Here is a 60664-nt window from a genome sequence, read left to right on the forward strand (position 1 = left end):
TCCGACCAAAAACGGCATCGGAAAGATGCACGGAGATCAACACCTCGCCCGTCGATGCTTTTTCTCTGCTCAAAGTAACGAATCGAAGGGCCCCCTGACGGTCGATAAGTTGGACCAACGGAAAGAGAGAGCGGGGCGAGCCGGTCGAACAGCTCAATTCCCATCGCGATAGCGGGAAGCCCCGACAAAAAGTTTGTGGGTCGGGTCTCAGTTACCCGACCCGAGCGACGGCATTTGGCAGAGCTACTGAGGGCAAATACCGACGTATTCGCTTGGTCGGCGACGGATATGCCGGAAATTCTCCCAGAGACAATGACCCACCGACTCAACATCGACCCAGCAATGAGGTCGGTAAGGCAGAAGAAAAGATCTTTCGCTCCAGAAAGACAGAAGGCCATCGACGAGGAGGTGGATAAGCTACTCGAGGCAGCTTCATCAGGGAGACCACTTATCCCGATTGGCTCCCAACATCGTAATGGTGAAAAAAGCCAGCGGGAAGTGGAGGATTCTGCATCGACTACACCGACTTGAATCGGGCCTGTCCGAAGGACAGCTTCCCACTTTCGAAGATCGATTAGCTGGTGGATGCGAGTCGGTTATGACTGCTAAGCTTCATGGAGCCTTCGCAGGGTACAACCAGATCTGGATGGCACCCGAAACGAGGAACACACCTCCTTCATGACCGCCAGGGCCTCTACTGCTACAGAGTAATGCCGTTCGGACTGAAGAACGCTGGCGCCACCTACCAACGACTGGTCAACAAGATCTTTAAAGATCAGATCGGGCGCAACATGGAAGTGTATGTCGACGATATGTTGGTAAAGAGTGCGCGAATTTTGGATCATGTCCGGAATCTCGAAGAAACCTTCCGCACTCTACGACGACACCGGATGAAGCTGAACCCAACCAAGTGCACCTTCGGAGTGACCTCGGGGAAGTTCCTAGTATTCCTCATCTCACAATGGAGAATCGAGGCTAACCCCGAGAAGATCAGGGCCATCGTCGATATGCGACATCCGGACACCAAGAAGGAGGTGCAGCAACTCAACGGAAGAATCATCGCGCTCAGCCGATTCACTTCTCGGTCGGCTGAGAGATGCCTCCCGTTCTTCAAAACCTTGCGACAAGCCAAGCAGTTCTCTTGGCCGGACGAGTGCCGGCAAGCCTTCAAGGAACTGAAGAAGTACCTGGCCTCTCCGCCACTCCTCGTAAGATCGGAGGTCGGGGAGGTCCTGTACCTTTACCTGGCTACTTCCCCGGAGGCGGTTAGTTCGGTGCTCGTCCGAGAGAACGAGAATCGGGTTCACCAACTGATATATTATGTCAGCAAGGTGCTCCACGAAGCTGAGACTCGGTACTCGAAAGCAGAGAAAATGATTTTCGCTCTAGTCATTTCAGCATAGCGACTCCATCTGTATTTCCAGGCACACGCTATCGTGGTCCTCACCGACCAGCCCCTGAGAGCCATCTTACACCGCCCTGACACATCAAGACGGCTGGCGAAATGGGTTGTGAGACTGAGCGAATTCGACATCCAATACCGGCCACGACCTGCCCTCAAAGCTCAGGTTCTGGCCGACTTCATCGCCGAATTCCCGACGACCGACCTACCATCGGGGGAGGGGAGCCCCATGGAGGTCGGGACCTCCAACTGTGACCCCGATTCGGCCTGGGTGTTGCACATCGACGGAGCTTCCAACGCTCAAGGGAGCGGGGCCGGTTTTCTGCTCACCAACTCGGAGGGGGTGGTTACTGAGCACGCCCTCCGATTCGACTTCAAGATCTCCAACAATCAGGCCGAGTATGAGGCGCTCGTCGCGGGTTTGAAATTAGCACTGGAGCTCGGGGTTGACCGACTCAAAGTCTTCTCCGACTCTCAACTGATCATTGGGCAGATCAAAGGCGAGTTCGAAACACGAGATCCGACCATGGCCAAAAAGTGAAAGATCTCGTGGCACCCTTCGAGTACTTCGAGATCTCCCACATCCCCAGGATGGAAAATGCTCGGGCCGACGCGCTCTCCAAGCTCGCGACATCCGACTACGGTGCCTTGGGCCGAACCTTCGTGGAAAGTCTTGAGCGGCCGAGCATCGACGAGGTCGAGGAAGTACTGCAATTAGCGGCGGGGCCGAGCTGGATGGACCCGATCGCTCAGTACCTGACCAACGGATCTACCCCCGAAGACCCTACGGAGGCCAAACGACTCCGGTGGGCGGCTTCCCAGTACGTAATGATTGACGGCCGACTGTATAAAAGGTCATTCTCCTTTCCTTTGCTGAAGTGCCTGGGGTCGATCGACGCGGACTATGCCCTCAGAGAAGTACATGAAGGAATCTGTGGTGATCACTTGGGGGGCAAGTCCTTGGCTTACAAAGCCCTGCGACAGGGCTACTACTGGCCCACTATGAAGAAGGACGCTGCTGAATTGGTTCGGAGGTGCGAACCATGCCAAAAGTATGCCAACATACAACACCGACCCGCCAGCCAGCTTGCTCCGATCATTGCCCCGTGACCCTTCGCCCAGTGGGGAATCGACATACTCGGACCTTTTCCTCCGACATCCGGACAACGAAAATTCATCATCATCGCGATCGACTACTTTACTAAATGGGTGGAAGTCGAACCCTTAGCACAAATCACTGAGCGAAAGATGGAAGACTTCGTACAGAAGTCCATCATTTTTCGGTTCGGACTGCCAAACACCATCATTACCGATAATGGGCGACAGTTCGACAACCAGAACTTCAGAGACTTCTGCGCAAGATTTCAGATCACGCACCGACTAACCTCGATCGGGCATCCACAGTCTAACGGCGAGGTCGAGGTGACCAACCGGACCATACTGCATGGGCTCAAAACCCGACTAAATGAAGCCAAGGGCCTCTGGATCGAAGAGCTGAACTCCGTCCTATGGGTGTACCGGACGACACCCCGTGTCTCGACCGGAGAATCACCTTTCAGCTTGGCCTATGGAACGGAAGCCATGATCCCGCTAAAGATCGGGTTGCCATCAATCAGGGTCGAGCAGTATCGTGAGCTGAACAATTTCGAGTATCGGAGAGCCGACTTGGACCTCTTACCCGAGCTCCGATGCGAGGCACAACTTCGTATGGCTTCTTACCGACAAAAGGTGGCCCGATATTACAACGCCAGGGTGAAGCCGAAGCTCTTTCGGCCTGGAGACTTGGTTTTGAGAAAGGCGGAGGTCTCAAAACCTTTGGACCAGGGAAAATTATCCCCGAACTGGGAAGGACCCTACAAGGTGGCCGACACCTACGGACCAAGAGCTTACCAGCTGGAAACCCTAGAAGGGAGACCCATTCCCCGGACCTAGAACGCCGACAATCTGAGGTTGTACTATCAGTGAACTCTGTATCTCCTCCATTTGGAACATGAACTCAGTTTAAACTTCGGAGTCTAGAATTTTAACTCTTCGACTGTTGTTCGGTGCTCACCAAGGGATGCGAGCCTCCGACGTCCCAACCCGGACTTAACGTTCTACTGCGGGCCATCGGACCGACCGCCAACGATGCATCGGACGCTTAAAGGACCGACGTGCCTGCGAAAATGGGAGTTACACTCTTCTACATCTAAAACTTTCGGCTAGAACGATCGGGCAGAACGATCGGCCGACTCGCCGACCCCGCTCTGGTCGGGAAAGGCAAAAGCGCCAACGCAACCGATGCTGCATTCGCGACTTACCGATCGGGTTGAGGCCGGTCGAAGGGTATTCGACTTACCACCGTTTATCACACGGCGCTACACAAGTGCCCGACCTAAGTCTGGGTAAGGAAAACTCGACTTGCCATCGCTTTCCCGACCAGACACGTCGACTGCGTGCGACGATGTAGCAGACGCAGTCCGACCGATCGCATCGGACGACATTCGGGTCATCGGGGTGCCTCCGAAAGTCGGTCGACTTTCGTCCCCACGAACGACCTTCGACTCCGCCGACATGACCGACTCAATGGACTCATGCCTGGAAGTCGGTCGACCCCCAACTCATGCCAGGACGACGTACGTTCGACCCTGGCATTCGATTTTCGACCTAACGACGGACGTTCGGTCCAGGTCTTAAGATGGGCGATCAGTGGTCGGGGTTCATCTTGCTTACCCTATACCGCACCACCGACTATCTCGACTAACGACTCGGGATATCGTTGGGTGTCCTAATGCGGCACGTCAAGACTGCGGCTCTCCGACCTTATGACCCTACGACTACAAGTACATCCCGACAGGCAAGAAAAGGAAGTCGAAAAGGAAATCAGAAATTTCTTAAGTTCATTTGACTACAAAATCGGGCCGAAGCCCGATTACAAGTGCGCAAAGAAAAATAAAAACAACAAAGGAAGATAATGCCGCGATCATCCTTCGGAGTCAATCTCTTCGACTGATGGAAGCTCGGGGATGATCGGTGTATCCACCATGATCGGCACTGGGTCGACGGCCGTGGCAGGATCTTCGGTCGGTGCTGGACCGACGGTCGGTGCTGGATCATGGGTCGGAGCCTGGTCAGGAGTCAGGACCGTCCCTCCTTTGGCAATCTGTTCCGGGACGGCCTCTCCCGCCGTAGTGACGTCCCTCGACGACGGGTTGGCCATCTCTTCCGTGGCTTGGTCTTTGGCCCCCGGTGGAATGATACCGCTGAGGTTCAGCTTCGGGTACAGAGCTTGGACTGCATCGCGACTGTCTTTGTACCCCACCCGGTACGATGCAAAGTCGGACTCCAGCAGCTCCTCTCGATACCTGTCGGAGCCACGGAAGTCGTCCACCGCCCGACTCACTGACTCCTTCGCCGACCTCGCCTCCACTTCCACCCGATCGAGTGAGTCCTTCGCCGACTCCGCCTCTGCCTTCGCTATATCGGCATCGGCCTGGGCAATCGACAAGTCCTCCTCAGCCTTGGCGAGATTCTCCAGGCTGATTCGGAGCTGCTCGCATTCGGCCTCGAGCTCGATGGCGATGCCGTCCCGTTCGTGCCGCAGACGGTGCGCAGTCCGACCCTTGTGCTTGGCTTCCTTTCGGGCCGACTTGAGTTCGGACCCGAGACGAGAGACCTCGTCCACCAGCCTCGCCTCCCGGTCGATCAACTGCTTCAGGTGTTCGACTAGCACCGCCTTGTCGGCCTCGGCGGCTGTCGCCCTGTCCTTCCAGGCTGCCCGAACATTCTCGAACCTCCGGTATCCGACCTCAAGTTCGGACATGGTATAGATTAGCTGCAAACGTGGGCGCTACATCAGGAAAGCGAAGTAATAAAAATACTAAGAAGGAAGGAGACGAAGTGGAACTTACCCCGACCATGGTCGGGTAGAATGAAGATAGCATCTCGGTCACCTGCCGAGACTTCAGCACCTCCACGTCGGTTGGGAGAAGGATCCCCTGGCACAGCCTCCTGGCCAAGTTGTGGTCTGCCAGCGCCGATGCTCCTTCGGGAACCTGGGCGCCAGGTGACGCGGCGATGCTCCCTGACCTTCGGTCGTCGGCAGGGGCCATCGGGGCTTTCCCCCTATCGGCCACCCCGGCCCGTAGATCGGGTAAGGAGGGGATGCTCGAGCTTGACGCAGCACCCCCCGTTGCAGCTGCAGACGCCGTCGGATGACGTTCGGGTTCTCGAACGACGTCCGACGCCACTCCCGTCGGCGAAGCCGCCGACGTTCCTTCAGCCGCTTCGTCCATTGGCCACTCCTCCGGTTGCACCGTTGGAGCCGAGAGTGCAATCACTGGCTCCAACTGATCGGTCGCCGATGCTGCGACGGTCGGTGCCGCTGTGGAGGGTTTCTTCGACAGCCGTGAAGGTCCGACCCCCGACGCTGGCCTCTTCCTCGCCGCATATTGTCTAATTTCAGCATCGATCGGCCTCATCCTCGGTGGTGTCCCTGCGATGCCGACAGAAGGATCAGTATATGCACGAGAATGAATGCCAAATAAAAAGACAACCGATGGATCGGACGATACCTAGACGGGGGACCAGGCTCAGGTCAGCATCATAGAGGGCTTGTTCAGTAACAAGCTCCCTCTGCTTCGGGACCGACATGTCCTTAAGTCAGTGGAAGTCCTTCCGGTCGTCTGCCTCCACCCGGCTGTTCTCGTTCGCCTTGGTTCGGGGCACGCCCCAATGAGAAGAGAAGCCCCAGGGAGAAGAAGAAGAAACAAAGAAAAATTGATTCTTCCACCCGTGAATGGACGATGGAAGGCCAGTGATGAAGGAAAGACCCTTCCGGGGGTTGAAGAGCCACCACCCTCGGGCCTTAGGGTGGGGTTGGAGGACAAAAAATATCCGAAAGAGAGAGATACGAGGGTTGGTCGGCAGAAGCTGACACAACAGGGCGAAGCTAATTATTAGCCGAATGGAGTTCGGCGCCAGTTGCGCCGGACAAAGTTCGTAATAATCTAGCAGATTCCGGACGAACTCCAGAATCGGAAGCTGAAGATCAGCCCGGAGGTCCTCGACGTACAGTGCCACCTGGCCCATGGGTGGGTTGTTAACCCGACCGCCGGCCCCTGGGGCGGAAAGTTAGAACTGCTCCGGGATATGATACTGATCCTGAAGCCGATCAACATTCGGCCCCGAAAGCGAGAAAACCTCAACTTCCGGAGTCGACCGAAGGTCATCGGTCGGGTTTTTCGACCGAGCCTCCTGAGATGAGGTTCTGGCCATAACACCAGAACCAAGAAGAAGACAAGACCGAAGGAGAAGGAGAAGGAAGAGAAAGGGTTTTAAGGAAAACTAGAGCAAAACAGAAAGGAGCACGAACCCCGGATGGACCCTTGCGAGAGTGGGGGAGGGGGCAGCTGCCGGTGACGATGGAGGACCGCTTGGGCAGAGTCTCCGCAGCAAAACCGTCAGAAATGGAGCTTCGAGTATAAGTGGCCCCATATATAAAGGGCTGTTCGACGGTCGAGATGATGCCGCGCCGACCAAGACTTCTCGGATGAGCGACACATGGCGGCATCCGGGCACCCCCTTTCGATCCGGCAGTTCGGCGCACCCATCCTGGAAGGGCCACATCGCCTTCATTAAATGCGAAGGACGTCGGCCCAACAATCCCTGACACGTGGCGGAAGGGCCGCGATTCGGAATTAAATTGCCCACGGCGATTCGCATCCCCGATGGGACGCCTGACGGCGACCCGCGCTCCCAGAACCGGCGCCGGATGGCGGTTTGCGTTCCCCAAAAGGCGCCGGACACCCGATCGCCTGACAGGGGATCGTCTGGCACTCGATCGTCTGACACCCGATCGCCTGACACCGGATTGTTTGACGTCCCGTCATCGGACAATGGGACACCTGACGTCGACTTGCCCGGACCATCCACCGATGAGGTCGGCAAACTCGGTCCAGGATGCAGCAAGGAATCCACTCCTTTCGCCCAACGTCCTACCCGCGTGGAGACGCGGGCCAATGCGACATCAGGCTCAGGAGTGGGGGGGGCAACTGTTGGGATATACCGACCGACCAACTCCGTTCGGCCGACCGACTCCTCCCGACCGACGGCAGACGACAGCGACTACCGACTCCATCCGGTCCGACCGACTCCATCCGGTCCGACCGACTCCATCCGACCGACCGACTCCTCCCTACCGACAGCGGACGACACCGACAGCGACTACCGATTGTGCCCCGACCGGAGCGGATTGGCTTAGCGGCTCCACGTCACCTCCGATTGCCTAAGGGCCGACCCCCCGTCACCGACTTTCCATCGGATGGGACGTCGAGACTCACTACCAGTTTTGGTGGCTGACGTCCCACCTCTACAGGCCCTCCTGGGCACCGGATGAGCGGCGTGGGCTGCAGTCCCATCAAGTAAACGCCGTACGAGCGCCAGGGGGCATCACCCTGCCAGGAAGCCTGGGGCGCTGTCCTGCTAAGGACAAGAATTAATTCCTAGAATCTGTCAACTTTGTCAACGACATTACAACTTTCGGCGATTTGACAATCCTCCAGTTATCTACATCACCGACGGCGAGGCCATACCACCTCCTACTATAAATCGGGGAAGGCAACAGTGCTAAAGGGGGGCTCTCCAGGAAAAACGCTCAGGCTCTCCCTCTCCCTCTCCCTCTCTCTCTCCCTCTCCCCGTAGAGCTCCTTGTCTCCTTTTTACTGTTGCCTAGTCTCCTCTCTGACTTGACCGTCGGAGGGTCCCCGCCGGAGCCGCCTCCGGTCAGCGTGGACTTTCTTTTGTAGGCGCTCATTCCCGGCGACCAGACGACGAGAGGATTGGCCGCAACAATGATCTTTTTGCGAACCATTTCTGAGTCGACTTTCCCGTCCGTCTCCTTGAAATAATGCGTGTTATTTCCTAATAAAAGTACAAACAGAGCCGATCTTGATATTTTTTAGACTTTAAGTCAAATAAAAAAAATATTTTTTTATTAAAAATTAATATATTTTAAATATTAATTATTATTAAAAAATTAATCTATATATAATAATTTTTTATAAATATATCTATTAAATAATATATAAAATTTATTATTAATTTATTTAATTATTTTTTTATTATAATATTATAGAAAATTATCTTTGTATTTCATTGGAACATCAGATCTAAGACGGTCATCCAGTCCGATCTGCCTCCGTACGGACCGACTTTGAGTACAAGGTCGGATGTTTGATATTTCTTAATAAAATAGAGTGGCTGCTTATAAAACCGTCGAGGAAAAAAAAAGCACGCAATCTGACGACGAAGATTCATTGTCTTTTGATTTAGGGATTAGAAGGACCGATGACAATATGGATCTTTGGAAACAGCCTTTTTGTATATAAAAGTAAAGCTGTATACACTTCTACCACCCCCGATTTCCAGTGGCCGGAGCTGGAGATGCCCTGAGATGGCATCGTTGAGAACTGCATGAAGACGCAAGCAGGCTCCACTGAAGTAGATGCTCTGGAAAGTGGAACTACAAAACTGTACCGTGTAGATAATGCGGAATCATTAGCGAACTCTAACGAGGAAGATATAAAACTCGCGGCCAAAACTATGGGACATGGTTTTACCCTTCGCTTGAACGAAGGATAAACCTTCCTTTGCGTCCATCGCCTCTAGGTTCATCCCCATTTCGTTTTGATATCTGTAAGGCCAGATGAATAATGGAGCTCGGAATGCTTTGAACTCTGTTTTTTCAATAAAATAGATGATTTTGCCTGTTTTGCTGAAACATTGTCTGCATCATTGACTGTTAAGCTATATTAATGAGCAGCACTCATTTACCAAAAATAAAATAAAATAAAATAGATGACTTAATTAATTAAGATGAATTTGTATATATTCATAAAAATTAAAAAATAAAATATCTAAAAATTGACGCAAAAGGCATGTTGAATATCCTAAAGCATAGATATAATACGATTGGCTACATAATTCATTATCCAGTTTGCAGCACTATTTGCTTTCTAGCAGACATGTGAACCTCAATAAAAAGTATAGCACACATCCTCCATCAACAATCATGTAAAAAGAGGAGGAATCTGTCATCAACAAATAGTGGTCTGATAGCCATTTAATAACAACCAAGGAATCTCCCTCTAAGTGAACGTAAGAAGTATTCAACGGTCCGCATAGCATAAATCAATCTTCCATGAAACTCATAATTACACTAATAAAATAATATTATCAAAAATCTTAAAACTTAGTGCAGCTATAAAGGTCTCAATAACACCCTTATGATAAAGTCCATGCCACTAAAAGCTTGTTTCACTAATATATTACAATCGAAATTGATCTTGATAAAGTAGATGATGGTGGCTCTCAAGAAAATTAATATGAATGCAAGAATGAAGAAACCACACTACAGGAGCCATAGTCTTAGCTCCATGCCCACCTATCTTCTTTCGAATGCGGTCTTGCCCAAGACTTTAGCAGTGAAGCTCGAGCAGCAGTTTCAATACTTCATGTAGAGTTCGCATCTTGATGGTGATGGTGGCATACATCTTTTGGCATGGGATGTAATATGCCAATCGCTAGAGGAGGGTGGTCTCAGCATTCAGTCTCTGATTATGAGGTAAGAAGCTCTGATTGCTCGACATGCTGTTAGGTTTTTGCTCGACCCCGAGTCTATGTGGAGCACGATAATGAGGACGAGGTATTGTGCTTGGCCGACCAGTGGTGAAATTTAGAATAGTCAGCGTACCTCCTTTCAGTGGAAGGAGATTTGTGCGTGTGTCCTCGATGTGATTCCTCATACAAGATGGTTGCTGGAAGATGGTTGGTCTATGAATATCTTGTTTGATTCTTGGGTGGCTGACATGCCTTTGACCCGATGGCCGACATTCATCAGCATCCAGATGACTAAGTTGATAAGGGTTTGTTATTTTTCCACATTGATGTTGGGGCTAGGATTATGAAGTTGTGATCAACCTATTAGGGGAGCAGATGGGTCGACAAGTGCTTTCCTTAGTGGTTCCCCTTTACTGTGGCTCGGATGTCAAGGTTTAGTGGTCCTCTTGCATGGCGAGGTCCGTCATGACTGACCTCTACCATTTATACCATGCTGAGCCTACCAGATATCTGAACAGTGGGTGGATCTAAAAGTTTAGAATGCACTCATGGGTGAGCCTCTTCCTGTGGAAGGTGGCATGGAGATGACTTCCAACCAGAGCTATCCTGATGGAGAGAGGTACCAACTTTCAATCAATTCTTTCTTATTGTGGTATGAAGGAGATGATTGCGCATTCTCTATTTCGATGCTTGTGAGCCATGCAGGTCTGGGTTCTTGCAGGTCCTTACCATCAGATTGCCTAGGTTGAGGATTCGGTTGGGGCTTTCTTAAAGCTATTGAGGTGGAGAGCTGAGGGTGATGTTTCTAGAGACACAGCCATTAGCATAGCTTATATTACCCAGCACATCTAACTAGCTAGGAATAACTTGATCTTTGAGTCTAGGAGGAACTCAATGTGGTTTATTTTGGAAAAAGCCCTTACCTTAACTACAGAGGTGAGCTATGTGACCTTAAGATCTCTGAAGACCTGGGACCCCCACCCTGCTCATGTAGTGATCCAACGAGTATTCATTATTTGAGAGCTCCCTCCTTCGAGGTATTTTAAGGTCAATTCTGATGGGAGCATCCAAGGCAGACTTGGAGGCATTAGATTTGTGATTCGTGGGCCTAATTCTAGACTAGTTGTGGCAGGAGGGTGCTAGCTTTTCGAGCCTATAGTTTCTAGGGCAAAGTTTCAGGTTGCGTGGGTCGGGATCGTATATGCTCAAAGGACCTTGCATGCGGATCATGTAATTATTAAGGATGATTCTGCTATGATAGTGACTTAGATATAAGGGTGCATGCAGAGAGCTGCTACTTATCATCTCTTATAGGATATTTCAATTCTATTATTTGGGAGCGTAGGTCTCTCCATAAGGTATATCTTTCGGAAGGCAAACATTGTAGCTGACTGGATTGTAGTTTATATTGCGGAGCACATAGGGGATCAATTATGGACTAATTTGGGGATGACCTTTAGATCTATTAGGGACATTTTGCTTTCTGACTCTTTGGATGTATTTACACAAGGCTTATATGAATGATCCGCCTTTATCAAGAAAAAGAGCCATAGACTTTTTCTTGTATCACAAGTCCCTCTAAAATTGATATATGGACAAACTCTATAGCCCAGGTGAAAATTTTTAATAGGATCACTCTTTCACTTAGCCTGATACTTTAGAAAGTATGATCATTTTTAAACAACTAGACCTAATAGGCAACCTAATACATCAAAACTGATTCAAATCTTTTATTTTTATCGGAGGACTTCTCTCTAATAAGTTGAAGAAAATATTCTAGAGTAGTCCGGGGAATATCAAAATCCTAAAAAGGGGCTAATCTCCAAATCTAGACAACCAATCTGCATTAAATTAGAACATAAACTATGGACTCTTCAACAATCGGGACATATGTCACCATAGCTCTTTATACGAAGATGTCTCCCACAAAGGACCGTATGATACAGTAATTGACATCAGTCTATTTTTTATATAAAGCAATTCTAGAATGAATGCCTACCCTTCGTAACTAATGGACATCATATATCGGTTGGGAATTGATTAAAAAGAATTTACAAAGATCCTTACTAAATTTGTTAGATATATCTCCACTCAATATCAGAATAGATTTTCCTCAACTAACTCCTTTACAATGACTTACCATGAGACAAAACCAAAAGAAAAACTCCACAAAGATTGCATTTTTTGAGTTACGATTTGATAGGGATGAAAGTGGTACGGATATTATTCGTTCGGATCTATTTTCATATTCGAATCAATCCGGATATAGGCAGAAATTTAAAAATCTAATCAATATTTATATCCATATCTATATCTATTAAAAAAAAAATAGATATAGAAATGGATAGATAACTATCCAATCTGTATCCAAATATCTGAATCTGCATATAATTCTATAAAATTTTATATAGTATTTATTAATTTTTAAGAAAAATATACAAGTAGATAAATATGTTATTACCTTGATTTATCATTTATTTTGTAATATTTTTGATTCTATAGTTAGAAAGTTTAATTATCTAAGTTATATCTAAAATTATATCTATATTTTCTGTTGGGTATAAAATACCCCCCAGTCGAAGTTCGTGTCAGGAGTGACCCTCTAGGTATTCTACCGACGTCCGACCTTCGGCGACATCTTTCCGAACCTCTCCGATGGTCGACCTTCGCGGGAGCTTCGACCGAGCTTCCTCGACAAATGATCCCCATCCGGGCTTCTACGGAGATCGGACTCCGACCGAACTTCTGTAGCGGACAGATTCCAGACGAACTCCTACGACATACGGACTCCAGCAATCGGACCCCCCCAGCGGATGAACCTCTCCAGCGCTGTCCGACATCCACTGCCGGTCGACCCGCTGTCGAATTTTGCGTGAAACCGAACTTCGTCTACGGAAAGCCTCTGATCGAGCTCCTATAGCAAATGGCCCTCGCTTGCAGTATTAATGCTCAAGGCACCCAACGGTAGAAGGCTCACCAGTGACATCCGAGCTCCTCTCAGTTAGATAGCTACCTCTCTCCGCCAGACACCTCAACCGAGCTTTGACCGACAGGCCTGGACTCCCTGGCAGGCCACAGTAATGGCCACGACTCTGCTCCACTTTCTGCGACGTATTCTGCGCGGCTCCACCACTCTCTGGCAAGTCACGACAACGAACACTGCTCCACTCCCCACAACAGGCTCCACATGGCAGGCCACGGTGATGGCCACGACTCCACTCCACTACTCTTCATAACAAACTCCTCCTGGCCCCGAACGGCCCACTACCAGGCGGTTACAAACGTTGCTATCAGTCTGTTGCACCCTCCACCTATAAAAAGGGGACCCCAGATACGTTATTATCTAAGCTCTAATTTTTATCTCGAAACTCCGCTAAAATTTTCGTTCGAGCACTCCATTCTTGTTGAGGCAGAGAACTGACTTGAGCGTCGGAGGGTCTTGCCAGAGCACCCCCAACTTCGATTTAGACTTTCTTTGCAGGTCCCGATGGTGACTGCGACTCCCTCGACTCCAGCTTCTCCGACGCTGGTAGATTTTTGCACTAATAGGATTGACGCTAGAAGGAGGGCCCTGTGTCTTCGCAGTACCCTTGTTCTTAAAGGAGCGCTTAACGGGACCGCCTCCGGTCATCTTCTCCGACATCCTCTCCTCCGGTCTCCTGCCTGATCTCCACCTGATGCCTCCCCGAAGGGCATCCTCCAGGCGGTCAACGGCCTCCGTGGCCAGATCTCAGCGAGCTCCGCAAGCCCCGGCCCCATCTCCTGTTTCTCAGGCTCCTCTTCCTTCGGCGACAGCAGTCGGCATGGAGCAGTCCGATGATCGGCCTCCGACCGATTTCACCAACACCATCTCGAGAGAATCCCGACAGGGAACAACCGGTGTATTGGCCGGACCTCCCAAGCGATAAAGGATTGAGGAATCCATAACCTTTACTGAGGAAGATGCTCGGAGAGTTCAATTCTCCCACAACGATGTAGTTGTAGTTTCTTTAAATATAGCTAATTACAATGTGCGCTGCATTCTTGTCGATAATGAAAGTTCGGCCGACATTTTGTTCTACGACGCCTTCTCAAAAATATCTATCCTTGACGGTCGTTTGGGGCCGATTAGCTCCCCTCTGGTAGGGTTTACCGGCGATGCCATCCCGGTGGAGGGGGTAATAACTTTGACTGTAGCTGCAGGTCGATACCCATGACAATCCAGGGCTTTGGTGGATTTCCTGGTGGTGAAGGCACCGTCAGCCTACAACGCAATCCTCGGCCGACCTGGCCTCAACGCCCTCCGGGCCGTGGTGTCGACCTACCATCTGAAATTGAAATTTCCTACTAACCAGGGGGTCGGAGAAGTCAAGGGAGACCAAGCCCTGGCTAGACACTGCTACAGCATAGCCTTGCAAAGAAGTGACCAATCTGACCTCTGTCCGGTTGATGGATTGGATGCCCACGACGATCTTGTTGAGGAAAGGGGCGGGTCAATCGAAGATCTGGTTTCAATCCCTTTGGATGATGGGAATACAGAGTATGTGGTGAAGATCGGTTCCAACCTGGGGGAAGAGGTGCGGACGCAGCTCATTGATTTCCTACAAAAGAATGTGGATATTTTCGCTTGGGTTCCAGCAGACATGCCAGGGATTGACGCAGAGGTCATGGAATATCGTCTGACTGTTGATCTAAAGCATCGACCGACGAAAGAAAAAATCCGAGGTCATGCACCGAAAAGGCAAAAAGCGATAGCCGAGGAAGTGGATAAACTCCTGAAAGCTGGATTCATTAGAGAGGTCAATTATCCTGACTGGATTTCCAACATTATCCTATTCAAAAAGGCAAACGGCAAGTGGAGGATGTGTATAGACTTCAAAAAGCTGAATAAAGTCTGCCCAAAGGACAGCTACCCTCTGCCCAGAATTGATCAACTGGTGGATGCAACCTCGGGCCATGAGCTTCTCACCTTTATGGACCCATTCTCCGGCTATAATCAAATCAGAATGGCACCAGAAGATGAAGAAAAGACTGCTTTCATTACTAACCATGGTCTTTACTATTACAGGGTCATGCCTTTCGGCCTAAAAAATGCAGGTGCGACCTATCAGTGGCTGGAGAATAAAATCTTCAAGGAGCAGATCGGCCGCAACATGGAGGCCTACGTGGATGACATGCTCGTGAAAAGTAAATCTTCAACGAACCACATCGCCGACCTCGAGGAGACCTTCGGCGCCCTCCGAAAATATAAGATGAAGCTGAACCCGACTAAGTGTGCTTTCAGAGTGACCTCGGGAAAGTTTCTGGACTTCATGGTATCGAGGCATGGGATTGAAGCCAATCCGAAGAAAATTCACGCCATCCAGGAGATGGCCGCCCCGAAGTCGATAAAAGAGGTTCAGCGCCTTACAGGGAGGGTGGCAGCCCTGAATCGCTTCGTTGCGAGGTCGGCCGAACGGTGCTTACCCTTCTTCCAAACCCTCAAGCGGTCGAAGAACTTCTGTTGGATCACTGAGTGTCAACAGGCGTTCGAAGAACTAAGGAGCTACCTCGGCTCGCCTCCACTATTGGTGAAGCCCGAGCCCGAGAAGGAGTTGTTCTTGTACCTGGTGGTCTCCCCTATGGCCCTCGCAGCAGTTTTTGTCAAGGAAGAAGCAAAAATTCAACGACCGATCTACTACATCAGTCGCACATTGAAGGACGCCGAAATCAGGTATACTAAATTAGAGAAACTAACTTACGCCTTGTTGATTGCAGCCCGGAGGCTCTGACCTTACTTTCAAGGGCACACCGTAACGTTGCTCACCGACCAGCCGATTAAGGCGATTCTGCACCGGGCGGATGCTTCCGGGAGGATAGCGAAATGGACGATCGAGCTCACAGAATTCGACATCAACTATCAACCTAAGCAGACAGTAAAAGCCCAGATATTGACAGATTTTATAGTAGAATGCACTATCTCAGAGGAGGCCGAACCCGAACAAGGTGAAGTTGACGGCCTGAAGTCCCGACTGAACTCCTCTGAAGAAGAAACAGACCCCTCTGATTGCTTTTGGGCCCTCTATGTGGACGGATCCTCCAACATGTCGGGCGCAGGCGCGGGCCTGATTTTGATCAGTCCGAAGGGGATCATTGCAGAGTACGCGCTGCGCTTCGAATTCCTCGCAACGAACAATGGGGCAGAATACGAAGTTCTGATCGCAGGATTGAGGATCGTCAAAGAATTAGGAGTAGATCGGCTCCAAGTTTACAGCGACTCCCAATTGGTAGTGGGACAAGTCAGCGAAAACTACGAAGCACGGGAGGACAGCATGGCTAAATATCTTGAAAAGGTAAAGGAGCTCGTCCCCGCCTTTAGTAGCTTCAACATCAGGCAGATTCCAAGAACGAAAAATACCGGGGTCGATCTTCTCTCCAAGTTGGCTACGCTGGCTCCGGCTAAATTGCCCAAGGGTGTTCTCTTTGAAGTTCTGAAGTGCTCAAGTACGGAAGAATCGCGGCCCGTGATGAAAATTGGCCATGAACCCAGTTGGATCGACCCACTGGTGGCATATCTCAGAGACGGGGTTCTCCCTCATGATGCAAAAGAGGTTCGGAAGCTCAGAAATCAAGCCTCCCGATACATCCTTTATGAGGACAAGTTGTACAAGAGATCGTACTCTCTGCCCCTTTTAAAATATCTCCGACCTTCGGAAGCTGATTACGCCTTGTGGGAGGTGCACGAAGGAATCTGCGGAAGCCATCTGGGGGCTAGATCCTTATCCCACAAGTTGCTCCACCAAGAGTATTACTGGCCGACAATGTATCGTGACTCCATTGAGTACGTTAGAAAGTGTGACTGATGTCAGAGATATGCCAACATCCAGAGACAGCCCGCCTCCGAACTTACACCCTTGAGCGCCCCATGGCCGTTCGCGCAATGGGGAATGGATATCCTTGGACCCTTTCCCATGGCGTCGGGGCAGAGGAAGTTCCTCCTGGTAGCAATTGACTATTTCATCAAGTGGGTTGAAGCCGAACCGCTGGCAAAAATCACAGAAACTAAAGTACAAGACTTCGTCTGGAAGTCAATTGTTTGCAGGTTCGACCTGTCGAGAACTCTAATTACTGATAATGGACGGCAATTTACGGGAGCGAGATTCACCAAATTTTGTGAAGACCTAAACATCTCCCACAACTTCACATCGGTAGCCCATCCTCAGGCCAACGGCGAAGCCGAAGTGACCAACAGAACTCTGCTGCAAGGAATCAAGACAAGACTCGAAAAAGTGAAGGGAACTTGGGCAGATGAATTTTATCATGTGTTGTGGGTGTACCGAACTATCCAAAGATTGCCCACGGGGGAAACCCCCTTCGCTCTAGCCTTCGGAACGGAGGCTGTTATCCCAATTGAGCTCAAACTCCCGTCGGCACGAGTCGTGGCATTCAACCAACATCACAATTCGCAAGGTCTTAAAGCCAACCTCGACTTGTTAGAAGAAAAGCGGGAGGTAGCTCAAGTTCGGATGGCAGCCTACAGACAGAAAGTCGCCCGCTATTACAACTCTCGGGTCAAAAATAAAATCTTCAGAGCAGGAGACCTAGTGCTTCGATGAGCCGCTGTCTCGCAACCTCAGGATCGAGGGAAGCTTGCCCCAAATTGGGAAGGCCCGTACGAAGTCAAGGAGGTAGTCCGGCCCGAAACTTACTACCTCAAGGAGCTCGGAGGAGCAGACCTCCCGCGACCATGGAGCTCAGAAAATTTACGAATGTATTACCGATAAGTTTACTTTAAATAAAAGTTTTATATCCACATGTCTTCTCTCTTGGCATGAGCCTATATTGACAGGACAATCGAAACAAACCGTATCGAGAGCAGGAGGAGAACCTCGTCTTGACACAATCGAATGCCCGGTTACCCTTAGATCGGATGGGGGGAGAGGCCCTGCAATGCCTATATGTGGCCCCACGGCCCTGTTAGGGACAGGAGGAGAACCTCACCCTAACAGGAACAAAGTCGAAGGCCCGGTTATACTTAGATCGGATGGAGGGAGAGGCTCTGCAACGCCCATATGTGCCCCCACAGTCCTGTTAGGGACAGGAGGATAACCTCGCCCTAACATGAGCAAAGTCGAAGGCCCGGTTACCCTTAGACCGGATGGGGGGAGAGGCCCTGCAATGCCCATATGTGCCCCCACAGCCCTGTTAGCCCTGTTAGGGACAGGAGGAGAACCTCGTCCTAACAGGAGCAAAGTCGAAGGCTCGGTTACCCTTAGATCGGATGGGGGAGAGGTCCTGCAACGCCCATATGTGCCCCCACAGTCCTGTTAGGGACAGGAGGAGAACCTCGCTCTAACAGGAGCAAAGTCGAAGGTCCGGTTACACTTAGACCGGATGGGGGGAGAGGCCCTGCAACGCCCATATATGCCCCCACAGCCCTGTTAGGGACAGGGAGAGAACCTCGTCCTAACAGGAGCAAAGTCGAAGGCCCGGTTACCCTTAGACCGGATGGGGGGAGAGGTCCTGCAACGCCCATATGTGCCCCCACAGTCCTGTTAGGGACAGGAGAAGAACCTTGCCCTAACATGAGCAAAGGTGAAGGTCCGGTTATCCTTAGACCGGATGGGGGGAGAGGTCCTGCAACGCCCATATGTGCCCCCGCAGTCCAATTAGGAACAGAAGGAGGACCTCGTCCTAACCTGAGCTGAAATCGATTACATCAGAAATAGGAGAAGGACCTCGTCCTGACACCAATTAAGGTCTGGTCATTCAAGACCAGATAAGAGAAAGGAAACCTCCTCAGCGGCCCCTCCGCGCTCCCGCGACCCCATTAAGAGCAGAGGGAAAACCCTCACTCGAGAAAAGAAAAAGAAAAAGGAGAGGGGGGTTAAAAAAGAAAGCGACGAACTGCATCAGCGACAAATGAAAAATAAATTACATCAAAGATACAGGGAGTCTCGTCTCAGCGAGGATTGGGGTTCTTATCAAAATCTCCGATCTCCAAGAGAGCTCTCAACACAGGCCAAAGATAAGACGGCTTCCTCGGAGCGACAAGAAGCTCAGACCTTCGAGCTCGAACTCTGAAAGGAGGCGTCAAACTCGAATGGTCCCGGACAAATTTGCGGCCATAAACAAAAGGATGGATCAATGCGACGGCGATCGGGTATCTCCGAACGGCGTCGATATCAAGCAAGGCAAAAGTCGAAAGAAGCTCGGCAAACGACAATTCAACACGTGAGTAAAAGAGGTAACGAAAAATTCTCTTCTCACATCATTAACTAAGTATGCATTATAGAGCCCTTGAGGCTGAAGAAGAAAGATGACAAAAAAAGCAAGCCGATGTGGCGACGACCAGGAACCTCCAGACAACATCGGCATCGAACAAAAAAAAAAAAGGGAAATACAACAATAACAATAGTGAATGAAAGAAGTTCGGCAGGCGACAATTTGACGCAAAGTGCAGACAAGGTAACAAAAATCTCCTTTTCATTCTCGATTAACAAGGTGTACGTTACAAAGCCCTGAAGACCGAGAAAAAAAGAACATTACTACAAGACTTGAAAAGAATACATTAGAGACCACTTCAAGCTTTCGACTTCTCCTTCCGGTTCCATCCTTCTCAGTAGTATTTCCCAGTGCGTGTAATGAATCCATCGGCTCTCGCCCCCCACCTCGTTCCGCTCCATTGCCGAAACCCCAACCCTAGGGGTAAAAGGGGGGGTAGAATTCAAGGGACGGCGACAGCGACGGCAGCGGCAACGACGACCTATATCGGGAAGAACTGGAAGTACCCCGGAGGCCGCGATGACGCCGGAGGCATGCACCACCACCGTGTGCTCTCCGACAACCACCATCCTAGGTACTTCGGCGAGGTCGGCATGCGCTACTTCCACCACCCCCGCAACAAGTTCTACTGTCCCGTCATCAGCGCCGACCGCCTTTGGTCCCTCGACCCCGACGACGTCAAGAAACCTGCCACAGCTTATGACGGCAACTCTACCCCCTTGACCGGTGTCGCCCTGTTCAACTACTTCGAAATTCTCGGGCAGGACGCGCTCACCGACTGGTTCCGTTATTAAATCCCTGTTGTTGAAGGAATTCTCCCTCGAGCTCCCTTCGAAGCTGTGGGAACCCTCAGTGGCAGTTCGACAGCCGCTGAACTTGCAGGCCACTGTTTTCCTCCTCCTACTCCTCTCAATCCGTAGCATCCTCTCGAGATTGACCTTCGGGGCAGAAGTCCCGGTGGGAGAACTCCTCGAAAGGGCTCGGAAGACTGAAGGCGGCGGGGAGCCAGCGGAGATGGCGAAGATTGGCGCGAAGAATGCTTAGGGTCGAAAAGGGCGTCGATGGGTGGCTAAACTCTCAGGCAGAAGAAAGGTGTCGTCTGGACTCTCAGGCAAAATGAAGTCCCTGGAGGGAAGGAGAGGATTTAAATAAGCGACGGGGCCTGGCACAGTCATGGTGGCGGATATCCCTAGGTCAACCAATGTCCGCCACGTGTCCCACTCATCGTGGCGTAGGGCTGACTGCTGGCGGGACCATTATGGTGTGGCGCTTGGGACTACGCTCCAGCGGAAATTTCGAAAGGACTCTTCGGATCGCCCTAATTGGAAAAAGACTCCATCATGCGCACATTAAATGCCAGGATTTTCTAGGACGGTCGTGCGCAGGATTCAAGGAGGCAACTTCGGCTGTAAAAATTTCTCTGTACTTCCTTCATTCGAAACTCGAACTCGAAAGTAGGGGGACTGATGTTGGGTATAAAATACCCCCCAATCGAAGTTCGTGTCAGGAGTGACCCTCCAGGTATTCTACCGACGTCCGACCTTCGGCGACATCTTTCCGAACCTCTTCGACGGCCGAGCCTCCGCAATGTTCCCGAGTTCTGCCGACGGATAAACCCCCACCAGTGTCGACTAGATTCTCCGCGACGGACGGACTCCATCTAAGTTTCTACGGTGGTCGACCACCTTTTAGACTTCGTCCGGGCTCCTACGGGAGTCGGACTTCTTCCCCGAGCTCCAACCGCAGGTAGACTTCGTCCGAGCTCCTACGGGAGCCGGACTTCATCCCCGAGCTCCGACTGAAGGTAGACTTCATCCGAGCTCCTACGGGAGCCGGACTTCTTCCCCGAACTCCGGCTGCAGATAGCCTTCGTCCGGGTTCCTACGAGGGCCGGACTTCTTCTCCGAACTCTGACTGCAGGTAGACTCCGTCCGGGCTCCTACGGGAGTCAGACTTCTTCCCCGAGCTCCAACTGTAGGTAGACTTCGTCCGAGCTCCTATGGGAGCCGGACTTCGTCCCCGAACTCCGACTGAAGGTAGACTCCGTCCGAGCTCCTACGGGAGCCGGACTTCCGCCCTGAACTCCTGTTGTAGGTAGACCTCATCCGAACTCCTACAAGGGCCGGACTCCGAGCTTCTGCTACAAGCGGTCCACTTTAAATTTCTACTACGAGTGGTCCGCGCCGGACTTCCACTGTAAGCCTTCACCCGAGCTTCCATTGTGGACGAATTTCTTTCGGATTTCTATTGCAGGCAGGCTTCGGCCGAGCTTCCTCGACAAATGATCCCCATCCGGGCTTCTACGGAGATCGGACTCCGACCGAACTTCTATAGCGGACAGATTCCGGACGAACTCCTACGACACACGGACTCCAGCAGCCGGACCCCCCCCAGCGGATGAACCTCTCCAGCGCTGTCCGACATCCACTGCCGGTCGATCCGCTGCCAAATTCTGCGTGAAACCGAACTTCGTCTACAGAAAGCCTCTGACCGAGGTCCTACAGCAAATTGCCCTCGCCTGCGGTATTAACGCCCAAGGCACCCAACGGTAGAAGGCTCGCCAGCGACATCCGAGCTCCTCTCAGATGGATAGCTACCTCTCTCCGCCAGACATCTCAACCGAGCTTCGGCTGACAGGCCTGGACTCCCTGGCAGGCCACAGTAATGGCCACGACTCTGCTCCACTTCCTGCGATGGATTCCGCGCGGCTCCATCACTTTCTGGCAAGTCGCGACAACGGACACTGCTCCACTCCCTGCAACAGGCTCCACGTGGCAGGCCACGGTGATGGCCACGACTCCACTCCACTACTCTTCATAACAAACTCCTCCTGGTCCCGAACGGCCCACTACCAGGCGGTTACAAACGTCGCTATCAGTCTGTTGCACCCTCCGCCTATAAAAAGGGGATCCCAGATACGTTATTCTCTAAGCTCTAATTTCTATCTCGAAACTCTGCTAAAATTTTCGTTCGAGCACTCCATTCTTGTTGAGGCAGAGAACTGACTTGAGCGTCGGAGGGTCTTGTCGGAGCACCCCCAACTCCGGTTTAGACTTTCTTTGCAGGTCCCGGCGGCGACCGCGACTCCCTCGACTCCAGCTTCTCCGACGCCGGCGAATTTTTGCACCAACATTTTCAATATCTGAATTGTATGTATATTCGTTTAAATTAAATATAAATATAAATTTTTATATATAAATAATAAAATATATTTATATTTATTAAAATAAAATAAATATGGATCCAAATGTATTGGTGTCCGATTCGGTTTCAACCCTACGGTCTGGCGTGTTCTCGCACTATCGCAAGCCCGCGAGGGGTTTCATTATTGGGCGAGAGGTGAGCCATTATTATGACCGACGGAAGCTGTGACACCTTCATACTAGACCGCGAAGAATGATTCAACCGGGTCAGCGGTCGGCCCTCCTACCGTCGTCGTCAACTGCTCTGTCGCTTCTCTGTTCATCTAGTTTATGGACTACAAGAAAGAAAAGTAAAAGCTATAAGCTTTTGTGTGTTAGAAAAGCGTCGTCTTATGAGCAAGCCATGGTCTCTCTCCCCTGTTCTCAGAGCTCCCCTTCTGCTTCCAGAAAGGGATAAGACTTGGTTTTCAAGAGCTTGTGGTGATTCTTGTTCCTCCTCTATTCCACTCCTGACGGTCGGAACTCGGATGATCTTTTCTCGGTGACACTGGATATTTAGCGAGCTTAAAAGTGCTTCCTTTCCATTTATTGGGTTAATTTCTTCGTTCGTTGAGACCCAGAGGTTGGAGGGCGATCGTCGGTAAGTTCTTTCCGAGTTTGGTTGGCTTCAGAGCGATGTTTGGGTCCAAGGTAATTGACGGGGCGGGGATGAACAAGGAGAGAGCCGTAAGGTGAGTTGAAAGACTTTGCTCCATCTCGTCTTGCACATATGAAAGCTAACATAAAGATTCGATTTTGATGTGGGTTCTAAATTTTGGAAATCAAAATCATTGAAAAAAAAAAAAAAAACATATTGCTTTTCGTTGTGTTGACCAAGTCTTTCCTTGGTCTTCTTACATCTAGGATTCGTAGGTTTGTCTCATAAGAGTCTTTAATTTCAGCAAACAATGATGATTAATCTTGTTAACTTTTAGTGATAAGAGGCAAGACCTATACAATCCATTCTTGTTTCTATTCATGTAGACATAGAAAATACTTAGTTACTGTGTTATTCGTTACTGTGTTATTCGTCGGTTGTTCGAGAGGATTTTTTTTTTCTGGTTCGGTTGAATTTTACTAATCTTTCATTCTCCAAAGAATTTTCTTACTTTTCTGTAAGTGATAGTCTAATACGTTGATTTGTAACTCATGAGAGGCAAACTTTTTGCATATAAATTAAAATAGGAGCAAATCTCATTGTTAGGAATTCATTTACACTAATCTGTGTAATCGCCGCAGCCAGGCTCTTGTTCTATCTAGCAAAACTCCATCATCTCTTATAACTCAATGGACTCTGCTGAATTCGTTTAGAATCTTTCTTTTAACTTCATTTATTCCCTACGTAGGTTCTATTCTGATGAAAAAGACCAAGCCAAACCCATGTACCAGATACAAAGACCTGGTAGAATTGATGCTAGTATACCATGGGGAAGAAGCTTTGGAAGGTCTAGGGTATTCCCTGAGGGCCACAAGTCATGGCAAAAGCAGATACTAGATCCTGGAAGCTATGTTATGCTGATATGGAACCGGGCTTTTCTTGCTGCGTGCTTGGTTGCTCTTTTTATAGATCCTTTGTTCTTGTACCTGCCTTTGATTGAACCTCGTAAAGATTACAAATGTGTTACAATGGACAGACGCCTGAACGTTGCCATCACTTGTGTGCGGTCACTTGTCGACTTATTCTATATATTGCACATCATTGTAAAATTTCACACTGCGTTTGTAGCCCCAAGCACCAGAGTACTTGGGAGGGGAGAGCTTGTCATGGATCCAAGAGAGATTAAAAGGAGATATATGAGATCAGAATTCTTCATTGACTTCGCGGCAGCCTTGCCTGTTCCACAGGTATGTTCTTATTTCTTGAGATAGAGTCTTCAAACTAATATGGTGTCCCATGGTTTATCTTGTTATTTTCTAGTCAAACAACTTGTATTGAAGGTTATAATTCATGTGAATAACTGTTGAGGCAGTTCTATAGATAAATGTACTGGGTAGCTTTAACTTCACATAAATAAGCAACTAGATGTGATGTTTCTTCTTAATCCTGTCTCTCTAGGATATGGAGTTTGTTTCCTTCTCATGACTGAAATGGGTGGGTCCCTATCTTTACTTTTAATAAGTGTGCAACTAGATGTCATATCTGGCCAAGTTTTTGTTTGAAATGTTTGAATGGTTTTTTAAATGTTAGTGAGTTGAATCAATTGAGTAAAGCAATCTTCTCTGGGATGCAGATTTCAGATCATGGAACCTTTTTCCAAAAAAAAAAAAAAGGCTTATTTGTTTATATTGGCCTTTGAATGCTCATAAAGCATGCCAAAGATCAACTTAAAGTAAAGTATTTCGAGACAGGAGGTATAACACAGATGCTGATGTGATTTGGATCTGATTAAGTCACATAACCAGAGACAAGGAGGTTTAGGACCACATCAAAGAAAAGATAGAACAGGCACACACCATACCTTTACTTCTTTCATTCAAATTTCAAAGCTCCACGTAACCACAAACAAAATATCCATGAAACTATCCCCTGAACCCAGCTATATATAATGCTTTTCAATTCCCCAGTTTCAACAATTTATGTAAAGGAAATGAAAAGGCTTCATGTTATCCCTTCATTTATCAAAAACGGCCAATGACATTTGATTTTATTTGCAAGCTGACATTACAGTGTGCATGCGTGCGTCCGTGCTTGCATGCGTGTGTGTGCCTATATATATGTATGTATGCTTTTTATGTAACCCTGGATTATGTTTTTTATGTAACACTGGATTAAATCTTCATGAAGCTAGATAGGATCTAAAAGAAATATTTCTCAATCAATGTTAGCCACTGTTTACGAGAACAAAAAGTGCTTTTGTTTATTGAAGTTCCCCATTGTCATCGTTTACAACATGACTACCTAATTCTTTCTCTTTTTTTTCCCCTTTATCTAGCTTTTTTCCACTCTCTTTTTTGCAGTCCTATCCCTTTGTCTGTCTGTATGTATGTATTTTATGTAACACTGGATTCAATCTTCATGAAGCTAGATAGGATCTAATGGAAATATTCCTCATTCAATGTTAGTCACTGTTTTCTATAACAGAAAATGCTTTTGTTTATTGAAGTTCCCCATTTTCATCTTTTACAACACAACGGGATTAAATCTTCATGAAGCTAGATATGATCTAAAGGAAATACTCCTCATTCAATGTTAGTCACTGTTTACTAGAACAGAAAATGCTTTTGTTTATTGAAGTTCCCCATTTTCATCTTTTACAACACAACTACCTAATTCTCTCTCTTTTTTTACTTTTATCTAGCTTTTTTCCACTCTCTTTTTTGCAGTCCTATCTCTGCAATTATGATATTAGTGTCCCTGGCACCTCATCCCTGAGCATCACCAGCTTCACCAAAACCAATTCCAGCATCATTAGCAAAATGGAGTATCTTCATCTTTGTTCAAGATGCTTGTTAACTTCTCTTGATATTAATCTCTTTCTTTAACTTTGTCCACTTTGACATCTTGTTAGTGCATCCACTTAAAACTGCTTGGCTAGTTGAGCGGTGGCAGCCAATAATAATAAATTGGAGAGACCATGAAATTCATCCTGGATCAAAAATAGAAACTGAGGGTCTCAAACACTGTCCTGCTTTGTTGACCACTTCTAGGAAGCTTTCTTGAAATAGCTTAGACATTTACGTTGAATACCGGAGGGGTAGAAGGAGGAATCCGTTTAAGTGGTGCCAAAAGCACTAACAAGCAGGTCTTTGGAACACAAGATACAGCATGCCTGATGATAAGCATTTAGCAGCATGCTGAGCAATTGTGGCTGTGGGACTCTATCCGCACTGGTGTGCGGAACTACACTCATGGGAATGCAACTATGCTAGCCTGAAAGGTTTTTGATGCATTGTCCGGCTGGCCATTTTCTCCTTCATTGTTACACAAGAAACATAGTCATAATCTTGCATATGGTCCCTCCTGAATTGGGAATCTTCACAGCAGCTATGTGTTTTTGCATGTTTTTTCATACTAAGAACTTAAATAATTGGAAATACGTGGATATGCCATGTGAATAATCATATAATCATAAAATTGGAGGAAGTTGCAGGTTATAGCTGAAGGAAGAATCTCTAGGAGGCTAATTTCTGTTTCATAGAATAGGCTTAACCAGTGGACCGGCTATGCAACTGGTTATTGACATAAGAAATGTCATAAAGAATAATGAGATAACCAACTTCATATCTAATGTAATATGTGAATGAGCTATGGTGTATTTTGACCATACTAATATTTCATTTTTCTACTAGCTAATAATAAGAAACCTGTATATTTCATATATGAAATAAAGTTAGTAATAAATTACTCACTGTTGTTTATTGTTACCTTTGAGTAATGTAATAATTGAGCTGAAGAGAAAAGATCTTAAGCTTATTAGATCATTGCTTTTTGCTGTATCATTTATGGTTTTATGCTGTGCTAGCATTTTTACTTTTTCTTTTTTACTTTAAAACTCTTCCACATGACAATTTACGTTACTTTGTCTTGTATCTTTCTGTTTTCAAACTCTCATATACACACTGGCCATTTACATGGCTTTACTAGTAACGTCTGGCCCTGGCTGCCCGAAGCTCACCCCTGAGAAGATGCAAGAGGAGAGGAAAGAGTAACTGTGGAGGAAACTTCTTTACTTGAATCATCATATCTAACTGAAAGCTGTATTTTGCTGATGCTTTTGTGTTTCCTTTCTGCAGCTTGTCATCTGGCTGGTGATGCCTGCAATAAGAAACCATGATGCCGATCATAAATATACTACCCTGGCACTGATTATTCTTATTCAGTATATGCTTAGATTATATCTCATATACTTTTTAAGCAATCAAATTATTAAATCTGCTGGGGTTGTTACAAAAACTGCTTGGGGAGGAGCTGCATACAATTTACTACTATTCATGTTAGCAAGCCATGTACGTCATCTAACTTTACCTTGCACATTCGAATTTTGTGATATTTTAGAACAGATGCGAAGCACTTATGGATTCATTTCTTATCTTACCAATTGCATTCCAGCAGGAGTATAACTATTAAATGATGATCTATCTTATAGGTCATAGGAGCTGTTTGGTATCTTTTGTCAATCAGCCGGCAGATTACATGCTGGAAATCAGAATGCCGGATGGAGAATATGAATGGAACAACTTGTGATCTTAAATTTCTAGATTGTGACATTTCAAACTGGGGAGATCGCCAAGTTTGGGCAACTGAAACAAATGTTTTCTCAAACTGTGATGTGAAAAATCAAAGCATCACTTTCAAGTATGGCATATTCAATAATTCATTGCAAAATGATGTTGTCTCCACCCACTTCATTGAGAAATACTTATATTGCCTTTGGTGGGGCTTGCAAAATTTGAGGTGAGAATCTATTTTGGGAAGAGTTGTGGTAGCTTTAAAATCTGTTAGTTTTTTGTATGTTTTAAATGCATGCCAACAACAAGCTATAATGTTTCTATTTGGTTTTCTCTTCATGTACGGGGTAAGATTACTTCTTCACTGGGTTTGCTTCTTTTTCTTCCTTCCATAACTTGTAAAATGAATCTTGACATCAATTCATTTAGTCATGGTACTGCCGCATCATTAGCTAGTCTGATGTGTTCAGAACTCAAAATGTTACCAATTTCAGAACCAAACTTTACATGACCCAATATATCATTCTTTTTGTTGGCATGTTATTGTAGACTTACATGGCATTTTCCATTTCTTTTGTCAGCTCATATGGCCAGACTCTGACACCAAGCACCTTCATCGGTGAAACGACATTTGCCATATTGATAGTTATCATTGGTCTTGTCTTGTTTGCTCTGTTGATCGGCAACATGCAGGTATTTTAAATTTTATAATTTACAGAAACTTTCAAGTATTTTTGTTCCTGAGAATGTCCTTTTTTTAAAAAAAAAAAATATTAAGGGATGGAATATATATGGCTTTTTCCTTCTTTTGTTGATTAAGACCTTTTTCCTTAAGTTTGTACTTGAAATTTGAGATGGACATCAATAATCAAGGCATCTGATTCCTTGGTGCATTATTTCATCTGATGATGCTATAGTGTGGAGGGATATTTAGTTCTTGGAGATTTGTTAAGTTAATGTCCTATTTATTGTATAATTCTCACTTGTCTAAGAGATTATAAATCACATGCCTCTAAAAATTTCAAGAACTTGGCAGCAGACATTTTCTATCCCTCATGTTTGGTTCATGCTGTTCTTCAGATCACACCTGCTGCTATTCTGTCTCCATTAACTGATAAAACATTAAGTGTATTTTAGACCTTCCTGCAATCTATTACTAAAAGTGTTGAAGGGTGGAGATCATGCCTACTGCCACTACATTTCCATGAACTGATAAAACATTTAATCTATTTCAGACCTATCTGCAATCTATTACTAAAAGAGTTGAAGAGTGGAGGCTGAAGCGAAGAGACACCGAAGAATGGATGAAACATCGCCAACTCCCTCATGAGTTGCGGGAACGTGTCCGAGGGTTTGTTCAGTACAAGTGGCTTGCAACACGGGGAGTAGATGAAGAAAGTATTCTGCAAGCTTTACCTGCAGATCTTCGTCGAGATATCAGACGTCACCTAAGCTTAGACCTTGTTCGCCGTGTAAGTGGTTTCCCATGCTTATATAGTTTTTACTTATTAGGCAACATTTTGAATTTCGAAATTTAAATTTTAAATTTTGAATTTTGAATATAGGAGAGATGATCCATTTCTATCTTTGTATGATCATGACCATTTTCTATTTCTTTCCATCTTTGTATGATTACGATTGTAAATCTCTTATATATTCTCAATTATAAATATAGATGATCTCCTTGCCATATCGTGTGAGAAAAAGTTCCCATCATTTTTTGATGCAATCATCTAGATGGTGGATATGAAGGCCGAAAAATGAAAATGTGATTTGGGGAATAAAAGGGAGTCAGTTCCAACCTTCAAAATTTTTTTCCTTTTAGCTTTTTACAGGAATTGAAACCTCATAGTTAGAAATATTGAATTGAGGAAGAATGCTGCAATTATACAAGATGGTTATAAATTATAATTGTCTTTCCTGAAACAAACCATGTCTGAGTGAATCTGTAACACGGCTCTGTAGCATTTTGGAAGTTCCTATTTTATTAGTTGACATCCATACTACTCATCTCATGCATTTGGCTGTTGACAATCTCTCATTAACAAAAGCATATTGTTTTCCAAACCGAACAATTCCATGTTTATTATTCTTCATGTCTTAAACTTCTAAGTTCTGCTCTCGCCCTGCAATGACAGATTGGTTCTACTCTTTTCCAGATAAAAAAACATAAGATGTTTTCCACAGCGTGCTTGAATGAAGTCTAATAGTTCATTGCAATTGTTATGTGAAACCACTTTTTTTTAAGTGTAACTCCGTAGATGTAGATCAACATTCATTGCATTAGATGCTCCAAGTTCCTCGCCCGATTCTTTTGCAAAATTGCAGGTCCCTTTCTTCTCGGAGATGCATGATCAGCTCCTGGATGCTATATGTTTGCGTCTCGTAACCTGCCTGAGCACAGAGGGCACCTGCATCGTTCGTGAGGGTGACCCTGTGACAGAGATGGTTTTCATAATCCGTGGAAGATTAGAGAGCTCCACCACTGATGGGGGCAGAACAGGTTTCTTCAACTCCATTATTCTTAGACCTGGTGATTTCTGTGGTGAAGAGCTGCTCACGTGGGCACTGCTTCCCAAGTCCAACGTCAATCTGCCCTCTTCCACCCGGACTGTGAGAGCTCTTGTTGAAGTAGAGTTCTTCGTCTTGCGAACAGAGGACCTCAAGTTTGTTGCTAACCAATTTAAAAGACTGCACAGCAAGAAGCTGCAGCACACATTCCGCTTCCATTCCCACCATTGGAGGACTTGGGCTGCCTGCTTCATCCAGGCGGCATGGCATCGGTACAAGAGAAGAAAAATGGCTAAGGATCTGAATATGTGGGAGTCGTTCTCCTCCATACCTGATGACTATGAGCAAGCAACCAATGAGTCGGGACACGAGGATGAGTTCTTGAGCAGCTCTGTCAATCCTTCCCATCCTGTCAGGAATCTGGAGGCCTTGAAATCAGCATCTAATTTAGCTGCGAGTTTTAGGAAATCTCAGAAGGTGAAGGCTATTGACATGCCCACCAAGTTCCTGAAGCCAAGTGAACCCGACTTCTCTGCTGATCCCTATGATTAGAATCTCATGTTATGCTCATAAGACACAATTACTTACGATCATAGCTGCTGCAATTCCTCTTCTGCTTGTATTGCATTGGGAGGTTCCCAACAAACAGTAAGATGTTCAGCGCAGTCTAAATCTTAGTAAACTGAAGCCTTAGTGAGAACCCTGGTATTGGGTTGTGTTGGTTTGACTTCCTTTTTGAGATTGACAGGCTTGTAATATGTTTTTTTTTTTTTCTGACGAGAAAGGGAGGATTATCCACCCGGCAATTTATTATAAAATAAATTTAATATTTACAAGTGGGCTAGTTTTTTGTCCCAATATTGATGATGAGGGCTTGTCAGCATCCAGCAAAATCATTGGCCCAAAAAGTGGATGTAGCCACTAATGTCGCATAGATACAAAGGTAAGGGGTTTCACATTCAAAATGACCAAAACCCATGTTGAGGACGTGGTCATATTGAAGTTCCCAAGCAAGGAATGTGTCTGCCATAAAGACCAAAGAAAAGACCAAATGAGGTTGCAGCCTCCAACAAGTTGTTTTCCTTTTTTTTTTTTTTTCCAAATTTCTAGTAGTTGGTGAGAGGCCCTAAATCTTCTAAGGCCTTCCAGCATCATCAGGATTGTGGCCCGACTTTTCTTTGTGTTGGTTGGTTGACGTCCTGCTTTGGAGCAGAAAAATAGTGTGATGGATGATAGAAATGGGAGATGCCGCTTCTCTTTTAAAAACTCCCTGTTATACCTCTCTAACTATAAGCATTAGTTAACAGTAGCTAATAAGCAATCTTCTGCAGGTGTGCTTATCTTGCCTGATGCGGTGTTTCTCCAGGTAAACCAAAGATCTTCAATGAAATCAGGGATTAGAGGAAGATGTAATGCTTCTGAAAGCTTAGCCTAAACTAAGCGAGTGAAGGAATATCCTACAAATAGATGGCTTACTGTCCTCAACTTCTGCACACATGATGCATACAGCTAGTCCTCACAAATTCTTCTTTTTCAAAAACCATTCTCGTTAAAATTCTGTTGTGGAATGCTAACCAGTTAAAAATTTTTATTTTTTCTAGTAGTAAAAGTTTCCATATAATTTCTGCAAAAAAGAATGTAAAACCCATATGACTAAGAAAATTATAACTATTTATAATTGAGAACTTCTTTGAAGGACATCATCTCCACTCAATCCTATCATCTTCAGTTGATAAGGTTAAAGAGTTTAATATCTTCTTTAAGGCTAGGAATTCAATTTCTCCTATTGGGCTCAGGGCATAGAAAATTTTGCTCCTCTTTAATTGTAGTTTAAATATGCTAGCCGCCGAAGCTTGAGATTGTTTAGAAAAAATGAATAGAGATGGAAAGAGGTCCTTTAGAGGTTCCTTGCTGATTTATGAGTCATGCCAAAAACCAAAACTACAGCCATTTCCTAAGCTTACATTTGCACTGCTATAGAATCAGTGACTGGTTTTGAAGATATTTTTCCATATGTATGAGGCATAGCTCAGTCAGTCATAGTTTTGTAATATTTTAGAATTTAGCTTTGTCGTTGTACAGTATGGACTCATCTGCATATTTCCATCCTTTATGTAGAAAAATTCAGAAAAACCACTCCAAGATATGATCAAGATTCTTCGTCTGTGAGCACGATCATTGAGAGGTTGATAGAGATTCTTTTAACGCCCAATAAAATAAATAATAATAAAAAATAAAAAGATGTCAAAATAGAAAAATTGAAAAGTAGAGAGAGAACTTTGGAGAAGAAAATATTTGTTTTATTTTTTTTGGGGTATGAGAGATTAGGTTTCAGATGGCCTAATACAAATATTTTTTTGTATTGTTATATATATAAGATAGAATATCAAACCAATAAACCGAACAAAATCAAACTGAATTTTTTGGTTTGGTTTTAAGCAGTTTTTATAGATAGTCGGTTCAGTTAATTTTAGTTTTAGAAAATCAATTTAAATCAGTTTGATTTCAAATTTAGCTCTTGAGCCGATCCAACCTATGCACACCTCTAACATCTATCCCTCCATAATTTCTCAGTCCGACGACCTGCAGCCAAAATCATCAAGAAGTATAGCCTCAATGCTGATCTATTAAGTGATTTTGATAGATAATAGCAGGGGGCATGCAGAAATTGGACTAAGGAAGCTTAAACATGTAAAAATAGTAAGTCCAGAACCATGACAATAAAAACCTTGATAAATCTCGATGAACCAACAATCAGTTAAAAGTAAAAGCTTTCATATAATGATGGCACATCCGCAGTTAGCACGATGATTGAGATCTATAAAATTAACTGTTAAAACAAGGTGACTATCACGCAAAACACTAGTATTTTCACAATACATTATCCTGTGAGAGTACCAAACTAATCAGACCGTTTCCTTTTCCTTTCTTTTCTGCATATATAGTAAAAATATGATTGATATAGATGGGTAATGCAAAGGATCCACATTTTTTGGGTGAAATCACCGTAAGAGTGTAAGATATTGCCTTCTCACACCATATATGGTGCTAGAAGAGGTTTGCGTCCATATATGTATGCAGACAACCCCAGCAGAGCATAACTCTTGCCACAATCCACAAAATTTATTGGCATTTCTAAGAACTCAAAGGACCGACAGTCCATGTTTCAAAAAGCAACTTTAGTCACATCAATAAAGAGTGAAGCTTCCAAGCAGATTTTTTTAGCAATTTCCCAATAATCAATAACATGAAATTGGTACATTTTTTATTATAATAATTTTTTTACAAATAAATATTTTTTAATTTTAAAAGTCTATTCACCGTTCAGAAGATGTCTGAATTTGGAGAAATGGAGGTCTGAAATGAGAATCGAAGTAGATGACTCCTATTCCAACCGTTTGATTAGAGAGAATTCTATTTCAATTCTGATTCTGGAAAAAAATGAGAATGATCTGATCTATCTAAAACTCCATCTCTACTCTCTCTTATGGATTCGAATTTTTATTCCAATTTCGATTGCGATCATGAACCAAACGCTTTGAGAGATTTGATCATTTCGATTTCTATTTCAATCCATTTCGATTTCAATTTCAATCACGAACCAAATGTTCCTCCAAAATTTTCAAACCAATAGAATTAGAGATGAATAAGAAAAATAAATCTGGTAACTTCTACATTGAGCTTTCACCGCAATTTAGAATCTTTCTCTCAAAGGACGAGATTTGGAGATGAAACCGGCCCCATAAGATAACTTTTTTGTTTATGTGGGGCCGCGACTTCCAACATGCTTATGAACTAGCCGTTTTTACCCTTTAAAACCAGAGAACCTCTGATTTAGAGACCTTGATAAAACTGCCAGATCAAATGACAAAAAAATAACTAGGGGCATACCCTAGTTTACAATAAATTAATGCATTTACATTTGCTTTTCATTGATCCACATCATAGATTATGAAGATGAAAAAGAAACTCAACTATTCAATTATAGGACTCTTAACATCCATTCTAATGTCTAGGTTATGATCTTGGATGTCTACTTTGATTTATTCGCCTCATTAAGACGTTTAGGTGTTTGACAGGGCTTGAGGTAAGCATGATCTTTTATTCTTTCTCTGTTAATTTTAAAATGATGTACCTGGTTTATTCATTTATCTGGAACAGTTCAAATGCAAGAACCATCCAGTTCAATGGTTTAGAACAGTTAGCTGGATCTTAATCTAAATGGAACCGTATTTGCTAATGGGTGTGAACAGATTGATCTGTCCAACTTAGATGTGTTTCATAGCACGGTATTGACCTTATGAGCCCGGATGAACTTTTTCAAATGACGTTGCAGCAACCTGTTCCAAATGATCAATCAGTTATACCAAGGGCAAATCTATTTTAGCCATCACAAGCTTTTCCACACCAAAGCTGTTCATGGATCCAAAATCATGCTTTAGATTATTCATCACATCTTCAATAACGAGCCAATCAAATCATGCATGCACAAGCTAAGCATCTTCATTAAATTGGCAGCTTCTGGTACCTTGTTAAACAACAGGGTCTGAAAACAAATCAGCTAGCCCAGAACAACAACAATAACAACAACAAAAAAAAAACCCCTAAATCCCCCGTTCTTTTTAATTTTCCAGACAGAAAAACAGAGTTCTTATCTCTTATAATCGCTACGTACTCTTCCATCGGCTGCACCACGACCTGTGTGCCTGCAACACTTCACCAAATCTAATAAACGGTGCAATACAGCAAAACGCAACACTGATTTAAATAAATTCCACATTTCTACATAGATAACAAGTTTCATAAAAAATTGAAAAAAATATCTATCTTAGCGTTCTATCAAATCATCGGCGACCAGATGTCCATGGACTCGATCTCAAGGCCAATCAGGATACAGCATTTAACTTCCACTGCATATAAATTCTACCACAATATAAAAGGCATCGGTTTTGACATCACCAATCTGGCATTGAATCCAAATTCACCTAATGAAAGTGAAAAGATCCGGAGAGTTACATTTTTCTTATCCTCACAAACAAAAACCCGAGATCTCATTAGCTAGCCGGGCCCGACGATGATGTTATTGATCGGGATAAAGATCAGCTTCACGGAGAAACCCACAAACCGCATTACCGCGAAACCAGTCGCCGTGCGGGAGGCCACCTTCGTGAACTCTGCAGGCGATCCATGCCGTCAAGAACAACGTAAGGATCGCAATAATTTAAAAGATTTGAAAGAGCCCAAAGATCACCGATAAATCCATCAAGAATCGCTATAGATTCGAAGAATCGAAAAATCGCGATAGATGATGTGTAGGGATAATGATCGGTGCGGGATCGGAGCTCTAACCTTTGCGATCGAGCTTGTGGTACGATAAGGCGGACGCTGTCCTTGGCGAACCTCCGGCGGGGATCGACCACCGAATCCAAGGCGTCCATCGGAGAGGTGGAAGAGCGATGAGAAGAGACGAAACCCTAGATTCGAAATCGAGCAGAGAGAGATCTCGGCGAGTCCAGGAGGATCTCGGAAGGAATATCCCAGTTTACCAGTGGGGCCTGTTTAAATACCTCGGGCTGCATCGTCACCCAGTGTGAATCTCGATGCGGAACGGTACTAAGCGGCCGGCCGGATCCGTACAATGCGTCTTTCCTCCGGCTCGATCCACACACACCCTCGGTCCAGCTCCCCCCTCGCTAGATCCCCTTCTCTTTCTCCCTCACTCTCTAATTCCATCGCAAGATCTCGATCTCTCCCTCGTCCTGCCGGATTTTGTATCGCCGCACCGTGGAGCAAGCTTGGGTTGAGGAGTTCTTTACCCGAATAATATTCAAAAATTTTTTTTATATAAAATTAATATATCTTTCAACTTATTAATATAAAATTATAAAATCTCATTTCAAATAAAATATTATTTAAAATGATATTTTTTCACTCTACGGCATCTCCTCCCCCGTCTCCCATAGAATTAAAAAATCATAAAAAAAATCATTTGAAATGGTATTTTTAAAAATACCATTTGAAATGACGTTTTCAAAGACGCCATTTCAAACCGCGTTTATCTCTTTATATATACAAAAAAAAATATACCTGACAAGCTTCTTAAGCTCACCATGTCGACGATCTCCGACTGGGGGATTGATCTCCAACGAGCTCCTCTTCTCTCCGTGCCAGTAAGCCCCTATTCCCCCTCTTCTCTCCCTCTTCTCCCTCTTCTCTCCCTCTGCTGGCGGCGGCCGCCCCCCCACCCCCTCGGCCCCCAGCAGGCGGCAACCCCACCCCCCTTTGGCCCGACGATGGCGCCCTGGCGGCGGCTGCCCCCCTCCCCACCCACCCTCCTTTGGCCCGACAGCAGTCCCGTCCCTCTTTTGGCCCGGCGGCTACTCCCCCAGCCCCCCAGCCGACGGTATCTCCCCCTTTTGGCTCGATGGGAGGCTCCCCAGCCCCCGACCGGTGGCAGCCCCCCCGGGCAGTGGTGACCCCCCTTTCCCCCAACCACATCCCCCTTTAGCCCTTTGCTGGCAGCAGCTGGCCCCCTCACCCCCACTGGCAGGTCTCCCTCCCTACCCGACGCCCTCTTGTCGGGGCACCCCAACCCGGTGCCTTCTCGCCGACCCCCTGCCCCATACTCTTTTATTTTTTTATTTTTTTATCTCATTATTATTATTATTATTATTTATTTGCAATATATTAGGGGTCTCTAATCAATTCGGTTATATTGTTGTTTGCTATATTTTTTTTTATAAATAGACTCAGACTTGATTTAAAAATGGATCGGAGGCTAATTTAAGAATTTTAAATATATTATATTTTATAGAATCTTAAATCCGTCAGTTGATCAATGTAGGATATTCTACGGCATCCATACAAAAATATATAAATAAATTATAAAAATCTTTATGAGGTTAGGTCGAAATTACCATATGAGTTTAACATTTTGAAAAACCTACACCTACATCTCTAATGTCTACGAAAAATCTACAGTACCCCCCTAAGGTAGAGACTAAATTATAGGTTTTTCGTAAATGTCGGACTGTAGGTATATATTTTTCAAAATACTGCACTTAAATATAATCTCGACTTAAACTCAGACATATTTTTATAATTTAATTATATATTTTTATATGGATACCATAAAATATATACATTGGTCACTTGATTGTCTAGTTTGGACAGTTTGAAAATTACATTTAATTATATAGATAATTACAGTAATCAAACGATATGTAAAGGGTTTGAGAGAAATATCGGACAGTATTTTCTTTTAGTTCTCCTCACATATTTTCAGCCGTGTGGGGAGAACTAAGGAGAAATGCTGCTGAAATTTCTTTCGGTCCCTATTGCATATCGTTTGATTACTGTAATTAGCCTATAGAATTGATGCAATTCCTGAACGGGATAGGACCTATTTTTGTCTATTAGTTGATGATACGATGTATTTATACTTTCAAAAGCGTCATTACAAATGATGATTTTTTTTTTTGATTCTATGGGAGACGGGGAGGGGATGATGTGGAGCGAAAAAACATAATTTCAAATAATATTTTTATCAAAAAAAATATTATTTAAAATAATATTTTATGATTTTGTATTATTTCTATAAATAAGTTGAAAGATGCGTTAGTTTTGTAAATTTTTTTTTTTTAATATTATTTGGATAAAGAACACTTGGGTCGAGACGCTTCCTCGCTCTGCTCCCATCTGTGCTTGCTCCATTGTTGCACCAGTCGGGCTTTCTTGCTCTGATATTGCATCACATTTCTATGCTTTATTACTGCAAACTGCTATTTACTGATGGGTGTATATACGGCAAACTGATTCCTTTCAGTTTAATTCGATGTATTGATTAATCCATGAAAGCATGTTGGAGGGATTTAAACTGCTCAACAGTCTGCACCTATATTTCCATAAAAACGTTCGAAATGCAGGAGTGAAGCTATAGATAGTATTTTGAACCTGAGTTGGGTCTTCTAGCAGATAAAAATGCCCATTCGCACATAGGTATGTGTGTTAGATTTTGATGCCCATATGCTGACTTTATCTGTGCTTAAAAACTTTTTGATTTGGTATTTTATTGGCTCTTGAATTTTTTATTGTTCGGGTTTAGTGTTGCAGATAGTTCTGACAAATTCATAATACTATGTTCTTTATTTTTTAAAAAACTGGGTGGACCAATTGCTGTTCCTTTTGACGAGTGGCTAAATTGAAAGTGCTTTTAATTCACGTATGGTCATAGGTATTTGATCTATGACACCGAAAAACAAATATTTAGGATATTTCATCTATAGCAAGGTTTGTTGTATCGACTTGCAGCATCCCATACCCTTTTTTTTTTTTTTGGCATACTGATGTGTTACTGGTGCAGTACTGCGGTTCAGTTCGGCATATGAGCCAAGCTAGTCCATATTGATCCGGACTGAGTGGAATCACCCAACGGTGACTCTTACTGTGTGGTTTCGAGTAGTACCATGGCTGAGAGCGAAAAAAATTTTTGGGAGGCTATCTTACTATACGGTACTGTTAGGTGGATGTCTGACCAGAGCACCACCTCTCAAGATCCTTTCAGTACCACGCGATGCAGCAGGAAGAAAGAAGAAACAAAACAAAAAGGAAAACAATCAAAATATGTGGATCAGCCACAAAAAGGCTCGTCTCCACGGGGCATGCAAACTTCACTATGAAAAAGAAATTTTTACAAGAGGAGACCTCACCCTCAACCCTTGTACATCCAATTCTCTCTCACCTGAAGTTCCCCTCACAAAAGCTCTCTCTCTCTTGGAGACCCCCCTGAACCCCTGAAGTGCCTGACGACCGCTGTCCAGGAGCCTCCTGCTCCTTCTCTCTCAGCGCCCTCGCCTCTCTCTCTCTTCAATCGGGTTCGTACGGCTCTGTACGGCGAGAAACCGAACCACACCTCTCTGTTTCGTCACAGGACTTTTATAAAGGGTTAAACAGAGTTTAAACCTAATCTAATTAGGTTTAAGAGTCCTAAACAAGCCAAATCAGCCTCCTGAACCGTCGGATCGTCACCAAAATCTCCTGATCCCGCTCCGGTCCACGGAATAGTGCCGTGGACCGCGAGAAACGCCCACGCGGTCCACAGGCCCGTCGTAGACCGTCCGGTCCATGGTGGACCAGGGCAAGGGGGCCAGCAGGCCGCTGGCCTGGGCCGGCCCGCATACGCGGGCCTGGGCCGCGCCTGCGAGTGGGCCTGCACGCGCCTGGGCCGCGCGCCCGACTGGGCTGCGCCCCCCGCTGGGCCGTGCACCCGCCTGGGCTGCGCGCCCCGCTGGGCCGCGCGCCCACCTGGGCCGCGGGCCTGGGTCGCGCGTCCCGCGCGCCGCCGCTTGCGGCTGCGCCGCTGCCGCCCGCCGCCGGTTGCCAGCGGTCCTCCACCGCCTCGATTCTCGTGCCGACTTCAAAAGCTCGTATCTCCTCCATCCGAGCTCCGTTTCGGGTGATCTTGGTCTCGTTGGACTCCGTTTTTCGCCGCGAACCTCGCTGTGGGCTCAATGTGGGCTGAATCTCGAAACGTCAAATCCTAACAGGTACATACTGTGATATATAGGTATGGTTCTCGGTACCGGATTGCGAGCATTGATCTATAGTATCTGGTAAAAAAGATATATGAGACAAATATGCAACATTTTATCATCTTAAGAAGCTGTCCTTATAAATAATCTTCAGCCTGAATCTCAATATGTATTCTTTAGGATTATGAGGATCATGTATCAATTCAAGATGCTTCTTTTTCCTGGCTGGCATGGATTCTGTGGTTGTTCTGTATAGCATTATTTGGCTGCTGCTTCCAACTGATCTTGCTTGTCTAATTCTTTGGAATATATCTCATGAAACACATTTTAGTGACTAAAATACACGATCTGAAGATCCATCATGTTGGTCGTTTTCTTTTTTCTGGTAAACATGTTTGTTATTTTCTGTTGTGGGTAAAAACAGATGGAGGGTTGAGCTTTCTCAAAACTCAAGGGTTGGTGGCTGTGGTCCGTGCTCGTGGTAGTGGAGGCTTTGACATTAAGTGTTATGAGTATGGACAGCCTGGTCACTTTGCTCATGAATGTCGCTTGCGCACCGGCTTTGGAGGGCTAGACAGTGAGTGATGTTGCAGCCGAAGTCCTCTTAGATATTGAAGGAGTCCGAGCTATGGTAGAAGGTGATCACAATGTATCACTAATACATTGCTGCATTGTTTGTGCACCAGATAAACACCTCATTTTAAATCTTCAGTTAAAATCTTGTAATTCTAAGAGGAAACAATGCATCTCCCTTTTATGTATTATTGTGCCTGTTGGGATATACCGATCGATCCCTCTCACGCCGACTCACCGTCGGATCCGCCTGACCGGCGTCCGATTCTACCGACCACACCGACCGACGACTGCCGACACCGTCCGACCGAGTATATGTCGGTCAGGCAGACCCTCTCCGTTCCCGACTCCCGCAACGCGTCCGACTGGCCGTCGGAGGATCTCTAGATTTTCACCCGACATTTCACAACCAGACACCGACGTACAGTCGGTCGGCTCCCCCGAATACCGTACGACTGCTGTGAACCGCCGTCCTGACGAAGGCATTCGGAGTAGCCGCCCTGGGATATTGTCCCACCTAAGACATGGGTCAACCCTAGTGATTTGACAGCCCCACGGTGACTCTGACAGTCTCCGATGATTTGACAACTCTCCCATTGTCTGCGTCATTAATGACAGCACCATGCCGCGCTTTACTATAAAACGGAGAAGGCAACAGTACTGGAGGAGGTTCCTTCGAAACTCTTGGACTTACTCTCCCTCTCTCTCTCTCTCGCTGAGCTCCTTGATTCTTTTCTGCTGTTGCCTAGTCTCCTCTCTGACTTGATCGTCGGAGGGTCCCCGACCGAAGTCACCTCCGATCAGTGCGGAATTCTTTTGCAGGCGCTCGTTCCCGACGACCACGTGATGAGGGGATTGGCCGCAACAGTGCCTCATATCTTTCTCTCCTTTAGAAAGAGAGAGATCTTCCGTGAACATGTGGAGTCTTGCTATTGTCTTATTAACATTTATATTATTTTTTCTGACTTTTTGACTTAAAAAAGAAGATTTGGAATTTGTTGTTCAATTCTAAAATCATAGCAAACACACTTAAATTCCAAGATTAGCTACCTTATATTACCTTTGTTTTTTTTTTTTTTTTGTTAATAATGTTTTATGTCTACAATGTCCAATAGCATCAGTAATTTCCTTATTTATATCTCATTTTAATGGATATTCATCTGACTTAACTGAATTCCCAGCTTCCTTAGTTTGAAAAGAAAGTTATCTTCAAGTTGGGATTTTGCCTCCTGCAATGTGGGATTAGAAGTTGAACTCGATCAATTGGATTTATGAACAAAGATTTCTGTTCAGCTATGCAAATTTTGATGTTCTGCCCTCAAGATCTAAGCTGCAGTCATGTATGTATGAATGAAATTATTCTGGCATACATTGCTTATACTAGGATTTTGATGGCTTCCCAGATCATATTCCCATGATCTGTTGATATCCTGGCCCTGTGAATTGTAAGAATGAATATTTGGGTTGGTACAAATGGAGGAACCATTCATATATTTATGGGTAAGGGGCAGGTGAGTTGTTGACATGAACAGATTGATCTTTTCCCAATCAAAGCAGAAGAGTCATTGTGGTACTATTTTTGCGAGAATCTTAAGATGCCAGCTAATAACTTGGATGTTGGCGTAGGGAGTCGTGTCATTGCAGTGGAAATGCTTACGGTGCTTTTAAAATGTCATTGACCGGGGAAGCTGGGTTGTCAGTACGATAATCAGCAGTCAAAAAATTAAAATATATAATTTATCAAGAAGATGTTTGATTAGGAAGAGTGAGAATCTGAAATCAGAATCAAAATGGATGACTCTCATTCCAATCGTTTGATTGAGAGGAGTCTCATTCTGATTTTGATTTCGAAGTGAAATGAAAATGTGTCAATCTATATAGAACTTAATCCATACTCTTCTCTATGGATTCAATTTTTTATTCCAATTCCGATTCCAGTCAGAAATCAAATACTTCGAGAGATTTTGACCATTTCGATTTCGATTCCAAACCATTCCCATTTGGATTTCGGTTACGAACCAAACGCCCCCTGAATATGCTGTATAACTCATTCTCTAATATATTATACTCAGACTCATGGATGGTAGCGTGCAAAACTAAATTAGCAATTCAACTGATTTTTTTATCTAATTGCTTTTTCGAGTAGGAGCTATAAGCCTCGTGACTGCTATTGAAGGCGTTGCATTGTGGCACCTTGTGGGCACAGCCAATGTTTTAAAGAAGGTTTTAAATCCCATGTGGGGGTGTTTTGGTTTCACTATAGAACCGGACAACACATTATCCTACCCTATTCCGATGGTTGTCTCAGTCAGGTATCCTAGTAGTTACACTCCATCTCTCTCTTCTTATTCTTTTCTTTATTTCTTTATTTTTTCCTTTTACTTTTCTTTTTTTTTTTTCCATTCATTTCATTCTTTGTTTTTCCTTTCCTTTATTTTCTTTTTCTTCTTCTTTTTGTCCTTTTTTCTTTCCAACTTTTTATTCTCCCTTCTTTCCTTTGTTTCCTTTTTCTTCTTCTTTCTTTTCTTTCTTCCTTCTTTCCCTCATTTCCTTCTTTTTCTCTCATTCCCTTTATTCTTTCCTTTTTCATCTTCTATCCTTTCATTTTTTTCCCCTTCCTTTTTTTTTTTTTTGTTTTTTTGTCTTCCTTTCTTTCATCTTTCTACTTTTTTTCCCATATTGGTGGGTTTTAGAATCTCTATCCTATCCTAATCCCATTTTCTTATAGGAACGAAACAAGATGACTAGGATATTGCTTATCTTCCAATATTTAAAACCATAATCTTAATATCTAGTTTCTATGAGAAATGAGACCAGGACACGGGAGGGATTTCAAAATCCATCCACATGAAAAAGATGAAGATGAAGAAAGAGGAAAAAAGGAAAGAAAAGGAAAAAAAAAGAAAGATAGGAAGGAAAGAAAGAAGAAAAAGAAACAAAGAAATAAAGAAAAAAAAGAAGAGAAGAGAGATAGAGGGTATCTATCAGGATGCTTGATGGTGATGAGTCACTAGGACGGTGTGGGACAACAAGACATCCCATTCAGAGGAGAAATCGAGACACTCTTATATCATGGAATTTAAAATCTTGGGTGCAGCTATAGCAAGTCACACCTTGATTGTAATGAATCACCAAACATTAATGGGTAAGTCTTGCTGGGTTTATTTTTACTTAACTATGTGATTTATTTATTGCTTAAGATCACTTATTAATATTTAAATTGTAGCCAATCAATGTTATTCAAGAACTCTACGGTTAGTGATAGGCGCTAGAGCAGGAGATATGGACTTTGTTGGACTTTCTAAACTTTGTTGTACGAGCAATTCTCTGATTCATTATTTCTTGAATTTTGGATAAGAGTATTAAACTTTATATGCCATATCATTTTTTTGTTGCATGCTATGTTGTCATAGTTTCTTAAGGACTCGTTTGATTCATAGGAAGAACTTTTCTTGTTACTTTTTAGGAATATAATTTTGGTATATTTGGTTGATCATGAAAAAGTGGTTTATTTCAGAGTAACTCATATTTGGTTGAGCATCTACTTTATTGAGAAAACTACATAAAATACCTATTATACCCTTAATAGATATAAAATCATACATTTTGGCTTTCAAATTTTATATAAATAATAATATGTTATTTATGTTAATATAAGTATAATATTAATATATTATAATTTAATATTAAATCATAATAATTTATTATATTAATATAAATATGAGAATAATATTAATATTATATTAATATCTATAATGATATTTTTGAAAAGAAAAAAGAGTCATTAATTTTTATCCCATGGGAAGTCCTAAAGCCCACCTTACTCATAGGTTTTCATTTTTCATGAAACTTGGGAAGTATTTTTCCATGGGAAATTTTTTTTTCTATTTTCTCTTCTCTTAAAATTCCAACCAAATAAAGAGATCCTCTCTGCTTGCCAAGAATTATCTTTTACCCCTTCACTTCCCGTGAACCAAACTAAGAGACACATTAGGGAAATTGTCTAGTCTTATAGAATGTCATCCACATTGATGTCTTCTTTTATGTGTTTAGGTGTGATCTGTGAGCTCTACTGCTTTGGTACACACACTGTTCTTTTACTTCGGTGCATGAAACAAACTGAGAGTTTCTTCCTTGCTTCTTATTGTTTTTACTTCTCTGTGCTTTACAGTTGTGATGGTGCATCTCTAGAAACTTGTAACAGCTCTTTCATTTGAGATGAAAGGATTAATGAGCTGCTGCTTCTTCTAGAAGGTCAGGCAGGTAACTCCATCCTGTAATTTAAAAGCTGTTAGGTGGTTCAAATTTTCTACTTCCTGAAACTACAAGATTTGAGGGCTCTGCTGTTTGGTCACCCACAGAAACATGCCCATGACTTGAGAGACTACTGCCTGCTTGCCTCTTTGGTTGCACTGCTGGAATTAAATGCTTTAGTGGGTTTGGGATAGAGAAATCGAATTAGGGTAGTGGTTGATAGTGTTTTGATCTTTTGTTTTGAACTCCTCAATCAGTCAACAAATGCTATCCTTAAGAGTTCACACCCATCCATTGGCTACTGACTGCTGCCACCTCTCCTCTTAGCATCTGTTGGAATCTATCCTTTGGATGTTTACTTGAGAGTCTTTGGAGGTCATGGCTAAGAAATCTATTTTTTTTCCCTCTAAAGTTCAATTTCTTCACTTGGGCCTGTTTCGTACTTTGAAAATAATTATGTGCTTTAATTTCCTGTTCTTAACAAAATTTTTCAGTCCTATTGCTTGCAACAAACATCACATATCACAGATGTTTTTTAGTGACCATTTTGAAGTAAAGAGCATGTAAAGAGATGATGCTTGCGTGGTATGTCAAACTTTTATTCAATTCAGGACTGAGTAGTAGCAGCAGTTGGACAATTCAGCGTTGCTTGGCTTTGTGCATGAAATTGCTTTGTGTATTTATGATCCATAAGTTGCATTGTGTATATATAATGGCTTCATAATTTGCCTGCTATGTTTGTTTAATGCATCTGTGTGTAATTATTTGACAGTTTTTTCATATTATTTTTTGGTAAAGAATATGTCTTCATATGTTAATTGGCATTAGAGTGGCAGGGTGCTTTTGCGGAGGTGATTCTTAGTTAAGAATCATCTAGTTAGATATTTTTTTAGGGGATGTTGTGAATGCAGAGAGATTTTCTCACTTCATGGCACATAAATCTCATGTTGGGCTGATTTCTTCTGTGCCTGGTTACTAGAAAGTGGCAGGTCTTCACAGGAAATATCGTTGTTTGTCGATCTATTATTTACAGGTGAGAAGTGCAAAATGATTGAATTAAGTGATGAGAATGATTAAATTAACCCTAGTGTTTGAATTATGGATTCATAGGCTGCCAATCAAAAGATTTGTCAACTATTTTTGCAAGTAGGCCGACCGGTGGTCTCTATGCTTGTTTTTTTTGATAAAATGGAGTGTTCATACAATATGAGTATGAAAACAGCCCACAAAGTCAAAAAATAGAATATCTCTAAAAGTAGATGGCAATACATCAAAACACGACCAACTAGCCCGTCCCGAGTGATCGGCAACAAAGCTCGCCATTCAATCCGTAGCACTATTCACCTTATGATAGATATATCTAACGTCGATGGAGGCACACCCAGCTAACAAATATCGGATATCACGGATAAGAGGACTAGAGGCAATGGTCCTCCCTTGACAGTGAGTCCAGCTCACCACTATGATTGAGTCTCTCGCATAGAAGATGCCCTCCCAAGCTACACGTAACTCCACACTGAGCACAGTAGACCCAAGCAGATGGACCCCCTTAGCCACAATAAATCAGGAATCAGGGTCACGGATGACAAACCCAGCATCACCACAATCTCCAATCACGCGACCATCGAAGTTGACCTTGAGGAAGGTCAGGGGTGGGGGTTCCCAAGTGATAAACACCGTGTGGCGCACTCCAAGAGCAAAATGGAGTCCCAAATGTCTCGACACCTCAAGGCCAACTTGGCCAAAAATATCCAAAATCTCATCGGCCTGGGCTGAAGCCCTCTCCAAATGAACCTTGCCGACTACCATCTCATCTCGAATAGACTAGTGTTTCAGGTCAACCAAACCTGGTAAGCAATATAAACCGCTCTAACACCCAAGGGTCTCGAAGCATCATCTTCCATGCTTAGCTATAGAGCCTCCAAGAAGACACTACTACTCTACTCTCCGAGGGTCACCGTTGGAAGGAGCCTGGCAAGCTGCCACATCCGGACCACCCTTGGGTAGGAGAATAGGCTATGATCCCCCGTCTCCATCTCTACTCCATAGTCGAGATAGGTCGATGAGATGCTCATCCCGTAGGCACTCAAGAGGGCTCTAGTGGGCAGTCAACCCTAGGCAACCTTCCAAATGAATAAGCAAACTCTCGGATGGATACCAAGCCTCCAAATCTAGGCACCATCAATCCTTCAGGCAGGCTCCTCCCGATAGAGAACATAAAGATCCCTAGCTACCACCTGAGCTATGCTCGATGACCTCCACACCCTAACATCAGGGCCATCAAGAAGCAGGATCGGCTGGGATAGAATCCTCTGAGCTAGCCGACCGCCAAAAAGCCGAGACACCACCTCCTCGTTCCAGCTCCTCCCCTCCGGCTGAAGCAGATCATAGACCTTGAGGTTCTCATCCACCTTCGAGCTCACAAAGGTAGGCCAGTGAGAGAGTGGGACATCGGCCACCCACTGATCCTGGATCATGTCGATCGTCTGATCGTCGCCAATGAGCTTCTGATATGAGTCATCACATCACAAAGATGGGAGCAAATCTCCCTTTATATGAAGGAGCACCTCCAACCAAGACGAACAACACCATCCAAAAATTATCTGGCTGAATCAAGAATCGCGCTGCATGCCTGACGATCAATGCCTCGTGATAGATCAATAAAGATTGAACACCCAAACCACCCTCACTGATAGGCGATAGACCACATCCCAGGCCAAGAGATGGATGCCGCAACCACCAGTATGAGAGTTCCACAAAAAGTCCCTAAGGAGCCTCTCGAGGTTGGAGAGGAAGGATCTTGGCATAATAGTATGAGACAGCATATAAACTGGCATGGCGCTAAGAATCGATCTAACCAGGGTAACCCTGGCCATCATCGATAGCACCTTGGATTGCCAGCCATGAAGATGCACTTTGATCGAAGTCTCCATCTCTTTGCAGTTGCACATCCGAAGTCTCTTTCCGTGATCAGCACCCCAAGATATTGAAAAACCCCAGTCTGCTCCGTAATACCAAGAATCCCCCTGATTGCTTGCTTAAGCTGAGCCCTGGTTTTCAAACTGAAGAGAACCGAGGACTTAAGAAGATTCATCTTCTGGCCTGATGCCGAACAGTAATCATCCAAAATCCTCCTGAGCACCACGGCATTCCAAGTAGTGGCCTGACACACTAAAAGGCAATCATCTGCAAAGAGCAGGTGTGAGGTCGGCGGAGCTCCCTACATTGGTTCATAAGGCACTAGTATAACTGAAGGTCATCGCTCACAATGCTTTAAAAATTGAGTCAGCACAAATAATAAACTGATAAGGAGAAAGAGGGCAATATTGCCGAAGACTGACCATCGAGTGAAAAAAATCAGTTGGAGCGTCATTGATCAAAATGATGAAGGATGGAGTATGTACATATCCCCTAATCCAGCTAATCCGTCTCCCATGAAAGCCAAAGCTCTCCAAGACCTGATAGAGGAATTCCCAACTCACTCGATCATAAGCATGCTCCATGTCGACCTTAATAGCCATCAAGCACCGATGAGCAGAGACTCTCCGAAGGTCATATATGAACTCTTGTGCTATCAGCATGTTGATAGAGATACTGCCCCCTCCTACAAAGGCCCCCTGCTCAAGACTAATCAATCAAGGAAAAATGGGCTTCATTCTGCCAACCATGACCTTGGCACAAATCTTATACAGGGTGGTATAGAGACTGATGGGTCTATAATGGCTTGGCTCCGAAGCATCTTGCCTCTTCAAAAATAAAACAATAAAGGTCTTCTACCACGACACCGGCATTCGGTTAGTAACAAAAAATAGCTAAATAGCCTCCACCACCTCATCCTGGACAATGGCCAGTAGCACCTAAAGAACAGAGGAGGAAAACCATTGGGACCTAGAGCTTTATCCTCAGCCAAAGCCCACATCGCCCCACGAATCTTCTCTCTAGAGATCGGACCGATCAGTACTGAATTCTCTACATCAAACACCTGGCAACTAGGAGGCAGACAAGAGAAGAGCCCCCGACCCCCAGCATTAGCAGATCATCTCCATCTGAAGAAATTGAAGATCTCTTATCTAATCTCATCCTTGTCGTCTATCCACTGGCCCCCAGCACTCCTCAACATCCGAATCCGATTTCTCTATCTTCTGACAATGGTTGTCTGATGGAAGAATTTTGTGTTCCTATCCCCTTCCCTCAGCCACTGAACCCTCAATTTCTGCTGCCAGAGCACTTCCTGTTGCCGTAACAAGGAGTGATGGAGAGAGATTAGCCCGAAGGCTACCCAGGTCATACGTAGAGAGGCCACCCTCCCTATATTCCTTCATCTGCAGCTCAAAAATCGAGGTCTCAACCTCCTCCACCCTCTTAAAGATATCATCCACCTCCCAACGATTCCACCTAAGGAGCCTGCATTTCGTCCACTCAAGCTTGCAGCGACTCGATACATGGCGTCACCGCGCACCAACATCCTCCAAGCCTCATGAACAATATCCCAAGAGCGAGAATAAGACAACCAAAATTTTTCAAACCGAAATGGGCTCCATTGAAAAGAATTTGGATCAGTGGAAATCAATAGTGAACAGTGATCGAATGCGATCCTCGAGAGATGACAAACCTGATAGCTCGAAAAACACTGGATCCAATTGCCGATGGCGAAGGCTCTATTAATGCACTCCCACACCCTAGCTCTGCCCTAGCGGTTATTGCACCAAGTGAATCTGAGACCGGAGAAGTCGAGATCAACCAATCCATTCTTGAAAGTAAACTCTTGAAACTCCTTGGATTCAATGCAGTCTGAGAAGGCTTTGCCCCCTCTCTTCTCCTAAGGCCCATCAATGCAATTGAAGTCACCCACAACAAGAAAAAGCAAATCCTGGTCTACAAGTCTGGAGATCTCCTCCCATAGGGTCCTTCTATGCCTGTAGTCAGTGCTAGCATAGGTGCCAAACAAGATCCAAGAAATTCTATTCATTCCTGAAATAATCACCACAACCTACTGGTTATAGTTGCGCAAAACATCAACATTACCCATCCTTGGCCTCTAGAGAACAATGATTCCCCCAGCCAGGCCACAAGACTCAATAGTGTAAAAACCCCATGATGCCGGAAAATGCCACCGCACCCTCTCAAGGCCTCTACCTGCCAATCGAGTCTCCAACAAAATGCATAAATCAGGTTGATACTGGTACATCCACCTCCTAAACGTAGAGGAAGATGAGGGCTTTCCAATCTCTTGAACATTCTATAAGAAAATCTTCATTGGTGAGCATCTGAAGTAGTAGGCCCAACATCCCCCTTGCTCCCTGTAGGCCCAGCTTCAGAAGGCCCTTCCCTTGCTGCCCCCAAAACGGCCCGTATCTGACCACGTCAGCTGTATGCCTTATCCCCTCTCCTTGAGGTGACCCATCTTGACAACCCGCAGCATCCCACTCCTCTCCTCCAACCCCCACCGACAGCATGGGAGAAGACCCCTTGTCAGGAGAAGAAGCCGGCCCAACAATCTCCTCGCTGGCTACCACCGGCCCTGAACCAGCCGCCCCGGCACACCTCGCCACCGTGAGGGTACGCGGAACGACATCAGGCCCGTCCGCAGCCACAATCCACCGAGCCAAGGCGACGCCACCATCCGTCTCCGGCACTGAAGCCGCCATCTCTCCGCCGGACCTCGAACCATCCGCCCCAGCACTCCTCGCCACCTTGGGGTCAACCGGAACATCAACAGACCCTTCCGCACCCCTCGTCCGCTGAGCTAAGGCCACGCCATCGCCCGTCTCCGACGCCGGAGCCCCCTCTCCGTCGGGCAGGAATTCGGGCTCCTCCGGCCAACCGCCGGCCTGCACCGGACGCGATGAAGAGCTGCTGGCCGCCGCTTGGGCGGTGCCTTCCTGAGGTACCGACGGGGATGGACCAGGCCTCTTCCCCTTGCCTGGGCTCCGAGCCCATTTCAGATGGGCCGGGCTGGATCCCGATTCCACCATGGGCAGGTCCAAATCGATAATGCACACCACCGGGCCTAGTTCCATATCCGCATGGGCCAGGCCCGAGTCCACCAAAACCCTAAAAGGTGATCCGGGCTGAGTTGACTCGCTGCTCACCGAGATTCCTGAATCCCGCTGGCCGTCGCGCTGATCCAGGGAGCGGCGATGAGCCACCTTCGAAGGTTTCTACCAGCCTTTAGAGTCAAGGGGGAATCAGGTGGACTCGAATGACGCGGAGGTGAGTCCGCCCGAGTCGATTTTAGGGCCGCCGAAACATGATGAGGCTCGCCGTCCACCTTCCCCTTCTGGTCGCCGGCTGTAGCCCTAGGTAGCCGGATGTAGGAAGTCACAACCTAGGGACCCATTCGGGGACGAGGCAAGGTCGCCGATGCCACCGCACTATCGGACGACTTTGGCATCCCACCCTCTGGCTCGATAGAGACCTCCATCGACAAATGTAACAACCCAGATTTAAAAAAAAATAAATAAATAAAAAACAGAGGAGGAAGACTCCTAGCCGGAGTCTTCTTCCTTCCCATCTCTGGCAAAATCGGATCGATAGAGTCCGATTAGGGGTAGGAAATCACCTCTATAAAATCCTCTTTCCCTCCCTTATGTCTCTACAATTAGTTTTGGAAAGATTTTTTTAGAAATTTGAGGGATTCTTCCAAGAGGATCCGCGGGTTCTTGATGGGAAAAAAAGGGGTTCGCCGGAGCTTTTCTCAACCGCCGGAGCAAGGTAAGCCCCTCCCCTTCTTCCTCTCCCTCTTCCCTTTCTCCCCTGGTCCAAAGCTTCGCCGCCGGCCACCGTCTTTGCCGAAAATCAGTAGCGAAAGAATCTCCTATTTTCTGAATCTTTCTTTGATTTTTGTCGGTCGAACCTTGCCGCCGACCGTCCATTGCCCACCGCCGCCTCCACCTGTTGTCGGATCTCCGGCCAAGCCGCCGGAGCCCGAGCCACCAAGCGGGGGGGGGGAGGACCTCACGGTCTTCCCCTGTTTCAGCCAAGGGTGGCCGCGGGAAGAAAAGAAGAAAGGAAGAAGAAGAAAAGAAAAAGAAAAGAAAAAGGAAAAAGAAAAAGAAAAGAAAAAGGAAAAAGAAAAAGAAAAGAAAAGAATAAAAATAAAAATAAAATAAAATAAATAAAAAGAAGAAGAAGGAGAGAATTTTCTTCTCTCTCCTTTCTCTCTTCTTTCTCTCTCTTTTCTCTCTCCTCTCTCTGCCTTCTCTCTCTATATTTTCTCTCTCTAGATTCTCTCTCTAGACTTTTCTCTCTCTTTATGGATTTTATCTCTCTAGAATCTTTCTACTCTCTCTCTCTGATTGCATCATGAACCCTAGGATAAAATTGAGATGAAAATAAGATGATCTGAGATTGCTCCGAAATTCGTGCGATAAATCTGATCCTAGTCCGATTCTATTCGAAATTGTAACACTTGATTCATATTGAGTCACCCTGATAGGACCTCTGATGATCTCGATCATGAGTGCCTCATCAGAAGGATACGAAAGTTTCTCTCTCCACTTTCTCTCTCTACTTTCTCTCTCTAAAATTTTCTCTCTCTTCATGGATTTTTTCTCTCTAAAAGTCTTATGGATCAGTGGAGGATCCTAATACTTAGATAAATCCTAATTTTGATTAATCCTAAGAGAGATCCTCGATTTGTGTATTAGGATCGATTATCGGTAATTTTTTCCATATATGTGATTTTTATATTGATCAGGGTTATGAAGAGATGATTGTCTGCATATGATATCAAGTGGAATATCTTGTTAGAGAAATTCATAAATCAAAGAAGAACATTGATTTCTGTGTTTGGATCAGTCACCGGTAAAGGTAAGAATCCCTGTACATGATCACTATTATGTATATGCTATTTTACTGTTGGTCTTGCATCGTTGGTTTTGCATCGTCGGATTTGAGATCGATGAATTTATTATACCTGAGATACTGTTATTTGATTTTGAGCAATGAGTATGTTATGTCAATATATATGTATCAGAGATTGATGGCATGATTATATGGATATGACATATCTGAATTGATCATAATGCAAGACATAATTGATTGATGAAATCAACACATAATGATTAAATGAAAAGAAAGAGATATATGGTATGGACTAGCCTTGTCATGTGGAACAGCCGGCCAGGAGCTTATGCCTGGGACAGTCCGCCAGGAGCTTATGCCTGGGACAGCCCCCACTGGCTTACAGGTGGATCAGCCGGCCAGGAGCTCATGTCTGGGACAGCCCGCCAGGAGCTTATGCCTGGGACAGCCTCTCACGGGCTTTGGTACGTGGGACAGCCGGCCAGGAGCTCATCCTGGGACAGTCTTGAAAGACTTTTTAAGTGGATTCGATCCGGATGATGACTGAGGTATAGACTTGGATAGTCCAGAGCCAGCAAGAAAAGGTTAAAAATCATGTGATTATGAAAAGAGAAATGAACGATAAGACATGAGATAATTGTTGAGCAAAAGTATTTTACCTGTTAACATATGATGATGCATCTATTTTGACAAAACAGAAAATTTATGAATGTTTGCATTATTCTGGACATTGAACATGAGATTTTACATTTTAGTGCTATTCTTTATTTTCAGACTATATTACTATATCAGTGTGATATGGGAATTCTTACTGGGCTGTAAAGCTCACACCCCTTCATCTTTCTTTTCAGAGATACAGGATGTTCATGATTAGCCATGGCTTAGATCTATGGGTGAGCAGATGGATAAATAGAGTGTCATAGTATCTGATCAGAGAATTGAAGGAATGTTAATTGTTATTATGCAAGTTTTATGAATTACTGTTGGAATTAAATATTATGGTTGATAAGATTGTAATGATTTATTTTGGCCTTGCATATTCTTTAGGGCTTGCTCTAAGGAGTGTGCGGCCATCACGTATCCGATCCGGGTGTTGGGTTCGGGGCGTGACAGAATGGTATCAGAGCATAGGTTAGGATCATTAGGGATATGATATAAGTGATTGGAATATGACAGAATAATATCAGAGCTTAGGTTTAAAATCCCTAAGATTATGAAGTGATATTAAAACTTTATGTAAAGATCAGTAGGATGTGATGGAGTGGCATCCGAGCTTAGAGCTTAGGTTACGTTTATTTGGAGCAAATGATACCAGTGATTAGGATATGACAGAACAGTACTAGAGCCCAAGTTTAAGGTCACTAGGGATTGTCATATAAATGATATCAAAACTTTGGGATTATAATCACCAGAGTATGATTGATAATATCGGAGTTTAAGATTTTGATCATTAAAGGTATGATAGAATGATATTAGAGTTTAGGTTATTATCACTAGGAAATATGATTTAAGTGGTATTTGAGTTTAAGGTTATAATTATTCAGAATTATAATTCTAGTGATATCTGAACTTAGGTTATGATAAAATTCTTAATAATTTATATTTTCATCTTTGGATTAGATTCTTTAATTGTTGAAGATAGTGGAGTGTATTAATTATTCAAGTCAGAGTTCGGATTTCTGAATTGAAATAAGATATCTTGCTAGTATTAAATTTGGAATGACTTATACAAGGGACAAGATTTTGTATGGATAATAAGATTTTGTATGGATTTATTGATTAATATTAAGGATTGTGATGAAGAGAGCTCTATAAGAAATAATCAAGTTGATTCTACTCATAAGGATGTTGGCTTGAGTTCTTTTAGTTGTCAAGTTAGAATTAATTCTTTTAAAAAGAAAGATTGATTTAGAAATTATCTAAATGATTGTAAGGTAAATTTAAGATTAACTCCAATTGATTCTAGATATGTTGGATTCTTGAAGAGTGATGAAACTTATACAATAATTTCAAATATAGGAAGTAGATCAAGATTTAATTTTTATATGCTATACCCAAAAGTAGTAAAGATAAAGAAACTTAAAATTTTGTCCTAAGTTTTATATGAAATTTGAAGGTTGGATCTATCTAACATATAAGGATATTTTTATCTTTGATATAATTATATAATTTGATAAATTAAGATCAGAGTGCGCAGCAAAAATATGGTGGGTTAAATTGATTAGAAATATTAATTCTTTGATTTTGAAGATATGATGGAATACATTAGTGGCAAATAAGGAAGAATTTTATTGATAATGAAAGGATACTATAAATTTTGATCTAATCTGATCATAGCCGGATAATTTTGTCAGTAGTTTGCTTCATTGTAGATAATGCCAAAAACTCTAGATATCTCAAGTTTATTAATAGCTTGATAGTTTTGATATTAGTTCAAACTTAGAAAGTCCTGACATAGATCTCATATTTTTTTTAAAATTTAATATTGTTACTCGAACTGATATAGAAGATTGAGATTTTTCTTAAGATGAGAGTCTACATATAAAATTTGTTAGAAGGTCAAGTGAAGAAAGAAATCGATGATTGTGAAGAGTGTCCGATGTTTGACCTTTATTTATTTTTCTATCAAGGATAGTCTGAGATAATTATGAATTTCGAGTGAAATGTATTAGACAAATAATGGTAGTATATTAATACAAGTCCAAAATGTTACAGTTCTTCAAAAAGTTGAGAAATCAATAAGAAGGGATGAGTTTGAGATTTCAAATAATTTTTGTTATAACAAGATCATGAGAAATAAATAATATATATGATATTATCGTAAGCTTGAGAATGACATGAAGAATGTATACTTTGAAAAAGATATCTCAAACGACATAATCTAATTTCGAGGACGAAATTATTTTAAGGAGGGGAGAATGTAACAACCCAGATTTAAAAAAAAAAAAATAAATAAAAAACAGAGGAGGAAGACTCCTAGCCGGAGTCTTCTTCCTTCCCATCTCTGGCAAAATCGGATCGATAGAGTCCGATTAGGGGTAGAAAATCACCTCTATAAAATCCTCTTTCCCTCCCTTATGTCTCTACAATTAGTTTTGGAAAGATTTTTTTAGAAATTTGAGGGATTCTTCCAAGAGGATTCGCGGGTTCTTGATGGGAAAAAAAGGGGTTCGCCGGAGCTTTTCTCAACCGCCGGAGCAAGGTAAGCCCCTCCCCTTCTTCCTCTCCCTCTTCCCTTTCTCCCCTGGCCCAAAGCTTCGCCGCCGGCCACCGTCTTTGCCGAAAATCAGTAGCGAAAGAATCCCTTGTTTTCTGAATCTTTCTTTGATTTTTGTCGGTCGAACCTTGCCGCCGACCGTCCATTGCCCACCGCCGCCTCCACCTGTTGTCGGATCTCCGGCCAAGCCGCCGGAGCCCGAGCCACCAAGCGGGGGGGGGAGGACCTCACGGTCTTCCCCTGTTTCAGCCAAGGGTGGCCGCGGGAAGAAAAGAAGAAAGGAAGAAGAAGAAAAGAAAAAGAAAAGAAAAAGGAAAAAGAAAAAGAAAAGAAAAAGGAAAAAGAAAAAGAAAAGAAAAGAATAAAAATAAAAATAAAATAAAATAAATAAAAAGAAGAAGAAGGAGAGAATTTTCTTCTCTCTCCTTTCTCTCTTCTTTCTCTCTCTTTTCTCTCTCCTCTCTCTGCCTTCTCTCTCTATATTTTCTCTCTCTAGATTCTCTCTCTAGACTTTTCTCTCTCTTTATGGATTTTATCTCTCTAGAATCTTTCTACTCTCTCTCTCTGATTGCATCATGAACCCTAGGATAAAATTGAGATGAAAATAAGATGATCTGAGATTGCTCCGAAATTCGTGCGATAAATCTGATCCTAGTCCGATTCTATTCGAAATTGTAACACTTGATTCATATTGAGTCACCCTGATAGGACCTCTGATGATCTCGATCATGAGTGCCTCATCAGAAGGATACGAAAGTTTCTCTCTCCACTTTCTCTCTCTACTTTCTCTCTCTAAAATTTTCTCTCTCTTCATGGATTTTTTCTCTCTAAAAGTCTTATGGATCAGTGGAGGATCCTAATACTTAGATAAATCCTAATTTTGATTAATCCTAAGAGAGATCCTCGATTTGTGTATTAGGATCGATTATCGGTAATTTTCTCCATATATGTGATTTTTATATTGATCAGGGTTATGAAGAGATGATTGTCTGCATATGATATCAAGTGGAATATCTTGTTAGAGAAATTCATAAATCAAAGAAGAACATTGATTTCTGTGTTTGGATCAGTCACCGGTAAAGGTAAGAATCCCTGTACATGATCACTATTATGTATATGCTATTTTACTGTTGGTCTTGCATCGTTGGTTTTGCATCGTCGGATTTGAGATCGATGAATTTATTATACCTGAGATACTGTTATTTGATTTTGAGCAATGAGTATGTTATGTCAATATATATGTATCAGAGATTGATGGCATGATTATATGGATATGACATATCTGAATTGATCATAATACAAGACATAATTGATTGATGAAATCAACACATAATGATTAAATGAAAAGAAAGAGATATATGGTATGGACTAGCCTTGTCATGTGGAACAGCCGGCCAGGAGCTTATGCCTGGGACAGCCCGCCAGGAGCTTATGCCTGGGACAGCCCCCACTGGCTTACAGGTGGATCAGCCGGCCAGGAGCTCATGCCTGGGACAGCCCGCCAGGAGCTTATGCCTGGGACAGCCTCTCACGGGCTTTGGTACGTGGGACAGCCGGCCAGGAGCTCATCCTGGGACAGTCTTGAAAGACTTTTTAAGTGGATTCGATCCGGATGATGACTGAGGTATAGACTTGGATAGTCCAGAGCCAGCAAGAAAAGGTTAAAAATTATGTGATTATGAAAAGAGAAATGAACGATAAGACATGAGATAATTATTGAGCAAAAGTATTTTACCTGTTAACATATGATGATGCATCTATTTTGACAAAACAGAAAAATTATGAATGTTTGCATTATTTTGGACATTGAACATGAGATTTTACATTTTAGTGCTATTCTTTATTTTCAGACTATATTACTATATCAGTGTGATATGGGAATTCTTACTGGGCTGTAAAGCTCACACCCCTTCATCTTTCTTTTCAGAGATACAGGATGTTCATGATTAGCCATGGCTTAGATCTATGGGTGAGCAGATGGATAAATAGAGTGTCATAGTATCTGATCAGAGAATTGAAGGAATGTTAATTGTTATTATGCAAGTTTTATGAATTACTGTTGAAATTAAATATTATGGTTGATAAGATTGTAATGATTTATTTTGGCCTTGCATATTCTTTAGGGCTTGCTCTAAGGAGTGTGCGGCCATCACGTATCCGACCCGGGTGTTGGGTTCGGGGCGTGACAACAAGGAATTTGCCTCCACCATATTTTCCGACCGAAGAAACCCCTCAGCCAGTGGGTAGTTGCAGGCTTCCTCGCTGTGACCGATCCACCTGCAAGAGAAACACACCACTGGGATGCTCTCATAAATGAACGGCTACCAGAACGTTCGTCTCTTTCCTCTAATCAAGACTCCAGGCTTCAACGGTGCCGATGAGTCGATCTCCACCTTGATCCGGACGAACCCGATCTTTTGAAGCTGATCCGTGAAATTGTCGATGCTGACCGACTTCCCGGCGACCTCCACAATACCCCGAAGCCGCTTAGCACACCAACACTCCATCGGGAGTGAGGGGAGTCGTAGCCAGATCGTCATTCTTGTGACCATATCGGTCCCCGACACAAACTCCATCACCCATGGTTCGACGGCGAGAAGCTGACCCGCAACGATCCATGGACCTCCATTCAAAATGGCATCCCTCTCCTCTGCCGACTGGAAACGGAAGAGCAAATGCTCTTCGGCCAACGAGAAAGCCTCGATACCCCCCTTCAACTTCCCTTTCTCCTTAAAATTCTTCGAGATCCAATCGATCGGGACTCGCCGGCCAAAGCTCCTGGCCAGAACGGAAACATTCTCCCACTTCCCCCGCTCCATTTCATCTTTTGGGAACTCCAAAACCGTCGTAAAATATCGTTGAAGTTGCTCGACCTCCACCGCCGTTATCTTGTGCGAGGTCCACCCTGCTTGCCTCGCGTTATAACCTAGAGACTAGAGTTCTAAGAAGAATTATAGAAGAACAGAACCAGAGAAAGAAGAAGAAACCGTCAGAGAGAATCAGAAAGAAGACTTTATTCACATCTCACTCCCTATATTACAGTTACTGACTACAAGTATTTATACCAAAGTCTCTAACAACATTCTAACTAATTACAACAAATCCAGCTCATTGCGTAACAACCTCTTCTCCCGCCATTGCATTCAGCTGCTTCAGCCAACCAGAACTCTTCAGTTAGTTAGAACTGTTAACCTCCGTCTTTCTCAAATCCATCGTTTTTGCCCAACATCTTTCTTTCATCCTTTTGCTTATCCGCACCGTCTTGATAATTCCGCTTGGACGTACCGTTTAATCCCTCAGTTCGTAACAATATTCCCGTCCCCAAGATTCCTTGTCCCCAAGGAAAAGAATGGGAAATGCAGCTGAAAATCATCAGCAAATTCCCACATCGCATCCACAGGAGAGGAACTCTGCCAATGAACAAGAAACTGAGTAGCTGCAGCATTCTTACGTTTCACCATACGGCGGTCAAGTATAGCCTGAGGAAGAACTGTAGACTGATGAGAGAGAGGTGGAAGTTCAGAGGATGCTACCACTGATGCATGAGCAGGTTTCGAAAGGGACACATGGAACACATTGTGGATAAGAGCATCAGATGGCAAATGAAGTTTGTAGGCAGTTTTACCAATGCATTCAATTATTTGATACGGCCCATAGTATTTCGCTTGAAATTTAGGAGACCCTCTCATCACTGATTGTTGAGCGTAAATGTTGCAACTTCAGAAAAACCATATCGCCAACAGCAAATGCATGATCTGTTCGATGCTTATCCACTTGCTACCTCATACGGTGCATAGCTCGTTGGAATAATGTTTTAACAAAGTAATAGCTGTTTCACGGCTCCTGAGCTGAAGATCAACAGCTTCGACATTAGAATCACCCGGCACATAAGGAATATGAATGGGAGGTGGGACACCATAAAGAGCCTCGAATGGAGTTGTCTGAATTGTAGAGTCACCCACTGCACACTGAAGATAGGTTTCAAGACACCTATTCACTACCTCACTTTGCCCATCTGTTTGTGGGTGATATGCTGTAGAATACTGGAGTCCCATCCCTTACATTGCAAATAGTTCTTTCCAAAAATTGCTAAAGAAGATAGGGTCTTGGTCAGAAGTTATGGTATTGGGCATTCCATGTAACTTAAACACACCCTCCATGAATACTTTGGTTATTGTTTGAGCAGTATAAGTGTTGGGTAGATGTCTGACCAAGACACCACCTCCTAAGATATTTTCGGTACTACGTGATGCAGCAGAAAGAAAGAAAAAATAAACAGAAAATAATCAAAATACGTGAAAAAAAAATTTTACAAGAAGAGATCTCACCCTCAATCCTTATACACCCAATTTCTCTCTCACAGAAAGTTCTTCCTCACAAAAGCTCTTTCTCTTAGAAGACCCTCCTGAATCCCTGAAGCGACCGCTGCCCGCTGTCCAGAAGCTCTGCTCCTTCTCTCTACAGTGTACGGCAGCTCTCTCTCTTCTTCGGGTTCCTGATCTTCACGCCGTACGAACAAGTCATGGGTTCTGTTTCCGTGAGAAACCAAGCCAAAATACCACCACCTCTTTGTTTCACGCGATCAGACCTTTTTAAAAGGGCTTAATCCCGTGTTAGATTAGGTTTAGAACTCCTAAACCAACCCAAATCAAGCCTCAAACCATTGGATCAAGATCGGAACATCCCAGAGCCATCCGATCGCGATCGGTCCATGGAATAGTACCGTGGACCGCGTGAAACACATGAAAAACACCCACGCGGTCCACGCATTGGGCCATGGACCACCCGGTCCACGGTGGACCGGGGTAGAGGCCCCAGGCGTGGCGCCTGGGCCTGGGCCATGCCTCGCTCGCCTGCCCGCGCCTGGGCAGCGCACCCGTGCCCGGGCCATGCCTTGCTCGCGCGCCCGTGCCTGGGCCATGCCCTGCGCGCCTAGCCCGCATGCTGGGCGGCGTCCTGCCTCCTGCGGCCGTGTCGCCGCCACTTCGTCGGCCCGACGTCGACGGTCCTCCACCGCCTCGGATCTCGTGCCAACTTTAAAAGATTGTATCTCCTCCATCCGAGCTCTATTTGAGGTGATCTTGATCTCGTTGGACTTCATTTTTCACTGCGAATCTCCCTGTGGGCTCAATATGGACCGAATCTCGAGACATCAAATCTTAACAATCTTTATCTCGAC

General features: G+C 44.5%; 2 protein-coding genes and 1 pseudogene across 2 annotated transcripts; 1 reads left to right on the forward strand and 2 right to left on the reverse strand.

The window, feature by feature from the left end:
* Positions 1–22663: 22663 nt before the first annotated feature.
* On the forward strand, positions 22664–30941 carry LOC105039230 (probable cyclic nucleotide-gated ion channel 14). The gene is made up of 7 exons (XM_010915310.4): positions 22664–23117; positions 23772–24270; positions 27160–27372; positions 27513–27820; positions 28176–28287; positions 28830–29066; positions 29923–30941. The coding sequence occupies exons 1-7, from the start codon at positions 23062–23064 to the stop codon at positions 30655–30657; spliced, it is 2160 nt and encodes a 719-aa protein (XP_010913612.1). The 5' UTR covers positions 22664–23061; the 3' UTR covers positions 30658–30941.
* Positions 30942–34586: 3645 nt separating this feature from the next.
* LOC105039229 (protein transport protein Sec61 subunit gamma-like) lies at positions 34587–35857 on the reverse strand (annotated as a pseudogene).
* Positions 35858–58781: 22924 nt separating this feature from the next.
* Positions 58782–59540, reverse strand: LOC140856725 (uncharacterized). The gene is made up of 2 exons (XM_073254977.1): positions 59305–59540; positions 58782–59202 (listed from the first exon to the last, which is right to left on the reverse strand). The coding sequence occupies exons 1-2, from the start codon at positions 59538–59540 to the stop codon at positions 58782–58784; spliced, it is 657 nt and encodes a 218-aa protein (XP_073111078.1).
* Positions 59541–60664: the final 1124 nt, after the last annotated feature.

This window comes from Elaeis guineensis, chromosome 1, assembly GCF_000442705.2.
Source record: "Elaeis guineensis isolate ETL-2024a chromosome 1, EG11, whole genome shotgun sequence".
Classification (NCBI taxonomy): Eukaryota; Viridiplantae; Streptophyta; class Magnoliopsida; order Arecales; family Arecaceae; genus Elaeis; species Elaeis guineensis.

What these genes read in the sequence shown, in the direction of transcription:
- LOC105039230 (XM_010915310.4), top strand. Translation starts at nt 23,062, where the DNA reads ATGTTTGGGTCCAAGGTAATTGACGGGGCGGGGATGAACAAGGAGAGA. An exon ending in TATTCATGTTAGCAAGCCAT is followed by an intron (nt 27,373 to 27,512) that starts GTACGTCATCTA and finishes TCTATCTTATAG; the next exon opens with GTCATAGGAGCTGTTTGGTA. An exon ending in GCTTAGACCTTGTTCGCCGT is followed by an intron (nt 29,067 to 29,922) that starts GTAAGTGGTTTC and finishes GCAAAATTGCAG; the next exon opens with GTCCCTTTCTTCTCGGAGAT.
- LOC140856725 (XM_073254977.1), bottom strand. Translation starts at nt 59,540, where the DNA reads ATGGGACTCCAGTATTCTACAGCATATCACCCACAAACAGATGGGCAA. An exon ending in CGTGAAACAGCTATTACTTT is followed by an intron (nt 59,203 to 59,304) that starts GTTAAAACATTA and finishes GTTTTTCTGAAG; the next exon opens with TTGCAACATTTACGCTCAAC.